The 72089-nt window shown below is 38.6% G+C and overlaps 2 protein-coding genes across 3 annotated transcripts in view; one reads left to right on the top strand and one right to left on the bottom strand.

The window, feature by feature from the left end:
* Positions 1-19654: 19654 nt before the first annotated feature.
* On the top strand, positions 19655-48138 carry IL6ST (interleukin 6 signal transducer). The gene is made up of 16 exons (XM_015614991.3): positions 19655-19762; positions 26730-26810; positions 27393-27704; positions 29493-29625; positions 30869-31029; positions 31369-31520; positions 33917-34076; positions 35103-35185; positions 36065-36284; positions 38528-38704; positions 39416-39514; positions 40109-40255; positions 41205-41345; positions 42557-42653; positions 43965-44046; positions 44930-48138. Exons 2-16 carry the CDS (start codon positions 26735-26737, stop codon positions 45653-45655), a joined length of 2766 nt encoding a protein of 921 aa, XP_015470477.1. The 5' UTR covers positions 19655-19762; positions 26730-26734; the 3' UTR covers positions 45656-48138.
* Positions 48139-62681: 14543 nt separating this feature from the next.
* Positions 62682-72089, bottom strand: part of IL31RA (interleukin 31 receptor A) — a 33578-nt gene continuing 24170 nt past the window's right edge. The window contains exons 11-17 of one of the 2 annotated variants that reach the window (XM_015615154.3): positions 71795-71896; positions 70249-70395; positions 69517-69591; positions 68163-68303; positions 66850-66943; positions 65352-65430; positions 62682-64509 (exon numbers count right to left, since the gene is read on the bottom strand). In XM_015615154.3, the coding sequence (XP_015470640.1) occupies positions 63910-64509; positions 65352-65430; positions 66850-66943; positions 68163-68303; positions 69517-69591; positions 70249-70395; positions 71795-71896 (1238 nt within the window). In that variant the 3' untranslated portion in view covers positions 62682-63909. The remainder of the gene's footprint in view (positions 64510-65351; positions 65431-66849; positions 66944-68162; positions 68304-69516; positions 69592-70248; positions 70396-71794; positions 71897-72089) is intronic. The other variant, XM_015615155.3, reaches the window with a different exon arrangement.

The raw sequence follows: 72089 nt of genomic DNA, 5'->3' as shown, positions 1-72089 counted from the left end.
GGGTAGTATGTAGTAGTCACAGTGCTGTCGCTAGCAGACAGGAAAGCAACATTACCCATAGCTATGGACAGTTCACTCAGGACACTGGGAATCTTAGCCCAGAATCACAACTTGAGAGCAGTAGGAACAGACTGGAAACAGACTGTATCCTCAGAAAAATTAAGTGGAACCTTCTCTTGGCAATTGCTTTGTGTGATCACTCACTGGATGAGGAAAGGTACAGCAAGACAAGTTCTTTGTCTCCTTGATCCTCCTTGTCCTCTCTTCTCCATAACTTTCTTAGATGATGGAAGAGAATAGGCAGAGGTTTTAGAGTCACAGTACCACTCTGCCCTCCCAAACTACAGAAAATAGTTTCAACAAACTAATCCATTAAAAGTGCACTCCACCTACTCTCCTAACAGGTTTTGTGAACTCTAACTGAACCCATCACATAACACTTATCAAAATAGATGGTTTTGTTTCACATTTCCTAGCTGATCCAAATTAAAATGCTGCTGCCTTGTGGTACCGCCCATGAAGGGACACCAGACATGGTACTTATGGTTAGCCCAACCTCTCTTGGGCAGCACCCTTTGGTAAACATCTCGGCCCATCATTGTCACCCAAAAAAGATGCTGGGTGAACAGCACTTGAGAATGCACAGCTTTATTTATAGGTTCACTATAGCAAAGGTGATAAGAGCATGATGAGGTTGTCATGCTCTCCATTTGTACCAAATTAAAAACTCTCACAGTGAAATCTAAATCACAAGTTGATTTGTTCTTTAACTTGTCTTGAAGATTAAAAAGGCCAGTGCTTACAGCTGGCTTCTGTGAGCTGAAGCAAAATCATCAATTCAAACCACAGAGGCCACTGGAAAGCTACAGGATTTCAGTTCTTACTTACACACTGCTGTAGGCAACAGACTGGTCTGAAAATTTTCTTGTGTTACTGTACCAACTAAATGATATGAAAATAAAACCTACATTAGCTGTCTCCCTTGTTTAACATTCATATATAACATTCAAATGTATAACTCCATAATACAAGTCTACTAGTGCAAATGTTGGGCTAAACTAAACTATTGGGACAGTTCCAACTAACAAGTATGAATTGCCTCAAGTGATGACTTAAATTATCCTAATTTAAAACACGAATTTTTGTCTCTGCACTAGATATCACTTGTTTATTATTTTCTTCCAGTACGCTCTCATACCAGTAGAAAATTTAGTTGCCTCCTGGCCCATCTTCTAAACTCTGTCAAAGCATCAATTCACATGCATTTCTGCAACATTATAATCTGGAGAAGTGTGATAAATTCTGCGTTCCACACAACAGGTTGGGGGTGTGGGGAGGTCCTGTTGGTTACTATGGATAACATTGTATTATTTAACTAAATAGCAATATTACATTGGTAGCCAAGTTGATTCACCGAGTGTGAATGCTGATCTGCTGGAGGGCAGGAAGGCTTGCAGAGGTTTCTGGACAGGATGGATCAAGAGGCCAATGCAAACAGTGTGAGGTTCAACAAGGCCAAGTGCCCTTGGGTCACAAAAGTCCCAGGCTGGGGGAAGAATGGCTGGGGGAAGAAAGCTGCCCAGTGGAAAAGGACCTGGGGGTGCTGGTGGCAGCAGCTGAACATGAGCCAGGCTGTGCCCAGGTGGCCAAGAAGGCCAATGGCATCCTGGCCTGGCTCAGCAATAGTGTGGCCAGCAGGAGCAGGGCAGGGATTGTCCCCCTGTCCTGGGCACTGGTGAGGCCACACCTGGAGTGCTGTGTCCAGTTCTGGGCCCTGACTGCAGGAAAGACACTGAGGGGCTGGAGTGAGTGCAGAGAAGGGCAGGGGAGCTGGGGGTGCTTAGTCTGGAGAAAAGGAGGCTCAGGGGTGACCTTATCACTCTCCACAACTGCCTGAAAGGAGGCTGTGGTCAGGTGGGGGTCAGCCTTTTCTCCAAAGTAACAAGCAATTGGACAAGAGCAAAGAACTTCAAGTTGCCCCAGGGGAGATTAATGTTTCATGCTTTTCTTCATGGGAAGAGCTGTCGAGACTGCCCAGGGAAGTGGCTGGTCACCATCCCTGAGGATGTTTAAAAGAAAACCTTGATGTTGTACTTCATTACATGGTTTAGTGGTGGACTTGGCAGCTCCGGGTTAACAACTGGACTCAATGATCTTAGGGGTCTTTTACAACCTAAACAATTCTGTGATTCTATGTCATTTTTGATTAGACAACCATGTGGATTTCTACAAGAGTATGAATTTTGCAGGGGATTATTCTTTTCTTCTGTTTATGGGCGACATCTGAAATCTGGAGCACTGATCCTCCAGCTGTTATTTACATTTTAGGATGAAGGAGTAGTAAGCCCTCAATGCCAACAACACAGAGTAATAGTGATGTACTATTGGAAATTATAACATGAACTCAGTAAAACAACCCTGTCATAACATCAAGTTCCTGCAATTAGTTGCAGTATCGTGTATCACCTCACTATAATACATGCATTTGTTCAGGAATTATATTTTTTGAACTAAAACTTTCAATTTGTCATTTTTAAAATGATTACCCAATATTCCTTTCAGGGCAGGTCTCCCAGAGTGTGTAGTTTTGTCTGTAAAGGACAAATGGTAAAAGAGTGTCGGCTGACTGTTGAAGTTCTTGGTAAACACAAATGGCTATCTCAGATCACCAGTTCATTTCTGCTGTGTACTCTGAAAAAAAAAGTTTCTTTATAAGAATGGTATATCACATTCACTTATTTTAGTGGTGTTCTCAATGGATTGGTAAGATTTAAAACCCGAACACTTCCTACCCCAAACTCTGCAAAGAGGAAATTGTAAGGCTTAATTCAACAGAATAGAGCAGCAAAGCAATGAAATGGAACTCAGTGTGTTGAGCTCTAAGTCCCAGGTGTCCATACCAAAGCATGCTGGAAAGCTCTTTCAATGGGGAAGGAAGGAACTGAGGAACAACCACATGATGCCCTGTTTCCAAATGTGATTTGAGTTAAAATAAGAATTTTCAGGGAAGTATTCACAATAGTTGTGAGAGCAACTATTGCATGGATCCTATTGACTAGCAAATAAATCTGAATAAGATACATGAGAGGTCAGAAGCACGGTCTCTAACTTGGTCCCATTATTTTTCAATAGCAGGGTTATGCTTCCTACATACAAAGAAACAAGCACTAGAATCAAGTTTCTGTTTCTGTTTTCAAAAATGGGAAACTTCTTTCCAGGCAGAGCCAGAGGAGCTTATTGTTTCTCTTCCCACTGTCATCCTAACTCTCTTACAGAGAGACTTCCTGGTGGATTCCTGGCCCCTTGCTGCTGTGATCATACACTGGCTTTCATACCACCTGTTCGTACTGGCCAGCAGCAACATAGCTGGCTCACACACCACCTCAGGAGTGTTTTCTATATACACTCAACCTGTTTAGCATCATACACCTATGCCATAAAATGCCAGGACTATGCTAACAGTTTTGACTTTCTGGAAATACTTACCCAGTTTAAATTAAGATCTCACTAGTGAGCAATTTTAATAGTGTCTAGCAGGAGTATAGGAAAGTAAGCAATAAATATGTTCATGAAAGAGCCTAATGTTACAGAGCAGCAGGGCACGTGATAGTAATCTGTACCGTGATTTATAAAAGAGCAACCATTTAGGGTGTGGTTCATGTGGTTGGTGTATACAGAAAAAAAAAAGGCCAATTCCATTATGCAAAATATTCTTTCACTTTGCAGTCAGCAGAACTGGAAATACAGCTTGTGGCAGAAGCCAGCATTGTCTCAGCCTGCATCCATCCTCTCCCAAGCTGCAGGCAAATCTTTTGCCATTCATTTTGGTTCCATTAGACTCCAATTACACTAAAGTGCATCTTTTATACATAAGATGTGACTACTTATTTAACTGTTTGTAATTTATTCCCTCATATCGAAGTAGCACCTAGACATTCCAGTGAAAATATAAACATCATTGTGCTTCTTATTTTGCAAATATGTTACAAGAAATAGACATCTGTAATCCCCAAATTTATAACTGCAATAAGCAGGCTACACAGAAGGGGAAAATGAAACTATTTTGGTCAAGGTGATATAGCAAAGGTATCTTAGTTGGTTTCTTAATCTAGCCATGCATGATGGCCATTTGCAGTAAATTAATGAAAACTTGAAAACTGGTATTCTCAAGTCATCCATTAATACCAGTCACTTTGGTTATCTCACAGATAGAATCCTTGTAGTGCTGACAAGCCGTATTGAGCAGTCACTGTTTCACCCTAAGAGGGGTTGCATTTTAGCAGTGGATAAGGCATAATGATTATATATGCATGATTCCTTAGGCTTTCTCTATTAACTATTTTTAAATTAATAGTAACAGCCCATGCTCCTTCAAACGTATCAGCAATCTATGTAAACTAAGAAATACATGCTCTTTTAGCTTCATTTTTTTGAAGAATCTTTTAGAGAGTGCTCTTTAGTCTTCCTGCAAGGCATCTCTCACCCTTCACCTCATTCCTGTTACTGTTTTTAGAAGCCAGACATGTAAACATATTGTCTAAAATGGGAGATTGCAAGGCCAGTTGAAAAGTACAGCTGTTGGAATTCTTGCATACGCTAGTGTAAAACGATTGTAGAGGAACATGGGGCCAGTCAGAATCAAGCAGTGACTTAGGTTCAGATGTTCCAGTCAATTCTAAAATAATGTTTATAGAGCTCTGAGAAGCAATTGCACTGTAAAATATTCTAGTAGATAAGTGCAGCAGGACTTTCAGAACCCTTTATGTCTCATGTCAGAAGAGCCTCAGATGTATTGTGTATAAATTCTTCATGTTTTGGTAGTAATTTAAAACATTTTTTTAGAATTTTACAATCTTTTTTTAGGCTCATTTACTGTCCTGAGGTGAAGAGAAAAATGAAATACATGTTAGACCCATTTGCTGCAATGTTTATATGAGTGTTTCTCTTAGAGAAGAACATTACAAGAAGTAAAGAGGATGTGCTGTAATCAGCATGCTTTGAATGATTAAATACAGAAAGTGAAAATAGAAAAAAAAAATTTAAAAAAAAATATTTCTCCCCAAATATTTCTTGGCTTCTTTAAAAGGAAGTCAGATTTGTTTGAACAATATTTCCAATGTAGTTAATATTTTTATATTTTTTTAAAATCACAAATACATATATATGTTCTCCAGTGCTTTAGAAAAGAAAGTTTCTCTGTCATAGGGTTTGAGGCTTAAGGCCAGCTAGAAAGTGTAGCAGCTGATCAACAACTATTTGAGGTGAATTGTAGACAAAAGTACTTTTATACATGGAAATTCACTCCTCCCATTTCAAACCAGAAAAGTAGGCAAGATACCAGGAGCTACAGGCTATAGGGGAATTCACCTGCCAAATCATGAGCTCATTGAGCACTACATGACTTTCTCCACCCACCCTTTCAGAATACACTGTGCAACAACTCCTGCTTGTGTTCCAGCCTGGAAAGTTTAGAAACTGCAACCTACTCCCATAATCCTTCCCTGGAATTTTCACACCAATGTTTTTTGAATGTCTTCTGTGTCCTACATAATTATTTTTTTATTCATACAGAGACTCCTATCACAAGGAGGCCCACAGCCTTTCTTAAGAGAAGATTGTAAAGTTTCAGAAACCTCTATGACAGCTTTCTAAGCTACACTGATTTCAGTCCATTCAAAACTGATTTAAGGCCTGATTTAGATGAACCCATAGATGAATAAAATGGGAAGGCAGACTTCTAGTTACCAATAATTATGTAACCACAAAGTTTAGATCAATGTTTCCATTTCATTTCTTATCTGTATTTCCTGGGCTTGGAATTGAATTGTTTCAGTGGAAATGTAGTAGTCTGTCTGCTGAGAATTTTACCTTACCTAGGTAAAACTTGAGTGAGCCACAAAACATACAAAACATACAAGTGGAAAGCATGAGCTTTTCTTCTTTCTGACAATACATTACACAGGTGGAACAAAGCAACATCCTCATTACCCTTAAAAGTAAACAACACCAGCATAACTTCACTTTAGCTTCACTGGTTTCCCAATACTGCTAAGTGCTTATAGAGTGTGTGCTTTCCAGTCTTGTAGCTGTATTGACCAAGTATTTAGAATATAAACCCTGTATATTGAACAGAGGCTGGAGAAGCCATGTCACGGGCAAAAAGCACTACCAAAAGTGTTGTCTTTGTCTTTATAACTCAAAGCTTCTATAAGCCTCCCTAGCATGCAAATGTAGCACTCTTCCAAACCAGGAGAAAAACTACAGAAAATATTGCAGTGAGTTTTTTTTCACTTTTTTAACAATTCTTATCTTGGAATTGAGGACTATTTTGCTCTTCCTGTAATCTGAAGCAGCTGTTTGTTTTCTCAGTTGTAATTGTCAGCCACAGTTAGCAAGAATACAGAGCTGTAAAAAGCAGGGGAGAAGATCTGGAGTACTTCTTTAGAGCAGATTCATTTTACAGACTATGCTTCTGCTTTTATGGCATAGTCAAAGCAACACAAAGCAAGAGGAACAGTGGCATCTAAGAGATCTCTATGGTCATCAAGAAGTGCAGCCATGAAAGAAAACCCTCTTGAAACATATTATTCCAGTAGTATATTGTCCCATTATAGCTCTAAAAAAAAGACATTTGGAAATGTGCTGAATGTGAGGAAAATGGAACACTCTTCCCCATCTGCTGGAAATACTCTAAAGTAAACAAGGGTGCTAAGTACTGGGCAGAAATACTGGAAGTAATTTTTAAAAATAACAGAAAGGGAGACGCCAATGGAGGCCCCTGGTCATCTGCCTAGGCTTAGCACTGGAAAGAAATTACGGTTTGGGAAACTAAATCTACAGATAGCTGCCAGATGGCTAATATTGGTTAGTGGCGAACACAAAGGGCTTCGCTTGATGATCAGGCTTAGCAAAATAATAGATGTGCCAAAAAAATTAAAATTTTACAGATTCTGAAAAGTCTGGAGTCAGTAAATTTATACAGACTGGCTCACAAATTCAAACACTTTATTTAAATGCAAGGTCTTGCTTAAATTTTGACTATTGTCAAGGAAATACAGGCTGCTAGGAAAAGCTTTAGCAAACATGTGCTTGAGGGTAATGGTGCTGGGTTTGACTCTAGTACTCACAATCAACATTAGACTAAGACGATAAGATTATCCACACTCCTTCTGGTGTTATTAGATGGGCTAAGAAGCATTTCCTATACCTACATTAGACAACACAATGCTCACTATACCTAAAATGGTCACATAATATACCTTTGAAAAGTCAGCAAATACTAAAAGTAAGAATCCAAAGAAGAGAGCTAGGTAATATAACATATTCATGATAATTAGAGAAATTTGTTTGATTTCACAGAAGAATGAGTTATATGCCTATTGTACCAATGTAACCAAAAAACAACAGAAGCCCCTGGTTAAGAGGTCCTGGCATAAGAAATAGAGAAGGTTAGAGGTTGAAACTTGGTGGAGCTTAAAGAAATCTTTTACTTAAAGCAGTTAATTTGAAAGATTATTTGTGTAAGGTAAACAATAAAATATAAATTTCCTTTTTCTTACAGTAGCTAAAATTTATGCAGTACACCAATATCATTGACAGAGGCACAATGTCCTCTGTATCTCTTCAATAATCTTGTTACTGTTTTCCCCCTTTTCACCTTGACAGTTTTTGGCCCTTTTCTTTGTTGTTATTATCAGTGATTCTTTTTTTAGAACTAGGGTTTGACTCAAATAGGAAGTGGATTCACTGTACTTCCTTTCAAGCTGTAGGTCAGTCAAGCATTAGACCATTACACTGTAGCTTCATTTCATAAAGAAATTTACACAAGTATTGTCATCCATGTTTCAAAAATCAACTGTAATTTAAAAGATACACATTGTGAAAAATGTACCATTAAAGCCTGAATATGTAGAGGACCTCAATTACTGTGACATTTCTTTATAGTTTGGCTAGATTGCATTTACTCACCTGGATAGTCCGTTTTTGGAAAACTGAGGATGAAAACTGACCTAGAAGACAATTGAAAAAAAAATTACTTTACTGAGTACAGAATTTCCCTTTTCTTCTTTTATGCATTAAACTTTTCCAAGGAAATACCGTTTTTCAGTCTCCATTTGTACATAAGCAATATCACAAAACATTATTTGGGCACTACAATTTTTGTTCACAAAACTCCCTTGCAGAAAATCAATTCTGTCTTCCAGAGGTGACATTTCTTGTCTGCATTTTGGACTCATCTACAAAAAAAAAAGTCCTACAAACAGGCACAAATAGATCAAACTCATTCAACACAGATATACTGCATTAACAGTATCAAGTTTTATACTGCTTAAGAAGGTTCCTGCTGAAGTAAAGATTCTTTTACCTGATATAGGTTATACGTATCCTAGAAAACTTTTCCTCCTCAGTTAACCATTAAATACGAAAAGGAAAAAACAATACCATTGTATCTTGAAATAACTTTACTTTTGTACCAATATTTTATAAGGTTTCTGAAGAGTCCAAGGTACTTTCATAATGATCCTATTTTTTTTGTAAGTAACTCAAAATGTCTTGCCTGTTCTAACTAAAAATTGGTGTTTTCATGTTATTAATTTCTGAGTACCAACTTGTCTTAAGAGCAGACAATTTTATTTCTTTCTTCTTCTTCTTCTTCCTTCTGTTCTTTGAAGACAGATTTATTTCCATTCTTTTGTAAGTCCAAATTTCATCCTCCCTAACATTATTTTAGAAGGCAATACTAACATAACCCTAAGCATGGGCTATAACCTCTAAAATTTTTAACTTGTGAATTAAGTCAAATTTGAAATTAGAGATTAAATAAGATAATTCTTATGAAAATTCATTCTCTTGGATATTTTCTTGTAAATATTATTTCATATGAGGTATGATACCAGGTTTCATATAAATAAGAGGGATTAGCAGAGGTTAGCTCAATTTTGCAGAATTCAACAAGAGCATCCAGTTGTTATTGAGCTCAACAGCAAACACCTATTTTTAAAAATAAAATCAGAATTAGGATTAAAATAAAATCATACTTGTGTTTAACTTTCTAATAATGGCTGAAGATTTAATTCCTCAGAGAACATCCTTACCCTACAGGGTGACTAACAAAACATTCATTAGCTTTGCTGGTCTAGATTTTCATCAGTAAGCTTCACTTCATGGTTCAGGAACCAAATCTTCCAACCCTTAATATGACAAAAATCTAGCTGTGATTCTTCAGGATAATCATACCACCAAGATAACATCACATTACTACAAATGAGAACACTGAAAACATACTGGTCATTTTGACCCTGTCCATTTTGAGAGGAAAAAAACAAAACCGAGGAATTCTAAACTATGACCTGAAAAGCTTCTACTTGGATTTTTTTTTCAGTAAATATTGGAATATGATTTTAGCTTACATTCCTTTTCTCAAGAAAAGTGTAATTGAATATCAAACAGGTTAAAAGTTGTTTCTTGAGCTGTCTGGGAACACACTTTCTTACAGCATTGCACATGCTCACAAATGATAAAAGAAAAATATGTCAGCTACCATATTAGAACTATCAAGTTTACAGTGTGTGAGCCAATAAACCTAATCCTGATCTGGATCCAGCTTTGAATAATTAACTTCTTCCTGCCTGCAAAATTCCCCTACAGAATCAGCTGGATATAATTTAAGACTTCACATTTTTAAACAATTGTTACATTCACTCCAGACATGGCTGAGTTCAATCATCTGTAAAAGGGACTTCTTAGACACAGAAATAAGACTGAACTTTCTGTCTTCAATTCAGATTTTTTCCTTAAGTCTGAGGACAAAGAATTGCTGCTTACAGAGAAAAGAATTGTGTGAACACAGATAATAGTTTCCTCTCATCCCTCAGATACAAGGGTCAGCAATTTGTCAAGGATTATATGTCAGATTGTGTTTTTCTTTTCTAACTCAGTGGTTGAACTTGCTGGAAGGAACTCGACAGAAGCCAGGAACTGCTGCTTCCCAGGGGACAAGATCCTACCACTATACCGTCAATAGCTCATCTGTATGCGAGATACTAGTTTCACAGAATCACCGAATCATTTAGGTTGGAAAATACCTCTAAGATCATCAAGTCCAATCTTTAACCAACCACCACTAAGTGTCACAAGCACTAGGTGCCATTTCCAGTCATTTCTTGAATGCTCCTGGGAATGGTGAATCCACCATCTTCCTGGGCAGACATACCAGTATCTAATAACCCTTTTAGTGAAAATCTTCCTCCTGATGTCCAATCTGAACCTTGGCACGGCTTGATGACATGTCTTCTCATCCTGTCACTAGTTGCTTGGGAGAAGAGGCTGACCCCCACCTGACCACACTCTCCTTTCAGGCAGTTGTGGAGAGTGATAAGGTCACCCCTGAGCCTCCTTTTCTCCAGACTAAACACCCCCAGCTCCCTCAGCTGCTCCTCACAGCACTTGTGCTCCAGACCCTGCCCCAGCTCCCCTGCCCTTCTCTGCACTCACTCCAGCCCCTCAGTGTCTTTCCTGCAGTCAGGGCCCAGAACTGGACACAGCACTCGAAGTGTGGCCTCACCAGTGTTGAATGCAGCCACCATAAATTTCTAACTCAGGCACTGAGAATAGCACCTTGCTGTTCACAGCTTCCTTTTCTCCCGTCTGTACCTGCTCCTAGTACTTCTGTCAGTAGCAAGGTTCCCCCACCAATCACAGGCTGTATGAATTGTACCATACCAATCTACCTAACCAAATTTGCCTCTGGATGGTGAGACATGCCCTGGACAACACAAAATAAATTCAAAATAAAATGCAAAAGTCAGGGAAAAGAAATCTAGTGGGACAAGACTTAAAGGAGACAACGTAGGAAAAGAACAACCTGACACTTAAAACACTGCAGGAGGTCAGAGAGACAGCAACTACCAGGTCATTCCTGAGAGCACCAAGTGTTCTTCAAAACCATGACCTGTCAACAATTTGCAAAGCAGCTTTAGACCACAGCTTAGACAACATTTGAAAAGCTTTCCCAGAACTAGGAAGGGTAACATTAAGACATTATAGGGCAGCTTTTTTTCAAAATGACATATGGAATTCATCTTTACATTAAACATGGAATCACTCCAGAGGAGATGATCGGTTATTGTGAATGTATTGCTGTATTTTCAGGCATTAATGGTCATCTAAGCCTGTATAAAATAGGTATATTATCAGTGATGCACATTCAAACTTGTAATAAGGTATGCATAAATGTACCACTAAAAAAAAAAAAAAAAAGAAGACATGTTGAATAAATTCCAGTAATTCTGTAGGTAGCAAATGCATTGGATAGCATATGGGCTAATAGCCTGATCTTTAGTTGATTAGCATAGAATTGTAAAATAATGTAGAAAGTAAACTCTGCAGGTGATGAGCTTCTACCATTCTCTCAAAGCTTGTATTACACACTTATCAGTTTATGAGGGAACAGCACATCCAAAGATGAGATGATCCAACTCCACACTACTGTTTCTCAAAAATTTAGTTTAAAAGGAGTTATATATATTTTCTATACCAACATGTAACATGTTGACATGCATGCAATTTATAGTATAAAGCTGACAAGAAGAAGCTAGGAGGATAGTATCAACATAATCTGAGAAATTTTCAACATATCCAATGCATTAGAAGTAATTTACTAACAACTCCTGTTGAATCAAGTTTATCAGGCAATAATGAATGATATATGAATTTATATGCATTTCTGAAATACATTTTTTCACGTGGTTAAGGACCATATACAAATTATCAGGATAGTAAAAATTGTAATGCCTCTCCTGATTGGTGAATGAATTATTATTTAAGCTGATACTGATTGCACAGTCAGTCATATAATAAAATTCAAGTAATATGTAATGAACTATAACTTTGGAGGAAATACTAGGAAGTAGTTTCATAAAGGATCTCTTCAGAAAAGGCACTGAAATATGGAAAGTTTGTATCTCTCAGGATATACTGATAAGGATGATTGTGACTTGAACCTGATCTTGGGTATGTAGAGTATATAGAACTCTCCAAGAGGATTCTCCCACTGCTTAGTTAAGTATAGACAAAACACATTTAAGTAAACCCCTACAGAATGTATGGTAAGTGGCTCCAATTACAGTAGAAAGGAAGGGCAAAAGGAAAGAGACAGGAAAGTGAAAAAGAAATGAGTAGACAATCATAAAGTAAAGAATGAGAGAGCACTAGTATACGTTTATGCAGTTTGGTGTGTATGTTACATTTATTACTACTAATGTTTTTCTACCATTTTCTTTTATCTTTTCTTTATCTTTTAGGATCTCTGATTCTGGGGAAGATCTACATTTTTTCTATACTTTTATATAATGGCAAGACAATGTGCTCCTACTTCAGTCTGAGAAATGTCAGTGAGATAACTAAACCAAAGAGAAATCACAAAACATACCAGGCTCTGTTCTTGGAAGTTAAAGTTTTACAGAATTTCATGGAACAATGACAATTTCTACATTGCAGACTTGGCTCTAAAAAGAATGCTTCACAGATCAGTGAAGGAGGTGTTGTCAAGCTAGGATTCATATGCCTCTGGTTTATCTCTTAAAGCAAGCTTTCAGTGCTGTTGGCAGTAGAGGGGAGTTTAAATACTGACAAATTAGACTTGATTATGCATGGCCACCATCATTTTTGTTTGCTAAATTCTGAGTGCCAAGCACTTGTTATGCCATATTGGTGAGACAAGAGGAAAATGAACTCTGTCACTTCAGATTTTGGCAGAATTTTACTTGTTATATAGCTGAGTGATAGTATAAATTGAGCATACAAGTATTTTTAGGCAATTTACCTTCTCCTAAAATAACTCTTAAAAGGAATTATTTTGACAGACTGATGCTGGAAAACTTGTAAATACAATGGGTAATGCTAGAGAGGGCAGAAAAAAACAGGAAAATACATGAATTTGAGTTTGGCAATGGCAAAGATCAAAAAGAAGAAAAGGAGATAAAAGCAAGAAAGAACACTTAACAAATGGTAAAGAATGGTAAATAAATGGTAGGGTAGCTGAAGAAGAGAAGATAGATCAATGAGACCAGAAATGTAAAATACAAAGTAGATCCTCAAAGGCAGTGAAACACTTGGGGCAAAGATCTTTACCTGTATTTTGTTCCATAGGTGAAGTTGCCACATGAATTGGCTAATACAAATCCTTACTGTTTCTTTGAATTTTTTTAGTGAATCCATAAGTTTCCTAGGTACTTCTTCACTCCAGACATAAATTATTTAGTCTTGTAGCTGATGGAAGCCATACTATATATGTATATATAGTCTCGGCAATTAGAAATTATTACCAAAAGCCAATGTTCTCCTTTGTTCTCTTTCATTCTGTTGTATAATTTATGTTCTACAGAATTTCATTAAAAAATCCTGCCTTTGTTTCTGCATCTCTTAGTTCCAAATTTACACACAAATATACCTGGCATGTTAAATTTTGTTTCTGCTTTTCCAATTGCTTTTATTCTGAGGTCTTCATTCCTTCATAATACAAAGTTGTTACTCTTTCTCACAAAAGCATTCGTTTTGACAATATTATCAGTGAAGAACTTAGGACTGAATATATTTTACCATGTATATCTTTACTTGCTCTGAATAGCAATATAACTATAAGGCAGCAGTCAGTGAGGGGTTATATAACACTAACTTGGCTTCAGTGTTAGTGATGAGAAGGTACTTCCCTGTGAATTCCAGTCTTTACTTGTAGCAACACGCTCCAGCCTTTTGTGTTTTCTAACAGTTCAAGCAGAACACTTGAAGCACAATGCTCTCAAGGCCTCTGTTCTAAAACGTGTCACTTCAAGACCATTATCTCTACTGCTGAAAGCTCTCTTCCTGGAAGTCAAGTGGTATCTCACTGTATTGATTTCAGTGGTATAGTGTAGAACACTAGCTGTAGCAAGGAAAAATCCCAAAAGAACTTGTCAGTAGTTTGTCTGTAGTGTATTTCCCCTCTGTCAGTTACATATACACTGTTTCTTAAATATGTCTCTACCATCCTTTCCTGAGAAGTCACAAGCTGTAGTATCAGAAAGCAAACATTTCCAACCACAGCTTAACTGATACATACTCTGTGTTTAGAGTCATTCCACTGAGACCAACTCTCACACAGAAAAGTTTTAGCCTTAGTCTGGAGAGGCAAAGGCTAAATGGAACAATCACAGTGTTTTGCATACATTTAGGCACCCCTGTGCTGTCACTGCTACACTCTGTAGTTGAGGACCAAGAACATGTGCTCCATTTGTGACTCCATGCCTTGTATGCCTGTCATCATACAATCTGAAATGGCATATCCCTGGCGCTGTTCTGCACCAACTAGAACCTTGTTACAGACTGGCCAAAACTCAAGGGAATGCCTGGATAACCATGGCCAGTGCTAATTTGCCTGACTAGAACTGTTCCCTCACTCACTGGAAAGGACAGAAGTGCCACCCATGTGTTTTTTAAGAGGTCAACATCAGAAAAGAATCCACAATTACACTGATATAAGACAGACTGGCTTCCCGTAACAAAGCAGACTGAACCACAGCCTTCGTTTCAGAATGCCTTTTTCTATTGCTAGCATGTCTTTTGTCAACCCAAATAATTAGGCCCAGCTCAGCTGTTTTTCACACATGACTTTATTTTTTGCAAATAATTCATTACTTTGGCAAAAAAACTACTGACATACATTTTCTTGCATATTTTTTATTGGCTATACTGCTCATGAAAGCTTTTGTGGCCAAGTAGGAAACATTGATTACAGTCAATCTGAGACGTCATTTTCTTTTTAATCATCTTCTGCTACTCCTAGTTGGGTCTTCTTACTCACTGCCCAAGAGTTCTGCCTTAAGGAGAGATCCACATTCTGGTCTGTGTGTGCAGAATTACTCCAAAGGCATTTTAGCTCCAGCAGCTGCCAAAAGCTTACTAAATTCATGGGCATCTCTCCCATGTGGTATAAGAGACTGCAGCATGAGACCTCCACCTCACCGTAGCTCTGAACAAGCATTTCTTCTCAGTGAACTGTATTGCTTGTTCTGACTTAAACATTTTTCATGTTTAATCAATTTAATCCTTTACAATTTTTTTAATTTTATATTTACAAATTTCCTATTTGTTTTCCTTTTTCTGAGCTCACTTTTGGTCTTGTTCTTCCAGTTAAGACAAGACCACTTTTTTTCTGATTATCCTACCCACTATCTTTTCCTAAAAAACACCCCCTAGCAACATGTTGCATCAGTCAAAACTTCCAGTCTAGGTCTTAAATGTCATTAGCTCTGTGAGTTCCACCACAGAAAAACAAGCAAATTGCTAGGTTCCACACTGGTCCATTAGATGTTCCATTAATTTAAAGTGGGCTGTAACCAATCTCTTTTCTATTCTATATGCCCTGCTTCAGTTTCATGGTGTTAGCAATCCTATTCTTGAGAATCAGAATGAAAGAACAGGTCAAGCCCTCTTCAGCTCTCCAAAGCTTTCCTATCAAGCATATCACATGTTGAGGAGTCAGCTATCCCCATTCCTGGCTTCTTCCAATGATCACAAGATTCTCCTGAAGTTCTGAAGTCCTGATGAAGCTCCACAGACCCTGGCTAAATTTTGCAATGTCTTGTCCAGAGTCTCAGGTTTTATGCCCTTTCACTGGACATAGCAATTCTAAAGAATGAGATCAGCCCTGTTGAAATATGCATCATTAATTCCCTTGTAAGGAGATGTCATCAAGCATCCAGCTGTACATACAAGGTTGCCATAATGGCTGCTTGTGGCTCAGTGAACTTTACTCATTTGTCACACAAATTGCAAACACCTACCTGCTCTCAAAAAAAAGCAATATGCTCCCATCTCTCTCAAGAGGAAGCAATGAATTACCAAGTCCATTTTTTTGTTGCCACTGAGCTACTCATGTTTGGTAACTTAAAAGGGTGTGAAGTGTTGCAACTGTCACTAAATCATTTCCAACAATTACATCAGCCATTTTTTTCCCTTGCTGCTGTCTCCTCCCTACCTCTTCAGAGGACTTCACCATGACTTTATGACCTGTAAGACTGTGGCTTCAATACGACAGTCTGCTACTGCTCTGACCACTCAGGCCAAAGGGGGAAAAAATAAAGTGACTCTTCTTCATGTTAAAGAATGTCAGACATTGGAGATCCTAAACCTAAGCTCAGAAGAGATACAAGGCTGCGACAACATCATCGCTTTGGCAAGAGGCTTGGATCTATCACTGAACCTCCAGGCAAATAGATCTATATAGTGATTCACCCATCTCACAGAAAATATCTTGGCATGGGTCAGAACACTGCCATTAAAGGGTGTTGTTGCTCAGCTTCTCCCTTACTATGAGAATCATCCCCAACATCCCTATTCTGAGAGTGACACATTATCAAAAAAACCCACATGTAGTCAGAGTGAGGAATCTTTTCACATCCCTGATGCATCTATAGCTTGCTCCATGTCCTTATTCCAAGGTAATAATACATTCCAGAAAGATTTTTCCTCTTTGTGGCTCACCTATTGTAAGATTCAGTGAATTCTGCACATACTGCAAATCTTCACAACTTGTTACAAAACTGCTGAAAATATTCATAGAGTGGTACAAGTTTGTTTCTCAGCAATCTCTAATAGCTTCTCCAAAAACGTCTCTGCTGCCACAGTTGAACAGCTATCAATCTTTGCCAACAGCTCCATGTTTTTCAAGTGTCAGTGCCCATCTTTACACTTCCAGGGTACCTCCTTCTTTCTGGGACTGAGAAAGGAGAGGATGTGAAGGCATGCTTCACTGACTTATCCTAACCGTGTATCACAGGAGTCTGGAAATATCTTATATAGCCCTGATGTGAGCATTGTGTCAGAATATAAACTGCAGTGTGAATAAGTAGAGGGTAATTTATATCAAAGACATTCCAATTCCTGACAACTAGCTTTCTTTTATTCTTGCATCATCTATTTAAGGAATATATAACCAAACATGTAATCAAATATATAAAATAAACATTTCATATAATGCTTTATTCATTGTGCAGATTAAAATGCTAGCTAGCATGAACATTTATAAAATGTGGTCAGAATTCTTAATTTCTCTCAGTATTTGGAAGTTTATATAACTGGTGTTTATATTACCTATATACCAGTACTATAATGCACATACAGTATAAAGCCATATAACATGTCTCAGTAGGGAAGACTATGAAGTAGTAAATCAAACTAAGGAGTCTTTCCAGGAAATCATCCATGTGCAGAAAAGCCAATTCACAACATGCTTGAACTGCTTAATTCTCTTCTTTACCAGGGATCCCAAATGTCCTGATTCTATCCAGCGGCAGTTGTAATGCTATTAACTTTTTATCTGCTTGCACCAGAAATGGCTGGCATCTAAGAACAATCAGGTTTTTGGCAACTAAATTGTTAATGAATGAATGGTACTTTGTGCCAATACAGAAAAATTAAGTCCAGTTGCAAACAAATTATTTTATTTTTCTACACAACTTTTCTGATATGTGTACATACTTTTACACTGAATCCATAAATAGTCTGTGAAATGCACAATCTCTTGCTTATTTGAAGAGTTACAATGCATGTCATGTGTAAGTGAAGCCAGTCACAGGACTGGTTTTGAAGGCAAGTGGGAGGTTGTTCTACAAGTTCTGGCAATGTACCAGGAATCGCTTCAGGCTATAGGATTTCAGAATAAGAATGTCATAAGAAGCTTTCTGCTGGCTGGGGGAGGGAGGAGTGGAGAGTCTACTTCTGGAATGTCTATTTAGCAGCAGAACTTAAGAGATGTTACAAGAGACAGAAGACATGCTAGAACAAGAGAAAAAATATTAATTTTTTCAGTCCTTCTAGTTAGAGCCTGGTTCCACTTAAAGTTTTGTTGCTGAACACCAATTTTTTGAGGATGCTGAAGCAGACATATCCATACACACTGAAATCTACCAATTATACAATCAAATTGTACTTGTACAGTCTCAAACCGTAATGCAGAATCAATGTAAACACAAACATACTTATTATTATCTGGTGAGAAAGCAAGTGACCAACTGTAATGCTTTTATCATACTGAAAAAACTGTGAAACTTATTGCCCAGATGTCATTTGTCCTGATACCTTAAGAAGGGTTTGAACACCAAAAATCCTGTAGGAGAAAATGGAAAGGACTGAGTCTATTGAGTGCAGAAATCACCACTGGGAGAAAACAGCAATATCTACAGTATCTAAGGTTACTAGAGAGCATCAGCTGCAAGCAGGGACATAAAGTAATAAATTTAATGTGCAGCCTAGATAAATACCTATCATAAATTTTGTATGTACAGACAATTTTGTTTTTAGGAAAGCTGAGCAAAACAAAAAATTACCATTTTAAAGTGCCCATCTAGCTTTACTCTGTTGCATAGAAAAAATACAATATTTTCAGAATTAGCAAGCAACAACATTTTTGCTGGATATTACGCCAATCAGAGACTGGTACTAAATCCATGAGAAATATTCTATGTTCCACTGTTTTTTTCCAAAGTTCCAAATCTTGTCTTATTAGCAGCTCATTATTCAGCTGTGCCTGAAACAAGGTACTGAACTAGATGTTGTATCTTTTTATCATCTTTTTATCATTTCATCTAGCCAGTCTGCCCAGTCGTTTATAGATGTAACTAGAAGTGTAATATACCTCACAGCCTACTTGAGCCTAAATGAAATTTAAGAACTAAAGAATACTAAAGCATACGGGAGGAATAAACTCGGGCATGCATCAGTGATGGCTGGTACTTTCCTCACTCATTAGGAACAGCCTCCTTTGACACTCTCAGCAATGAATTTGCAGTGTGGAACTGAAATGTCATCTTTCTTAATCATTAACTGGAAGAAAAAGAAATCTGGAATGAAAAAAGCATCTTAGAGCACATGATTCTGTCTGATTTACTAAACTAATTTTTCAAAGTTATGAAATGAACTGAATGAAAAAACGTCCAAGAATTAGATGGGTCATGATCATATTTACGATCTATGTTATGGACCATTCCTTAAGCGACCTAGCCTTACACAAACACCTTTTTCAGGGACTGGAATCCTGACCGATTTTCAAAGACTGAAACATCGAGACTGCTCCGGATCGCAACGCTTTGCTCACACCGCAGCTGTTGACAAGAGCATTCTCCAGCTGCCCGTGCTCCCAAGGGAGTCTTGCGAAACGCCGGGAAGATCGCTGGCTCCTCGGGCCTGCTCAGGACAACACCCCCGCCGCGCCGCTCGCGCAGGCCCGGCCGGTCAAGGGCCAGGAGAAACTTCCAGAGGCCTGGCCGGCGGCGGCCAGGGGAGGGTCCGGCTGTCCTCAGCCGGCGTCCCGTGGCTGCCGTCCAGAGCGAGCACACACTTTGATGGGAGAACCCTGCGGGGGCCGTCGGGCACGGCCGACGGACGGGATGGAGCGATGCGAGGTGGGGCACCGCCTCCCTCAGAGCCCCCGCCGCCGCTCCCGCCCCCCGCGCGCGCCCCCCGCGCCCCCGGGATCCTGGCACCAGCCGCCGCGTTACGGGAAGCCCCGCCCCTTCCTTCAGCCCCGCCCCGCACGGTGACGTCACGGCCCCTGTTGGCCAATGGTGGCGTGGGTGGAGGAGGAGGGAAGGGCGTGCGGAGGCTGGGGCGGGGCGGGAGCGTGACCGGGCGCGGGGCCGCGCGTGCGGGACGGCGGCGCGATGGCGCGAGGTGGCTGTGCCGCTATTTAGGGGCAGCGGCCGCGCAGCGCAGGCGGCGGTGCCAGGTAAGGGCTGAGCTGAGCTGGGCGGCTTTGTGCGGGACTCCCCTCCACGTTCCCAGTGCCCCATCCTTGAGGGGCGTTCGCCGGCGGGGGCTGTGCTGGGCTATCCTTTCCCTCTGGGCCGTGCGCCGCGGGCGGGGGCACCGGGGCGTTCATTCAGGGCTGACCGGGAGACGGGCCGGGGCGGGCGGGTGGACAGCCTTGCGCCACTCGATTCCCGGGCCGATCGCCAGCCGTGCCCCGCGGCGGTGTCTCGTCCAGCCTCTCCGCGTCGTCTTCGGCGGAGCTGCCCGGCGGTGACGCTCAGAGCGCAGCAAGGCCTCGCCCGGCGCCGCTCGCTGTGGGCCTGGAGGTGCCGAGCCCTTCGCGGCGCTGCTCCAGCGTGCCCCATCCGCAGCCCTGGCCCGGCGTGGCGCAGGGTCGGGCTGAAGGTTATCTACTCTCTTCCCCAGAGCGATGGTGGTTAGTGCCGGCCGTCTGAGTTGGCAGAGGTGTCGCGACCCTCGCGGGACTCGCGTGTTTCGGCTTTTTCGGCTATCAAATAAGCGTGGCTATGCCACCGACACGCATTTCCTTGATGAAGAAATTTGCGTTTTGTTGCCGTCGCCAACAGCAGTCTGCTGTTGCTGCCTGTAGATGGTAGAAAACTGCTGCCCTGAAAGATGGGCACACTTCGTCTTATTGCTGGTCCAAGCACTGGAGGGGATTCCCTGAGGAATTAGGGAGGAGCGGGTACAGTGGCTGTCTGCTTACTTCCCATGTGGTCCTGAGCTCCAATCAACCCTGTAGTGGGGCTCTGATGCTTTCTCTAAATAAAAAAATCGGCATCATTATTTTGATCTCTCAGATGATGAAACTGAGGCACAAAGGAAAGCAGTCTGCCAAGTGTGTTGGCAGGATTGAGGGGAATAATTCCCTGTCTCAGTTTTTATGCTTGTTTTAGGCTTACTAGGGTTTTGTCAGCTGGTGGCTGCTTGTTACTGCTGAGGCATTCCAAAGGCATAGTTCTACACATAGCTGTAGTTCTGCTACCAGGTAGTAGAACTATGAGGGATTATAGTTCTGTCATTAGTGATCCCCTCTCACATAGGGGTAGAGGGGGAAATCCACAACCTGAAGAGCTTGGATATTATTGGGAGCTAATGTCTTTTTTCTTTGACCATATTTTCTATAAAGATATAACATTTATGCTTCCTATATGCTGTTATTTTCAAAGCATGTAACTTCTGAACAGAGATTTTTTTTATCTATGTGTTGGTGTAGCACAATAAGAATGTAAGTGTTGATGATGAAAATTTGAGATTGCTTCCTAGAAGTTGAGCATTCAAAGTAATTATTTGGATGTTGTTTACATGTCTGGAAATGTGGTGCTTCAAGTAAAGTCAATAGATAAATATTTTTGTCTGAGGAGAAAGATGCACATCTGTAAGTGAGTATATCAAATGGAGATTCTGTTCTATGCTGCTTGTCTGGAGGATTAGCGCTAGCATGATTATGTGAAATCAAATAAACTTTTTGACCTTTTTTATCAATTTTTCTTGTACTAGCAAGAACTGTCTAGATTAGAGAAGCAGCACTGCTTGTGGTCAGTCTGGAAGGTTTGATTTTAAAATGAGAACACAGAATGCTAAGATATCGCTTTGTATAAATTAATCTGATTTTTGGACTAAAACTACTTGCTAGCTGTGAAAAAAATCTAAAGTATTTCAGAGAAATTCATTTATCATTTTAAGAAGGTACCAGAAGGAACTCAATTAGTGCAAGCAAATATTTGGTGCCTCTAATTAGGTATTTCAGGTACAAAAAACTTTACCTTTTTTTATTGTTTTTTTTTTCCTCGTTTTTTTTTTATTCTGAGGGCTCTACTAAAACTCCAGGGTCAAGCTGCCTCCTTGAGGCAGAGGAGTAAGTAATGTGGAGAAATTGCCTGTTTAGATAGTGAAAGGGACAGAAATGTCATTGCATGTAGATGTTTTAAATACAAAAATATATTTCAGAATATTCTGTTCATATATAACATTATGTAATATTTCCAAGTGCTTCTCTTAGAGGTGTTTGGTGTTTTTTGACATAAAGACAAATATTTCCAAGAAGGAAATAAGCTTGGAGGAAGGAAGGAAGGAAGCTTGCAAATGAAACGCACTTAATTAGAAAGCAGTTACTGTTTGAGTAATCAAAATTCCTTGAGGATAGTTACAGCTTTTAGATGGCTTTAGGTGCAGTCTGGCTTGTTATAAAACCTCAAGCAGCAGCTGCTTTGTGAAGCATCCCTGGTTCTGTCTGCCTGAGCTATGTGGATTCCTAGTGACAGATTAGCTCTTGAAGCTGTAAACATAGGTCTTCATTTTTTTTGGAGGAATTTCTGGAAATGCATTTTCTTGCAACCTTTGGTCTCTTGTGATCAATGTGATGATGAGTCTTAATAGACCGAACACCTTCCTGTGGTGGTTGTGGTGTTATCTATACTTCCTGACTTCCAAGCCGGCTTCGCTGGCAAGTGCATGTTATTCTAGCTGTAGTTTCATAAACTGACATTGTGATTTGTAGGTCACTTGGACAGGAATTGCCGCTTCTCTGAAATTGAGAGATTTGTTGTATATGTCATTTTATAATGACTTATCCCTGTGTTCATTTTGGGGCAGTTCTTGTGACATATGAAATTAGATTAATTTTTAAGATTTCTCTCTTGCTCAGAATAAGTAGTGATACCTGTTTTGCATGAAAGGCTGATACTACTTCACAAATGGTTAGTCACAGGTTTGTCTTAAAACTTAACACTTTTGCTACTTTGTCCATATAAGGTTTTATTTTAGGGTTGTTAATAGCTTTTCATAGACACTGCATGAAGCATCAATTTACAGATCAAGCATAAAGTGTGCCTTAGTGCTTTCTTTTCAAAATGGCTGCAGGATGTGAAGAATAATAGAAGTCCCATCTGATTTGGAGATTAAATGGGGTGATCTCATGGTATATGAGTTTTATAAGTGTGTCTTTACAGAAATGAGAGTATTTTAGAGTTTTTTTCCTCTTCAAGGTAATTTATTTTCTGTAAGTTAAGGACTGTCACCAGCAGCATCCTAAATTGACCATGTTGGTTTTACTCAGTTGTATTTTCATCTAGTTTGATCTTTTGCCACTAAACCATGAGAATAATCTGGCAAACTTCTAAAGTCAATTTCTTTCTCTGACTCCCTTGCCCCTTCACTTAGTGATCCACAATAACTGCATAGTGTAGATAAAAAGTGTTGATTTGGCTATTTTGTTTTGTTTTGTTTTTTTTTAATAAAAGAATCTGAGCTGACTAGCTGTTTCAGTGTTTGTTCAGCATCATGTTCAGCTTTCACCTTAGATATATAAACACTTGGGTGAGCTGTGCGTGGTGACTGAAAGAAACTGAGTTTTCTGTTGTCTAGACTAACAGCTTAGTCTGACTTAAAATCATTAATGTTGAACAATTAGTGTTTAGCATTACTGTTGAATGATGGCACTATCTTTTGATGTAGCTTATATGCAGGGTTTCTACACTGTTTTTGCCTGAGCATTTTTACACACTCAGATAAGAAAACAGCCGTTTGGGTAGGAGTATCTTCCTCATTCTAATATGCTTGTTTTGTTAGTTTTAAATCACACCATTTATTTTGTTTTTACATTTATTTTATGGCTTTCATATAGGCAAGATTGATGGAAGTGTCTATTGTAACTCTGGATCTTTCCCCTAGAACTAAATTTCAGTTAAGAATCAGTCTTGTAAAAAGCCAGAGACACTAATGTTTTTTTTTTAAAATAGCACACATTTGAAGGGATTGTAATATCCCCTTTGTGGGTTTGGAGGTATTTACCTTCAGTCTTCTTCAGACTACATTGATCAGCAGGGGGTGGGGGTAAGTAAAATACATCAGAACAGCTTAAAGCAGGTATATGCTGAATTATGGCATGGCTTTGACATTATGGTTTCAGCTGCTTGGTTCCCATACTGTAGGTGGGCAGGCCTTCTACTTAACTTTCCTTTGCAGGTGATGGAGCATGAAGCTCTGTTCTCTTGCCTTTCAGGAGCTGACTGCGGTGGAATATAGTGTGATTTGCTCCCTCAATGCCATTGTTGAACTTTCCAAAGTGCAAAGTAGTAGAGAGCTACAAAGTAGTAGAAGAGAACTTCAGTCTCCTATGTGTGAATGAATTTGCTTGTAACAACTGAAATGTTGTTTTTCAAGTCTGGAAAACAGTTTAATATAGAAATGGCATTTATACAAAAAGTTAGTAATTTAATTTTAATTTCCGGTGAAAAAAATCACACTTTAGGACAAAACGTGTGATAATTATATGTTATTGTTTACTTATTATGTTAGTTATTGCTTTTAATTTATTTATTCTTTCATTTGCTTTTCAGTATATTTTTAATAACCTGAGCCATACTTAATAACTGCTGGTGAGAAAATCAGTGAATAATTTTGTGGAAATATTGTTTGACTTTAATGACCCAAAAGAAAACCAGTAGCTTTGTAATGATGTAATAGTTCAGGTGACCCTGCTGTTATTCTAAGGTAGCATGAATCATGAGAGCAAATGGGAGAGAAATGAAACAAAATTTTTAAAACTTCTTTTTTTTACATCTGTTTCATTCTTTCCCATTCAGTGTGAAAGTTGCTTCTGCTGTTGTTTTGCAGCTTTTGTCAATTAGCCGTGAAGCAGAGCTCCTGCTTCTTTCTACCCAGTTTGCAGTTGCCGTCAGGCTTCGGATCTTCTGCAACTCAAATTATTCTGATTAAATAATTTAAATGGGTCTTTCTTGAAATAACAGATCCTAAAGGCTATCCATAGTAGAGCACAATAAGCTTTGGTTAACAAACAATATTCTGGTAAGTGTTAGCATAAGTCAATTCATTTAAGTATGTTTTATGTTTTAAAGTATGTTTTATGGTTTTATTTAGTTAATTAAACTAAAAGAGGATACTCTTTAGAGTTTGGTTGTATTCACCATGCAAATTTATAAAAATTTGTTAAACTAGTTAGGATTTTTTTAAAATATAGAAATTCATGTGTGGGTAGACACCTTATTTTTCAGATAGTGGACACTTCCAAAATAAGCAAGAATCAATTGATACAGTTATTTTACTGTACCCTTCTAATAAAAATCCAAGTACACATTGCATTTAAAGTAGTATAGTTGTTCTTATATCCAGCGCATTGAGAGTATTTAAGTAGAACTTAAAAGAGTATTTTTATAGAAAAAAATAATAGCCTTTTGGTTCTCAATGTCATATAGCTACAAATTACTTGTTATTTAGTCAAACAACAAACCAACAAACTTTAGTGGCAAACAAATGCTTGTTAACATATTTTTCAAGTCTTTCAATCAGCAGTGTTCCTACTATAAAGTTTCTATATTGGAAATTTTGGTGGTCTTTGAGTAATGAACTCACAAGTATAGAAACAAACAAAAATACTGCTGGATGATTCTGATGGGTTTTTATTTTAGTTCTAACTGAAAGATACCTGGGTTGGCAAACACTATGAAGGCTACTATAAATTATTGAGATCTGCTTTCATATAGTTGTTCCTGTGAATAGAGATTTTTTTCTTTACACTGTTTATCTTGATTTGTAAAGAAAAAATGGCTTAGTTGTGTTGATGTGTAAAGAAAAAGAATGAGGTTCTGGCTTGATTGTGATCCATGCTTAAATGTGTGTCTAGTTTTACTTATATATGTGAAATGCTTTGTGTTCTTCTTTTACTATTATAAAGTAAATTACATGCAATCAAATCAAAGTCATGTTTACTGTCATAAATTGCAGTTTCTTCTTCTTCTGATAATAGTAAGTGTAGCTTAATAATTTTCCTGTCTAGGGAATACTGTGGAATTTCCTTAAAACTTTTAGTGAGTTTCCTTTTATGGGGTAAAGCTCAGAATACTAGTTCCCAAAGAAGTTTGTCAGGTTAGTGGAAAATAATAAGACTTCAGAAACAGTGTTACTGCAAGCCATCTCATCTCAATCTTAGTAGACCTTGAGAACATATGTTTAGTTTCAAGGTATAAGGATAGTATGAAATCTGTTTCTAGCAATCAGTTTGTGAACTAAATGCCTTATATTACTAAACCAATCTACCTGTTCCTGTAAAGATGCCTAAATGTAGCTAAAAATAATATAGCTCCTATGCTTAGTACATAAAGGTCACTTGCTTTTAGTAGTTTAGGACTGCTTTAAAACTGTAGGTTGAGAAAATCAGAACAGATTTAGTGTCTTCAGAACAATAGGGTTTAAGCTACTGTGTGAATACTTAAGTTTCTCCAGGGTGTTTTCTAGAAGTGTCAAAACTTAAGAACAGAGTAGGCTCTGTTGCAATACAGAAATAAATACGGTGTTATAAAATGTACTCCAGCTTTTGCAAGCTCCCTTGTAACATTTTGAAGAATTAGTTTCTATAGCAGACGACAGTTCTTGATATGGAAGCACTGTGCTTTGTAATTCCTGAATGTATTTTAAATCACTTGTGTGAGTGAGACACGTGGTTTTGTGGTCAGTTGTTCTGAACCTTGTCTGAAACTTTTGTATCAGTGCCCTTGAAATTTAGGTAAGTGTGATAACCATAATCAAATTCAGAGGGGGTTATCTTTTAAAATCTGAACCACAATGTTATACCCTGTATTCTAACTGAATCTCCCACAGAGTTACCAGTGAAGCTGCTTTCGTATACAGTGTGAAAACCTAAAGCTGATAAATTTCTTAAACTTGCAACGAAAGCAGCTTTAAACACTCTTTTTTTTAAGTAAACATTTGATTTTGTTTTAGCAGTGAGGAAAATGGAAACAATATGCCCATTCTAATGAGAGAAGATACAAATGCTACAAAGGAAAATAAGTGTGTATATGTGAGAAATTATCTTAGAGCAACTACAAATCTGATTATGACATTCATCGAAAGTAAAGAGTAATAGTTTAAATTCAAAAATATGTATCTTTCTCTTGTTACAGAAATCATGTGCAGCATGTTTTCTAGGTGGAACTGGGTGACCTGTGGCTTCTATCTGGTGTTGAATATCTGTTCTCCTGACGGTAAGGGTCCTGTGTCTCAAATACCGGAGAATATAAGAACTAGTTACATTGGATGTTTGAAGCACCAGCTTTCTTTTTGTCTTGATACTTGTTGGATGGGGTCAGAAGGCAAGGTGTGTTAGGATAAACACACCTAATCTTCTAACACTAGTTCACCACAACAGAGGTGCACACTTACCTCGATTTTCCTATGGTTACTTTCTTAACAGAAAATACTTGTTAATCAAAATAGTAACTTCAAGTATAATTACTTCCTCCTTCAAAAGATACAAACGCTCAGCCCTTGACTTCCTACTGTTCTCTTTTTAAGTGCCTGTGCTTGTTAGTAGAGCTTTCCTAGGTTGGCAAAATGCTTCTGTAATAGCAAAGCCTAGAGAATGCTACACTGGTTTTTGCCCTTGAATCTTCTTGGTGTCTTGGTAGTCTACCAATGCGTTTCACTTTTGTAATTGTCAAGTGACTACTTAACTTGCTGATTGGATACATATAGTGTTTTTAACATTGCATTAGTGATGTAGTAGCAATATTGATTAGGGAATGTTTTGTAGCTCTTAATAAATGTGAAATTTGTTTTCTTTTTAGCTTCAGGTGGTCTTGTGCAGTCATGTGGTCACATCATTCCGGAGTCACCTGTACTGGCCCTTGGTTCCAATTTCACAGCATTATGCATTCTGAATGAGAGTTGTCTTGACTTTGGCAATATCTATGCCAGTCAGATTATCTGGAAGATTAAAAATAGACTGGTACCTAAAGAACAGTATCGTGAAATAAACAGAACAGTTTCCAGTGTCACATTCAATGACACTTCTACACTAGCTACTCCTCTGACATGCAACATTTTAGCAGATGGACAGATTGAACAGAACATTTATGGAATTACCATTACAGTAGGCTGTGAGTACCATTTTTTTACATTTTATTTTGGTCTTAAGAAAACTGTTTCTGAGAAATGGGAAAATGAAAACAATAGAAGGTGTGCATATCTTGAGGCACTTATTTTTATTCCCTCAGTTCCTGGATAAGTGAGTAAAAATATTGACAAATTATGTGCCACCACAGCTGCTCAGTATGCACTGAATAAAGTTTTCTAAAAAATAGAAAATACTCTGGAGTATTTCGCTGATGGAAAAGGAAAAAAATGGAACAACAAAAAATGGCAGATTTTAATTACAGAATAAAGATATGGATTTAACTGAAATAGAAAGCAGGAAATTAACTTTTCCTTACTTCTTGATTCTGTATCAGAGTTGGAGGTAGGTAGATTTTAGGTGATATGTCCTGGTATTATACTAACATTTTGGAAATGTTTTCCTCTTTAATGGACTGAGAAACATTTATTTCATCTGTATCACTAAAGCTAACCTGAATTGCCTTAAAGATAGAACATACTATTTGGATTACTTTACCTCTATACCTAGAAAATACTTCTAACTACTAATAAATTTAATTTATTCTAGAATGATAGCACTAGCGTGGTGGAGACCAAGTGCTTTTAGACAAGACTGTTTTGAGAAAGTCACGTGAATAATTTAATATGCTACTTCTTAATTACTTGGTGTTCTGCTAATGGGACAAGTGTTGTAGTGTCCTAAATATCGCATGATATACCTGATGAATTATGTTGTCTCCTAGTGTTTGCAAAAGGTACTGCAGTTGCTGAATGGTCTGCATGCAAAAGGCCAGCTTGGGCTCACAATTTAAAATTATGTGCTTCTGATATGACTTACAAAATGTTATCACAGGAAATTGTTTTCCATTTCAACTTCTGTGGAATAAATATTGTTGTACCAGAAAAGACAAAATAAAAAATATTTCTGAAAAGTAAAATATATAGAAAGGTGAGAACAGATAAATTACTCTATTATAAATGTAATGACAGTACAGATGACATTCTGCATTTTTAATTCATATTATAAGTCTTGAGATGCATTTTTATTTAAAGCTATTATTTTTTGATACTGTCAATTAAAGAAAAACTAAATGAGACTATCAACAGATTTGAGAAGAATACAGCTATTCAGGAAGAAAGCAATAAGGTTATTCTATTGAAACTAGCACTCTGCTTGAAAGCAAGTAAGATTCTCTAAGTACGTTATTTACTCTTGTAAATAGTGATAATATAGGGGTAAGAGCAAATGCTTTGTATGTTATATGTTTGAGTTTAAGAGGGAAAGAAAATAGTTTTGCTGCATTCTGAAGCAGTTTCTTACTACTGTGCAATGATGAAGATCCCTTTCTTGCATGGGTTTGCAACAAAAGCTTCATCCATACCTCAGCTGGGAGAGAACAGAATTACCAAATTGCCTTCAGAGCTCAGGTCGCTGGCAAAGCCAACATGTGCCAATTCAGTACTGGTTTTTAATTAATTTTTCTTCTGTGTGAATTAAAATGTATTTATATGAGAAATGCTTAATACAAGGTTTTCTGCCTCAGAATGAGAAATCTTTTTTGTTCCTTACTAGCAGATGCTTAATCCTTACACAGCCTACTGTTTGTCAAAGCAACTATTTAAGCTTCTTGACTTCCATTGCAGGATGGTATCCAGCACTTTTTTGCCACATCCTTTAGAAAAAAATTAATTAAATGCTTCTGATGTTCACCAAAATTGCTCTAGTGGGACTTTAAAAGGATTCTTGCTGGGTTGAAATGTTAGATTAATTATTGCTAACTCTTTCTGTACAGTGGCCCCAGAGAAGCCCAAAAACTTAAGCTGCATTGTGCATCAGGTATCAAGATTCACGTATGTTATGACTTGTACCTGGAACCCTGGAAGGCACACATTCCTAGATACTCAGTTCAGGTTGAGATACAGCTGGTAAGTAGCGCTCTATAAAATATCTAAATAATTCTGAAGAATATTTTTATGCTAAACCAACAGTCCTTGAAATTCATGATTCTTTGGAAGAGCTCTTAACATAAGTCCAGTTTTCTGAAGCATTGTTGCCTGTCTGGTGGGTGGGAGAAAGGAAGAGTTAAAGAAGTTAACATTCAAGTAATTCTAAGTCAGATTTGAAGTTTTGTTGTTGAACTTGTTCTGGAGTAACAGTAATCCATATTTTTCTATTCTTCAAAAACATGATTAGTGTGGCATGAGTACAATACATCTAATAATAGGGGGCTGTACCCAAACGTCTATGCTTTTCTGTGTTGACACTTCTATCCCATTCTAAACAAGCAGATAATGTTCCTGCTCACTGCAGGAGGACCAGACAACATGACTTTTAAAGGCCCATTTCAATCCAAACCCATTCTGTGATTCTAAGTAGGGAAGCTACTGAAATGACTGAATTTTGTAAAGGTATAACCTATCTGCAGTTCATAGGAACTGTGTACAAACACTATTCTGAGTCAATCCTAACATGAAAGCTTCAATGAAGTATTTTTCCTGTGAAAGCAAATTAAGTTACTTTCCAAACTCTCTGTATGGTCTCTCATAGTTTAAAATGGAGTGAACAGGATTGTTGCATTACTCTGGAAACAGGAGTGATTGCCTACAGCTTTCCAGCTACCCCATTCTGCTGAAGTGTTTTGGTAACAGGTGTAGTTGAAGGCTTGTGCAGATAGAAAATGTTAATGCCTTGCAAATTTCCTGATACCCCTGGAACTATCTAGTGTTAGTGTAGAAGAAGATGAATAGAAATTAGTATCACACCTCTAACTGTACTCTTGAAAGGTGTGTGGGTAGCACTGACTTCATTTTCTAATGCATTCTAGTTACTGACCATGTTGCTTTTGATTAGTTGTATCAGTTCTTGTTCTTCTTAAGCCAAGTCAAGTTTTTATACAAATTTAATTACAGTGCTCTAGCTTGTGTTTTTGAAAATATATGACTGGAAGTCAAGAAATTATGTTTTGGTTTCAGTTTTAAAGCAATCATGCATTTGTGGCTGAATAAGCCATTCCCACTTTTTCTTCCCCTCCCTTTGCTTACAAAGTTAAGGCAGAGGGGAGACATACAAGATAAACTGCTTGCTCACTCTGATCTACTTCAAAATACTCTATAAAGGAAACCAAACTTACTGCTTTGTATCTTGTTTTTTTCTTTCTCTTTTATTTAGGCCAGAAGAGATGTTTCCTGATTGTATACCAAAAGATGTAAACAATTCTTGCACCGTTACTGATATTCAGTTCTTTGTTAACACAGAGATTTGGGTAGAAGCAACAAATGCACTTGGGAAGGCTGAATCTGATCCTCTTGTTGTTGATCCCATTGACATTGGTAACTATATGCCCCTTAAAGCTTTAACAGTGTTACTACTGCTGCTGTGCATATTGCTTAACTGGTATGCTCATGTTTCTTCACTATAAAAGTTACCACTGCATAGATGTTGTTCACTAGAGCTTGAACTGTGCTGGGCAAAGGTAGGGGTGGTGAGAGATTTCATCAGAGTTCAGACAGGAAGTTTGTGTTGAGCAGTCTGATTTGGAAGATACTATAAAGTAGCAGCTATTTCAGGTCCTGAAAGGCTTTAACAGTAGTGCTGCAACACAGTGAGACAGCTTCTAAAGGCATGTTAAAGAACAGCTGTGAAGTTGACTTTAACTTCTTCTCTTCTAGTTAAACCACTGTCTCCACAGAATGTATCAGTCAGCTCAGGAATACTACCTACTGTTCTGAAGCTTTCCTGGGAGAATTGGATTTCAGATGCTGTGATGACGCTGAAATTCAATATTCGCTACAAGATAGCTGGTGACACAAACTGGATGGAGGTAATACCACTAATACCTCTTGCTATGATTCTGCTATAACCCAGACATCTGTCAAACTGGAACACCCTCTGTTGCAGTTCAGGGCATTCACTTTCATTTTGTTATGGCCACTCAAGGAAGTTTATCTGGCCTATTCATGGAGATTGTGATCTAGGTATTTTTTGGCAGTCTGAGTATGGTGACCTTTCCATATCTTTGTGGCCTTTTCTGCTGTCCTCCCTGTCCCAGTGCAGTACATTTATTTGAAGTTTTATTTGGCACATGCAGCGAATAAAACATTAATTAATTTTCATCTTTCCATGCGTATGCAAAATGAGTGATCTAAATGTCTTTCAGAGCTGGGGTAAATACTGTTTCATGCTGGGATGCTTTTTAGAACATACTCTACGTGCAGTTGGGCTACAATAGGTAGGCAGGGCCACAGGCTGGGACAGAATGGCTGGAAAGCTGCCCAGTGGAAAAGGACCTGGGGGTGCTGGTGGCAGCAGCTGAACATGAGCCAGGCTGTGCCCAGGTGACCAAACAGGCCAGTGGCATCCTGGCCTGGCCCAGCAATAGTGTGGCCAGCAGGAGCAGTGACTGTCTGTCTACCTGTATTTGTCACTAGTGAAGCCACAGCTTGAATTCTGGTTTTGGGCCCTTCACTCCATGAAGGACACTGAGGTGCTGAGCAGAGCATGTCCAGAGAATGGCAAGAGAGCTGTGGAAGAGTCTGGAGCACAAATCTTATGAGGAACAGCTGAGGAAGCTGGGTTATCTAGCCTGGAGGAAGGAGGGGTTAGAGGTGACATTGTCACTGTACAACTGTCTGAAAGGAGGTTGTAGTGAGGTCAGGGTCAGTCTGCTCTCCAAAATAACAAGCATTAGGATGAGAGGAAATAGCCTCAAGCTGTGCCAGGGACAGTTTATATTGGATATGAGGAAGACTTTTTTATGGAAAGAATTGTCAAGGATCAGCCCAGGGAAGCTGTAGAGTTACCATCTCTGGAAGTGTTTAGAAGAGGTCTAGATGTAGCAGTCAGGGACGTGGTTCAGGAGTGGGTTTAGCAGTGATAGGTGTATGATTAGATTGAATGGTCTCTTCCAGTCTAGATGATTGTGTAATTCTGTACACTCTGGCTGCCCTGTGTACATGCCTCAAGTGTGAGGCAGAGAAGAACAGGAAAAGTGTAAGGAATAAGCCTACCTGTAATGTGCTATGATGCTGTCATCAAGAACTGTGGCGGTTTTCTTCTTTACATCAATTTGTGGACATATTTTTAATAGCCCCTCAGTCTTTTCCTTAGTTTAAGCCTTCTCTCAGAGCAGCAGTACTTCAGCAGAGGCCCAGATGTATTCTGAATTCTGTGAGTTCATGGAAGGAAGACTGCTTCTGATTTTACCAAAATACTCTCTTTGGAGCAGGTAGCTTAACACAGCTCCTTGTGACTAATGTGGCTTTAGATGCAGGAACAATTAAGGTCACCTCTACTGCTATTTTAAAAAGCACTGGCCTGCACAATCTAGTGTGCAACTCTAGGATCTGTGCATATGTTGTCCTGGTAGGACAATAGGACAAGTTCTTCTAACTTCTCTTGCCCTTTTAATATATACACAAAATAAATGAAATAGTAACTTTAAAATCAGCTGAACTTGCTTAGCTGTGGTAGAATTTGACTAGATAGTTCTTTGCCCTCAGGATTAACCTCTTAAGTGTCCTGCATTTGTGTTTAATCTGGAGTCATTCCTTGCAGGGATTCTCACTGTAAAAAGCCCTTTGTTGCAAGTGGAATAACCTCAGGAGTCAGTGTGTGTACCTACCTGTGTCCACTGTCTCCTCCACCTTGCTTCCTTACATACCTACTAAAAATACATTTCTGGCCTCTCACCTAAGAGAAATGAAAGAGCTTATGAAAATAATTTATTAACAAAACTATGAACTACTCTAAAACTATTTTCAGTTTCACTCAAGAAGCACTGTTCTGGATCAGTGGAAGCAATGAACCTGGACTTTTAACTTCCAGTAAACAATAATTTTGAAATCAATAATCAAGCAGGTAACATAGCATGGTTCTGAATTTTGAGGCAGGATACTACAGATCAGTAAGCAGAATTATGTGGGAAGGAAGAAGAGAGATGCTAATTTTTAAAAAAAATTTAAAAAATACTGTTCTGAGGTAGCTGTCTAACTGTTCTAGTGTATGTATGTTCTTATACCTGGTAAAAGACACAACTCTGACTGAGCCTTTACCAGTGTTTGAGAACTGAAGTTTTTGGAAATGAGAGGGAAGGAAAGCTTGTTTGTGTTAGGGGTGTGTGTGTGGCGGGGAGCCTTCTTTGATGACAGCTGAGGTAGCACAGAACTCAGCTCTACAGTATTTTGATCAGTGCCTTTAAAATCTTTGTCACATTTGCAGGTTCCTTCTGAAGATACAGCTTCCCCAAGAACTTCATTCAGTGTTCAAGGTCTCAGACCCTACACAGAGTATGTCTTTTCCATTCGTTGCATGAAGGAAGATGGAGTGGGCTACTGGAGTGACTGGAGTGAAGAAAAGACTGGGATTACCACTGAAGATGGTAAGTAATGTATAAAAGTAGATCACTGACTTATAAAGTGTGTGAGTGCTCAGCAGTTTGGTAATGGCCAGTTGAAATGGTGTATCCTTGCTTGAGCTGCTTGCTCATATAAGCAACAAAGCTGTCCTGAGTTACTTTCAGCACTGACTTAGCCTGTGCATTCCAAGGAGCATAAGAAAAGCTTCCCATTAAGCTAGTGTAGAGGTGCTCTACAGCTAGAACAGCAGCAGGGAAGAAGAGCCATCTTCACAGAAAACTGTCTTCTGGAGGAAACTAGGCTTTATGCTTGTTTTTTTTATTTTGAAGATTTTTCTCTGTAACAGAAGTTATTCTAGAAGAGATTTTCTTAGTAGGCCAACTACCTTAGTTTATGAGCAACTTGATGTTTAGGAGGCTAGTAAAAGTCATAGGTGAACAATTTTTTTTACTTTGAAATGGAATTTGTTGTGGAAATACCACTTTTTCATAGTACAGATGCCAAAACTGTAGTATTGTAAAAAAGTACTGCATCTGTTACCCTTTTAGAATCAAGGAGTCTTACTGCCAGGAGAAATTTGTGTCCTTGTTGACTCTTGTGCAAAAGTTACCTTTTTTTAGGTAACTTGATATAGAGGGGTAGGAACAGTGGTGGGTACAGACTGTAGCAAGGTTTGCAGGGTGCAGGTGTGCTGGGCTGGATGCAGGCTGGGCCCTGTAGATGTGATAATGCCTCACTCAGCATTGTCACCTTCAGTCTATCAAAAGAAATACAAGTCACAATGGTTGGGCATCTTGTAGATGCCCACCATTGTGATTCGTACTTCTTTTGATGCTGTACACTTAAAGCAGAACAGGTGTCTTGCGCCTCTCTTCAGGAAATTTTCCACTTAATATGCCAAGCATTATTTTCATTGAGAAAGTAAGGAAATGCCTTTTAATATGTGTGGGTTTTTTTAAAGAAAGTTGGCATATAATGATAATCAAAGGATGAATTCAAACAGATTAAATAAAAATATTTCTACTGTCATGTATTGTCTGTTTCCTCAGAACCATCTAAAGGACCACCCCTATGGAGGATCATTGATACCTCTCACTCACCAGCTTCCTGGACTGTGCATCTAATATGGAAGGTAAAGCAAATCACAAAATTGAGCATTCTTTTGAAAACATGAGATTTTTAAGTAGAAAAATCTACCCAACAGCCTTGAGAGATGGCTGAGATAGTATAGGCGGTTTTGATATGAGAAGTGACTTTAGTATTCTTATTATAATAATTAGTTTTATAAAAAATTAAATGTACAGATGCAAAGGTCATCATTTAATTGACACTCATATGTGACCTAAAATACACAGACTGTACTTTCAGATCTCTCATTTGTTGTCCTTCTGTGGATTTGGAACTGCCACTTGAACAAAGCATGTCTTCATGTCATGCCTTCTGCTGTAACCTAAGAAATGGCAACACTGTCTGGACAGTGATACCCCAGCTGCAAAATCCATTAAGCCTTGAGATACTGCAGAGGCCAAGGTTGTTAAAAACAGCACTGGGCATTTGTGTGCAGTAAGGCTGCTGTGTCCAACTGGATGGTTTGTCCAGCTGAGAAGGTGAATGTAATTACGGTCACTCTCCAACTCCTGCTTTCTTTTGGTCCATAAATTGTGTCATATTTGTCATATTAACAGAACCAAAGGTGTGACATTTCTGTTATGTCATTGTGGTGTAAAGTTACATAAAATGGAGGTTTTATCAACAAGTTTTGCAGTCCTTACAGAATAGCTTTTGTTAAATCATTAGGTATGATCAAAGAAAGAGTATTGAAAGCAAAAATAGTGTTTGGAAGTGACTGCTTTATAGAAATGTGCACAGGTTATTTATGCTTTTCTTAAATGTAGGTATTTGATCTGTGGAACTTGCCTTGCTCTCATATTTTTTGATCGTTCCCTTAGGACAATAAGGGTTACGTCACATTTATTCAATATCAGCTTAATCAAAGATGTGTTTCTGATAGGCACTGAAGCCATTTGAAGCCAATGGAGTAATCTTGCAATATGAAGTGACTGTCAGAGATAAATCATCTCTTTCCTGTCCAGTGAAGAAATACAATGTTACCAGCACCAACCATACCTTGCAGCTGCCTGAGGGAACTTACGAAGTGACTCTGGTTGCCCGTAACAGTGTTGGGGCATCGCCTCCATCAGTTTTACTTATCCCAGCAAGTAATTCTAAAGGTGAGTGTCCTAGTAATGTCTCCATCAAATAAATATGCATGGCCCTTTTTTATAACACTGAATATTTCTTATAAATAGTACCTTTTACATGGGCACATAAAGTATTACTGAATTATCTACAGTTTCGTGCCTTTTGTATATACTGCTATTTGTGTACCAGGCAACATGTGAATTTGTGTACTTACAGTGTCATGTGAAGCTCTTTGTGTTGTTCTGCTAGTTTTTGATTCTTGGGGCATCTGTGTACTGTATTTCCTGTTACTTCTTTTCTTGGCATAGCAGGCATTTTTCTGTCTTTCTTAAAAAAAAAAATTAAAGAATCAAAGCATTGGTACATACTTATGTATACATTCTGCTGTTGTTCCTCCTTTAATTTCCTGATCTCCCTCCCACTCCTTTCTTCGCTTGTCCCAGTCTCTTTCTCCCACATTTTCAGTATCTTACCTGGTTGTTTTGTTATCTGATTCCACTGTTTCCCTACTGTTAATTTATTTTTTTTTGTTCATTATTGCACTAATAGTAAGGACAAGCTGGTTTATCCTTATTTCCAGCCTTTTCTTAGACAATCCAAACACTGCCAGGAGAGGAAGCAAAAAAAATAGGTACATGGATAGGTGCAGGTAAACACCAGGAGAGAGCCACTGGTTCTAAAACTATTAGATGAGCTAGTTAAAGGTATAATTAAAACAAAGTAATATTGGAGCCAGGAGGAAGTACTTAGTAAGGTATATATACATAGTATATTAGCATATAATATATATTACAGAATGAGCTGACTTGGAAGGGACACACAAATATCTCAAAGTCCAACTTCTGGCCCTGCATGGAAGGGCAGGTCACACTGTGTGCTTGAGAGCATTGTCCAAATGCCTCTTGAACTCTGTCAGGCTTGGTGCTGTGACCATTTCCCTGGGGAGCTGTTCCAGTGCTCAGTCATCCCCTGGGTGAAGAACCTTTTCCTGATAACCAACCCAAACCTCCCCTGACACAGCTCCAGGCCATTGCCTTGGATCATGTCACTGGTCACAAAGAGCAGAGATCAGTGCCTGCCCCTCCTCTTCCCCTGCTAAAGAAAGTGTAACTGCAATGAGGTGTCCCCTCAGTCTCCCCCTGGCTGAACAGAGCAGGTGGCCTCAGCTGCTCCTCATATGGCTTCGTATCAAGGCCTTCTCTGTGTTTTTACCCTCCTTTGGTTGCTCTCTAAGAGATTAGTTACTTCATTACATTGTGGCACCCAGAACTGCCCCCAGCACTCGAGGTGAGGCTGCCCCAGAGCAGAGCAGAGCAGGACAATCCCCTCCCTTGCCCAGCTGGTGATGCTGTCCCTGATGCCCCCAGGACACACTTGGCCCTCCTGGCTGCCAGGGCACTGCTGGCTCATGTTCAACTTGAACCCCAGAACCCCAGGGCCCTTTCCATGGCACTGCTCTCCAGCCTCTCATTCCCCAGTCTGTCTGTACAGCCAGGGCTGCCCCATCCCGGTGCAGAATTTGGCACCAGCCCTTGTGGAACTTCATACAGCTGGTGATTGCCCATCATCTGTTGGGGTCTGTCTGCAGGGCCTCCCTCCCTTTGAAGTCAGCAGTTCCCCTCAGATTTGTGTCATCTGGGAACTTGCTTAGTGTCCCTTCCAGTCCTGAGTCCAAGTCATGTGTGAAGATGTGAAAGAGTAGAGGGACAAGGATGGAACTCCCTAGTGACAGGTGCCCAATCTGATACCACCCCATCCACTGTAACCCTCTGTGCCTGACCCATGAGCCAGTTCTCACTCATCCCAGGATGTGTTTATCCATTTCTGGGCTGGACATTGTATATACTATCTGCTTATATATCTATATATATATCTATATCTATATATATATATATACACACATATATATACTATACATAAAGTAAAAGTACTTAGTATGGTACTTGGGTGTAACTGATACATCTGTAAATTCCCATTCTAGGTCTGATTTCTCTCTTGAAATAAAACCTTTCTTTGGAAGAAAGAAACAATAGTGTCTATGAGAATAGACAAGTTTAGTCTAACTTCAGTTTTTAAATAGCCTGATACTGCTTTTGGATCTCTGCTATAAAGATCCATGTGTAAATCTCCAAATTTCAGAAAACGGCATTTACATGTACTTCAGTTCTGTTAAATTGCTGCTATTATCTTAAAGGTTCAACATTTTCCAGAAAAGCTCCTATCATGAAAGAACTGTCAATATTGATCACTTTTCTCTTTTCTTTCATTACAGCTCCTGTGAAGAATCTTAGAACATTACCTAAACATGACAAGTTGTGGGTCGGATGGACTGCTCCTAATAGTTATGTTCTTAAATATGTGATCGAATGGTGTCTGTTGTCCAGCAGCTCAGACTGCATCATAGATTGGCAGATTGCACTAGGAGATGTTCAAGGAATAGACTTAAAAGGTATTCAGCTCATAAATCTACATATAGTTTGTAGAACACTAAAAACTGCTTAGTATTCTGAAGATTACAAACATCCTCACAATGATTAGAATTTTATGGTAGAATAGGAGTTTAATGCTGGTGGTTTAAATTAGTTTATTGTGAGCCTTATGGAAGTATTTGTATGTTTTTGTCAAATACACAACTGTATTGATCTTGCATTTTGTAATTTATATAATGTAACAACAAGAGGTTTATCTCCATTTTGATTTTAGTATTGTCATGCTTGGAAACCATTAAAATAGTGAAAAGGCTGAGTTCTTTCAAAGTCAAATTATTTGGTTACTCAATTCAAACAGTGAAATTTGATTAGCTTTATTGTTCTGAGATTATGATCAGTATCTGAAATTAATAATTTGGGGAGTTAATGCTGCAGACAAGTAAGGGCTTTCTATTTCAAACAAATAAGAAAAAAATCCCTGACTTCTCTGAAGTCTTCTTATTAAATTTTACATTTGAATGTGAACCATTATATTGATCTTTTAGTTAGTATTTTGGAGCAGTATTGTTCCTTTAGTTCATATTTTGGAGCTTTGTATCAGTAAGCTCATTAGGTTCAAGTGCACCTAGTTGAACAGCAGAAACTCAGAAACCTGTATCTGAAGGTAATGATAAGAACTATAAGCAATTTGACTGTCTGTGAAACAATACCTTTTAAATTCTTTTTATTAGGTATAAAGCCTTTCAAGTGTTACTTGATAACTGTGTACCCTCTGTATGCTGATGGTCAGGGCAGTGGACAGTCTGTGAAGGCTTATCTTAAGCAAGATCGTAAGTATAAAATCATTGCCTTGAAGCATATACACTGACCCTTTTTGACAAAAAGTAAAGAAACCTTTGCTTAATGTGGATTGTATAATGAAAAATGGTTTAGTATTTGAGGGTCAGGTGACATTGATTTTTTATTTTTTCCTTTCTGTTATACATTCTGCTTTCTTATAGTGTTTTGGAACTAGAGAGATGGCTGGCTCTGGCTGGCTCTTTGTTTTTCCAAACTTTATCAGATAATTAGATATGAATTTGTTATTTTAGTGATATGTTTATAATATATATATTATATAATTAAAATTTATAATGGTGATATTTATATGGTGATATTTATTTTTCAAGTGTGAAATCCAGACTTAACTTTGTTTGAAGGTTTCCTGCAATGCACTGATTTTTCTTTTAATATCTATTCCTGAATGTTTCTTTTTTAAAACATCTGTGTAACTTTTATGTTGTTTGAAAACACTACTTTCCAGATAGATTAGTCAAACTATTCCATTGAAGTTTTTATGCTGAAACAGTTCAGTGCTTGCTAATACGCTGCTTCTGTGAATGCAGGGTTGCCATGCAGAAACTAATCATCATCTCCCATTACAGGCCCTTCAAAAGGACCCACTGTTCAGACAAAAAAAGTAGGAAAAGCTGAAGCTGTTTTGACATGGAACCATCTCACAGTTGAGGAACAAAATGGATTTATCCGAAATTACACCATACTGTACAAAACTATTGATGGAAATGAAACAGGTACCAGAAAACAGAAGTGTTTCGTGGCATTCAAGTGTTTCACCTGTCTCCTTCCTGATATTTGTTCCTGAAAAAATACACAGAATCAGTTATAGCTGACAATCTGTTCTGAGAACGTAAAACTGGTGTCTGAGCCATAATTCTCCTCCATACAGAACAGAAAGTCCCTAGTGAAGAATTCAGAACATTCAGTCAGTATATAGCGAGGTACTGAGTTTAATTTCTGAAAGCTGATTTGTGAGTATTGTGCTCACATGTTGATACCTAAATACAGAATGAGATGTGGTATATCAAGGTGATGGTAGACCATTTGAGATTCAAAACGAGTTGGCTACATTTAACTATGATAAAACCTTAAGAAAAGGAAGTGGGGAGTAGATTTTAATCCTCCTGGAGCTGTAGATCAATATAGTACTGATGTACATCATCTTGTTTCAAGTGTGTTTTAGTTTTCAGTAGTGTGTATGATCTGCAGGCATACTGCAGGCATACTACAGGCAGCTGGCACTATCAAAACTTTAATTTTTAGGTTTGCTTAAATTGGAAGGGCCAGTAAGGGTTCTTATGCATACCCCAGTCTTACTGTTCCTTACCTTGGTTTTTTTTTCTAGTCAGTACTGGCAGTTCCTTGTTAGCACTATATATTTGGCTTACTAGACAGACTTTAAGCTTCAATTCTACTAGTTTAGTTTGTAGGGGCATTCTGGGGATAAAATTTCACAGGCAATTAAATATAGAAGGAGGCTTAATTCAGACACCTAAATAGAAGCTAATGAATCTCAGCATTTCTTGTACAAATCTGTATTCTTTGACTGTTATATTTTCTGTATGCTATGCATTCTGTTAAAACTACCTTTCACATCTGAAGTCTTGATATCTTAATGTTGCTGTTTTAGTGGAGATGTAATTTGTTTGTAGAAAACTAGTCTAAATCTCTTATTCTTTTTAGTTGTGACAGTGGACCCTTCCAAGACAGAGTATACCCTTTCCTCTCTAACCAGTGACACGCTGTATACTGTGCGGATGATGGCATCCACAGATAATGGAAGCAGGACTGGTCCTGATTTCACATTTACTACACAAAAATTTGGTAAGGCAGAGTGGCACAATGGGTAAAAGTAGGAATTAATGTTGCAACAATACAGTGGGGGTCTGTGAAAATGTGTTCGAAGTGGAAGGTGCTTTTATTTTAAACTTTCAGTTACAGATAGCTTGTGATGTTCATAATACCTGGGTGGCTTGTTTAGTGCTATTTCAGGTAATTTAAAAGGTAATTTAGTCAGGATTTTTCTAATTGTATAGAGAACAAGATGTCCTCTGCAAACCTCATGAATCACACTTTTTATGCTGTTAAGTGTGTTGTTTTGGATGTGTTTTACGTATACTTCAGGTTATAATATTTTGCCCTGACCTTTCATGAGTAATTAGGATTTACCCAGTTCCCTTGTCTCTTTGGTGTCCAGTGGCACCTACCCCCAGTCAAGAGTCTTTGCTTTAATCCTGAGGTGTGTTGCTGTAGTGGTGTCAGCTTGTATTTTGATCAGCTATTGTAGGTACCAGTAAGCATATGTCATTCTCAGAGCCCTTCCACATTCTTTCATATCACTATCATATACACTTCTTTATGGAGACTTATTTTGAATAGTTAAATTTATTGTATGTTCAGCTTTTTTAGGGTGTTTCTTATATGTAAGGGTAACAGCAACATTACTAACAGAATTTAATTGTGCAAGGCACTTACTTAAATTTAGTAGAGGCTTTTTTCTGTATGGTGTTGCTCTTCCCTAAGCCTTCTCCAAGGTTTACTTAAGAATGTGTGTTACACTGGAAGGAATACATAACAATAATGTTATGCAAAACTTTGGTGTTTGCAGGCAGAGAAGGTCTTCATGTACAGAAAAAAACTGATGGATGAGTAGTAACTTTGTTTACTTATTTGACCATGACCATGTTATGACAGCCCCCAGGGCACTGAAACACCTGGGCAGCAGATGAATTGACAAAGATGTTACTGTCATACCTGCCCAAGCTGCAAAATTATTTGCTCTGTCAGTATTACACCTTCTAGACCAGCCTAAGTTTTTTGTTGATGCAAGGCACTAGATTGTCAGGACAGAGCTTTTCATGTTTTTACCAAGAGGCGCTTTTCATACGGTGAAAAGGTTCTGAATGTGAAGATTTGAGACTGAGCATTGAGGTATTTCAGTTTCAGGCTCTCGCTGTCCTTTTGGAAATATGTATTACTGTTGAGTTCCTTAAATGCCAAAATGGGCCATAACTGCTTTTTTTCGCCTCCTTCAGGAAAAGGAGAAATTGAAGCGATAGTTGTACCTGTGTGTCTAGCATTCCTGTTGATTGTGCTTCTTGGAGTTCTGTTTTGCTTCAACAAACGTGACCTGTAAGTAGATATTAACTCTTCCTCTTATATTTCTGAGCATAACAGAAATGGCAGTAATTCATACCAACCCAGTTATATATTCTTCAGTTAGAGCAGGAAAAAAGTTAAAACATGCATATATTGATGGGTGTTAAAAATTTCAGTGTTTTCCTTGAGAAACTAGGGCCTCTTTTGATACTAATTTACTGTTAATTATACACATGCTAATTGTTCTATGATTCAGTCCTTCAAGAAAATAAATTATTTTCTTGCTGGACAGTTAGGATTAGCTTTGTTAGGTTTTGATCAGGATATACTGTCTGCTTCTTAGTTATCCTGTGAGTGGAGTTGTGGTCCCTAGTTTGTGAAGCATGGAAATCTCTTTGCTGTATTTGGGCTATTTAACTACAGCATTAACAAATGTTAAGCTTGGTAACAAAAACAAAAACAAAAATACTAAGCAGATATCATCATCTCCAGTAACTCTGTCTCTTTACTGACTGCTGGAAAACAACCTGCCTCCTCCTGCTCCCCCACCCCAAATTTCTTGTTTATGGCTTTAACCAAGATGTCATTGCTACAGTGTTTCCCCTGGCAAAACTGGTGTAGCACCTCTCCTGTCCTCTGTCAACTATGCTTTCTTTCTAATTAAAGACTGCATTTTATGCCCTTTTCCTTTTGACCTCCCTGCTGCTCCTGAAATTAGTTCTTAATGGACATCAGTTGGAAAGCCTATCATGAACTGTTCTTCAGAGTTCTCCTACGGAGGATCTGTTGTGGGAGCCTGTTTATAAAAGAGCAAGATAGGTGCATCAGTTTCAAAGCTGGTTTGGTTGGGGCTGATGTATCAAACAAAAGCTTCTGGTTTTAAGTTACACTACATTCTTAAGAGTTACAAAGCAAGCTTTTCTTCCAAGTATTTTTTTACTTTTAATTGTGAAGTTTGCTTAGATTTTGGTCTTTGGTATTCATAATTATATTAAAACAAAAGCAGGATTTTATTTTCATACTGTAATGCATCATAAATTACCTAAGTAATATATCTCTACATTCTAGAGTGCTATAAATTTGAAAATTTCTTGCCATTACCATTTGTTGTTTTGTATTACATTGATAGCTGTATCTAATGTTTGGAGGAGTTAAATGCAATGTTGTGTTTTGAAAAGTCATACTGCCTCATACAAATATGCAGAGTAACCCTGGAAGCATTCTTATTTGGAATGCAAATTTTCTGTGTAAGGGAGTGGTGTCCTGGATTCTGCTGTAGTTGCTATGAACAGGGAGTTTGGGGTGTGCATCTTGTGACTTTATTCTGTTTTTAATCCTTTACAGAATTAAAAAACATATCTGGCCTATCGTACCTGATCCATCCAAGAGTAATATTGCTCAGTGGTCTCCTCAAGTTCCAGCTAAGGTAATACTCACCTTTCTGCATCCTATATCTTCCTAGTGTGCAAAGTTTCAGATAAACTAACCAGTGGGAGACTTCTGTCTTCTAGCAAACATAGATTTCAAGGAAAAACCTGAATATTAAGTTTCATTGACATTGTTATGCAAATGGTTAGAAGCCTTTATTGCATCTGTAGATTCAGCATTAGCTGAATCTACAGATTAGCACAAATTCAAAGTCTAGTATGGGCTTTAAAGTTGTGAATTACATTCAATTTACTAGTTGAAAGGGTCAAGTACTCATTTCTTTGCTCTTCCATGGGAGATCAGTATTAAGTAAACAATTTGTGATTCCCATTCTTAAAACCCTCAAGTGACTTGTTTGCTTCAGTAAAGTTCGGTCAAGAATGAGAGAGAAGACTATAAACAGTTCCTCATGAATATGAAAAGATGGCAGCAAAATTTATGCAACATGTGGGGTTGGGGTGAGTGATCAGGCAAATTCTGTTCAACAAATTAGGCATTCTTGTGGCAAATTTCTGTGAAGAAGTATTCTGATTTTGGGTACATTGTTTGAAGTAATGTGTGGTTCTCAGTACAGAATGATCCTGTGCTGCACAGCAAATGCTTCTGTGTCTGCAGCTCTGAAGAATAATTAAAATGAGAGCAAAATTTCTCACACATCTACTATGATTTTAGAATAGCCACATAGTTAAGGCTCTGTATTGGAAACAAAGCTGTATCCTTCATTTTTTAACATGTGCTTTGGAGATATTGCCAGACTTCGTAAAGAGAAGACTTAAATGAAGAAATTCAAAGGCATTATGAATAAAAATTCATATATTTATTGAGGCTTTTGATTTTTAACATAACCTTCCTCTTAGGTGACATACATCTCTTTCTTTCAGCATAACTTTAATTCCAAAGATCAGATGTCCCCAGAAGGCAGCCTTACAGATGTAAGCATTGTAGAAATAGAAGCTGATGACAAGAAGTCTTTTTCAGAACAAGATCTAAAACCCTTTGACTTGCTTAAAAAAGAAAAAAGTACTTCAGAAGGGCACAGCAGTGGTATTGGAGGATCCTCATGCATGTCTTCTCCTAGGCAAAGCGTCTCTGACAGCGATGAAGGTGAAACAACACAGAACACTTCAAGCACTGTACAGTATTCGACTGTAGTGCTTAATGGCTACAGAGACCAGACACCTGTACAAGTCTTTTCAAGGTCTGAGTCAACTCAGCCACTGCTAGATTCAGAAGAGAGATCAGAGGATCATGCTGGAGGAGCTGAGAGTACAGCACAGAGGCAGCAGTATTTCAGACAGAATGGTGGTCAGGATGAAACCAACACAGACAGGCCATGCTTTGAAAGAACAAAGCAGGTTACTCATGCTAATGAGGGAGATCTTGTTGGATTTGTTCAACTGCAGATCTCAGGTCAGAGTTCACAGCCATTGGGCCTTGGGATGGAAAAAAATACCCAGGAAGCTGCTCTATCAAATGTTTTACAGACATGTACTGAAGGACAAGCTGTGAGACCTGAAACAGTGGAAGAAAATCCACTGTCAGTAGATGAAATGCCAAAAAGTTACCTCCCACAGACTGTGAGACAAGGGGGCTATATGCCTCAGTGAGAGAAAAGACTGGCTCTGTTTAGGCCTTCATTAGTGCCTGTTCACATTTTCCCCTGTGTTTCTGATAAAGTAAGCTAGGTATTTTTATCTTCCTGCAGATAGAAAAACTGAAATTAAGTGAAGAGTAATTTGACAAAATACAGTAAGGACTGTTTCTGTGGAAAATTTCCAGTCCAGACCTACTGGAGATTTACTTTTATGCACTACATAAAACCTTACATCTGGGTAGCTGAATGAGCCTTTGTGCTACAATGGGTGTTGTATATCTCTTCATAACAGAATTTCACATGATTGAAAAGGTAAAGTTTTAAATATCCACATCAGCCAATAGACTTCCCAGAAAAAACACTTCTATGCGTGACAGTGTACAAGCCTAAAAAGCCAGCTCTAGTTGCATAGTGCAGCTTTGTGCAAAAGTAAGACTGAAGCTCAGTATTCTGACATGGAAGAATACTTGTATGATACACTTTTCAATAACTTAATTGACTTACTGAATTTTGACTTGGCCCAGTGCCTCAATTTTCAGCTTACCAGACCTGCCAATCATTTTCATCCCTGTTTAAAAACCGTAAAAATTAAACAGAACTTGCTATGGTATACAAATAGGAAAACACCAAGATTGCCTGAATCTAAATGCTGCTATAGTAATCGATACTTTACCTACATTTAGATGTGTGTACACATGAATGACTGAGTAATTTGGCCTAAAAAATGTGCCTTGCAACTTGACGCACAGCAATTCAGTCTCAAAAGTTTGGAAATCAAATGGCAACACAGATCAGCGGTTACTTAAAGGCTTTGTACCCCAATCACTGTTTGATTATATAAAATTTCTGTGGTCATATATGCCTTTGTTTAATAAGTGCACCTTTGCTGTGTACAGCTGAAGTAACAAGCTGTAAGATTTTACCATTTTTCTGACTGCTCAGGAGAAAGGAAATATGACCTTCCTCCTGACAGACTGCAGCTATTAGTGTGCTGTAACCTCACTGCTAATACTGCAGGACATCCTTGAAACTGAAGGCAGCCAAAGCATTGAAGTCATTGATGCTCTTGGAATTAAACCAAAACCTGTACTCTGAATTTGAACTTTGCTGGTAGCACACTTAAGTGGTTGTTAAAAATTGTTTCCTTTTCCATTGGCAATCATGAGCCACAAAACACACTTCAGTGGTTGTTAAAATTCCTTACTTTGTTCTTAATGTCTCACTTTTTCCCTGCTCATACAATTTTACATTTTTTTGAGGAAGCTACCTTTCTTGGAAACTTCCTCTACTAGTGCTTAAAAAAATTTTAAATTATGTGACAATAAACCCCTGCTCCAGCGATAACCAGAAATTTTATGGCACTCTTAAAGATTTTTTTAAAAATTAATTTTAAATCTAATATAGGCTAGCTAGCTTTCTAATCTGACACTAATAAAATTGTATTTCAAAACACTAAATGCTGTTTTGTGAGACTAAAACAAGTGTTTTATTTCTCCTTCAGCAAAATAACTATGTATTTAAGACCTGAAACCTTTTGTGCTGTGACCTCTGGTACTGCTGTTCTGTAGAGCACTTGCTAAAAGCCCTTGAAATGCCTGTGTCAGTATCATTTCATCTTCCCTTGTCTGCCAGATTGCATGAAAAGATGGGTATACATCTAAATGTCCACATGTCTTTTGCTTTTGTTATGACAAAATCAAGTGCAAGAGTAAATTTGTAGGATTACCTCTTGAAGTTTGGAATATTTAAAACAGATAAAGAATGCAGAATCTTTAACATTTCTGTATTCCACAGCTCCTTTCTCCTGACAGTATTTTTCTGTGTCTAGGCACTTTTTTTTTAGGCTATGTTGCAGCTTACTCTAGTTACACCTTTCTTCAGACCTTTTTCTTCCTTTCCCCACTGCAGCTCAGCACCTTCAAACTCCCTCCCAGGGAGCAAAGGCATAATGAAAACTGCTGTCATGAGACAGCAGACACCATCTTTTGTTTTTCAGAGGCTGAAGGAGCATTCCTTTTTCAGAACACATTTATTCTTGGGAAAAAAATAGCAGTTACTTTACTGGGGGATGAGTTATCTTCTCTATGCAAATGTCACAGTGACTGTAGAAGCCACAGGTAAAAGGGAAGAGTCTCTGTTGAGCAGTGTGCGTGCTTACTAGAACTGCAATTAATCCATCATCTCCTGAAATGCTATAGGCCACAACCTGGCTATGTAGTCTAAACAGTGCTGCAGAGGTCTGGATGTTTTCAAAAACACGTTCATGATTTATTTTAAATTATGCTTTTGTGATTCAGTAATACTAACTTTTAATAGCATATGTTATTTGAGGGAGACTGTCAGGTATTCACTAAGTTGCTACTTGTCTTTCTGTAAATGGATGGTATTTTCTTCTCAGTTGCTATTAATCATGGGCCATGCAAGACTTAATTGATGTTAAACAGCAGCAACATTCTGGTTTTTAAAGTCTCTGCTAACAAGAGTTCTGGCCTGTCATTTCTGGTATCTTTCACTGTTGTTTATGGACCAGTGGTAAGAAACTCGAAGAACTTAGTGGGTCCTGGACAAAGTTCTGTCTGGCTGGTAGTGACATACTCTCTTTTGAGGTAGTGCATTTATCTAGGGCTAAAATACTAAAGCCTAAGCAGGAGCTCATGGTGGGTGAACAGCTTGTAGAAGCCACAATACATACAAATAACAGGATGGTGGGTGAACAGCTTGTAGAAGCCACAATACATACAAATAACAGGTTTACAGCTAGTTCATAAACGTGCGTGCCAAATATATCATGCAGTGTTCAGGGTTTAACAAGATTTTGTAGTTTGGACTGTATCAAACAGTTGCATACAGGTTTTTAAGAGTATCTGCAGTGTAATTGTAGCAATCCACTGAAATTTTTGGAGTTGACCCTAACATAATAATTAAATAAAAAGTTTTTTCCTTCCTCCACACCCTCCCACTGCAATGGCTAGTGGTGCACATAACAAAAATGAAGGCATTATTAAAGTCATATTTCAGTAATAGACACTTTCATGTCCATCTTGATTACTGGACTGGAATTTTTCAGGCACAGGTGGAAGAATAGTTGTAAGGACTTTTAATTTGAGGGTGGGGAAGGGAGGCTAGTAGAAATATATTAGCATATTGAATAAACCTCTTAAATGCAGGCTTGTTAATGCTTCTCTGTTTACAAGAGAAGTTAATATATTACCTTTGTAGCTCTATTGTGGTGGTCCTGTTAGACCAGGAGATGTTTGGTTATGTTTTCTGGAGTGTATTGGCTCATTTTAAGGGCAGATAGTCTAGGAATATCCTCTCTTGCTGTAGTGAAAGTCTTGGGATTGTTTCATACATGCTACTGTAGAAAATTAAGCTGCCTGTTACGCCTTAACATGGCAGTACAAGCACAGCAGAAGAAAATTTTTTTTAAACTTTGTTCTGGAGAGCTTATGACAAATATGTGTTTGTCTGATACTGAAGCCTAGCAAAAACTGGAAAAAGCTTTGGCCCTGGGAGAATGAGGGAGTTTGCATGCTTGGGCTGAGTCCCGTTCTTGGACTCCGGAGAAGAACCATCACTTGCATGGGAAATTCAGCTTTGTAAATCATGATCTTTATCAGGTGGTCAAAACACACATCAGTATGCCCAGTATGTGGTGATCACCATGCTAATTTAAGTAATTGTTTAATTAGAGCCAGGTCTCAGGTACCCAAGATGGGCATCAGTGTATGCTGTTACGGAATTGACTTCTCAGTAGGATCTGAAACTCCAAAAGACTCTCAGATTATTAATAGTCTGCCCCACTCCAGGACATACACGTTTTACGTTGTCATTTGTATGCATTAAATGGGACTAAATACACTAGTTTCTTTTCCCCATTAGACAGTGGTTGTAGTTGAGGTTAACTGTCCTTTGAATGCATTCCTTTAACTGTGTTAAAAAATTCTAGACTGATTGACTGTAAGAGTTCATTAGCCCCCATAACCTCTTGTCTGTCTGCAAGGATGGAGACATATAACCATTTTAAATTCCAGGATTCACTTGTAATGTTATACAGGAGAAGTTTATGTAAAAATGTTGAGTCTTCTGTCATGAAACAGCTGTTAGGGAATTGCCGCCAACCCAAGTCTTCAGCTTTGCTTTTGATCCAGAAAACTGCAGTAACGTCAAGGTGTAAGTGCAAAAGTCTGGAGCAGGTTGAAATTAAGTAACTTGCATTGGACTCATGAATTTCTATTTCTCTTCCTTTAAAGTGAAAGCATCAGTAAAGCAAACAAACAAACAAAAAAGCTAAAAACCATGCATATTTTCTTTCACTGTTGTTTCCTTTGGTAGGACTTGTGCAATCTGAGCCATTCTTGAAAATAAAAGCAGTGCTGACTAAATGCACAAGGATGCATTTCTAGGGCCACAGGATTTGATAAAACAAACCTAAAAATAATAATGAAGGGCCAGCTTTCAACAATTGTCTGCTTCCCTGCCTCTTAACTGCAGTGCAGAGAGAGGGTGGGCAGCAAGTACCTCCCGGAATGCAGCCTTAGCCAGTGCTTGTATTTATTTGCAAAGACAACCTGAAGGGGATATATGCAATAATGTCATTGCTACTCTGCAGAAGCACACTTCTGTAACAATAGATGAAAAACACTTATGGCACAACTGTTGACTGATGGCTGGAAAGCTCCACATCCACATCCTCCTGCTCAGACTTAAGTTTGTCAGCTGTTCTTCTCTGGGGATCATGGGCGTGGCAGATGGGCATTCTCTGCAGTGTGAAACTAGTAACACCTATCACTTTCCATCATCAAAGCACATTTGTTAATGGATCCAGTCAACTTGCCGTGTTTTTTTTAATACACCAGTTTTGTTTACAGTGTCACATATAGCCTGACACTTTGATACAGCCAGGGATTGTCTAGTAACCAATTGCTTTTATTTGGGGATAAGAAGTTACTGGTCACCCAGTTTGCTGTGCCAATATATGCATCTAGGTGAGTGGAGGTGTGTGACACAGGAACAGATGTACCAACAAGGAAAGTGCCTTGATGCTGGATTGGATGGCTAGTGAATGTAAACATTAAGTTAAATTTTGCTGTGTACTTAAACTAAGTATGGCTGATTAAGCTAGTGGTAATTTGAATGCCAGCTTTAAAGGGCTTGCGTACTCTTGCCAGAGGTTAAACTTGTAAATTGCTGCATAAGCTGTCTCTGTATGGAAATGTGTTTTAATACCTGTTCACAGTCTTTATTCTTTTGCAAGCTGCATGTGTATTGTCATATAAAATCTGCTTTCTACAATTTATTTTTATGGTTGGTTTTGAATGTCTTCCTCTTTGTTACCTGAGCCTGAATGTTGCATTTCTGTAGTACATAATATGCAGAAAGAAAACAAAACAAAATTCCATACTTACCTTGTGTGCTGGAGTCGATGTTTTGTAAGGCTGACCAGGTCGTAACCACAGAAGAGGAGTCTGGGCTGCTTCCTGGAATGCAAAAAAAAGAGATGCATGAGCATGACATTCCTGGATAAAAGGCTACCTCATCAGCAGCAGGTGAATGGTCTTTAGTCCTGCCTTTGTAATTGCTCCTGGAAACAGATAATACTCTACCTATGTAGCCTCATTTCCATGAAAGGCATCACTGACCTCAGTCTGGTACTGCTCTCAGTCTCACCTGGGTTTAGTTCTTTTGTTTCTCATGGGTGGAGGATCCTCACAGATTTGTGTCTCAGTACTAAAAAGTACTGACATTATCACAGGTCTGTAAAAGCAGAGGTGGGTCTTCAAAGGCTGGTCACCTTCACAGAAGGCTTTAAGGTGGGCAGCTGGGGAAAAGCTGTTGCTCCTTCCTGACTGAAGTCCTCATTTGAAGAGACAGACCCCTATAAAGCTGAGTGGGCACTGGGGTGAGGAAGGGGGCATTCCATTATATGTCATGAGGAATTATTAGTGCCACAGAAGAGCCATCCCAGCCATGTTAATGCTTGGTGGTGTTCAGATGCAAAGATTTCTTTACCAAAATGTGTGTTTACTGTACAGTAGTTCCCTGACCACTGTTTCACATAAGGTCCTTCATCTTTCTAGAGAGGTGTAACATTTTTGTGTCTCCTGCTCCCCTGCGCTCACAGCTGATGAGCATTAGTGCAGTTGAGCTCCACCAGTGCAGGACAGTGTGTGCAGAAGAGGAGGCAGCAGTTTGTCTTTTACAGGCAGCTCCCCTGCTGCCAGAACAAGACAGGAAGCACATACTTGGGCAGTGTGCACTCAGAGCACCAGGAACAGCTCAGTTCCTGGAGGGAAACAGTTCCCTATCCCCGTGGCAGGGGCAAGCAGTCTGCAGCACAGAAGCAGGAGGTGTGCCTAACCACAGTCTTCCTTTGAACTAGCCTAGACCTGTCCAGCCAGGATTGGCACTGGACAGCACCACAGCAATTCTGAGCGGTGCCAGCCCTGCCCAGCGCTGGGCAAGGTGGTTGCAGTGCAGCTGGGGGATCTCTGCTTTGTTCTGACCAGTGATAATCACAAGAACACTGAACTTACCTGCAAAACCATCTTACATGTATTTTCCAGTCCATGCTATTCATGTCAGGGTGATCCAGTGCCTTACTGACTTCCCAGCAGGCTCCATCTACACAAAATAACTAGCAGAGCCAAAATATTCCTCCCACTCCCTACGAAATAGTTAGGAAATTCCTGGATCAGCCAAGGAGGCTGAGTACTAGTGACCCAACCGGGAGCTGCAGTACGCCTTTCCCAGTGAGTAATCTGACTCCAGGCTTGCCTGGAAATGGAAGTGTACTTGCACTGGTGTACTAGGCGTCGCCCCGGCTTTCCTTTTGTGGCGGCTCCTGAGTCACACAGCCAGCCGGGGCTCTGAGCTGGGTCAGGGGCCAGCAACAGGTTTCAGTGAGAGGACAGCTCTGCAGGAGCCACACAGCTCCAGCAGCTCTCAGCTGGTCCTCTTCTGCTGCTGGCACAGCCTGTTACCCGAGTGCAGTGTCTGTCATGCAGCAGGTTCTGGACACCAGAATCCCAAATAAAGCTACTTAGAGAATGTCCCATAGGGCTGTGAGTTTCTGGGACACTGTGTCCAGGATGCAGCTGAGCAGACACGTGTTGGGACCAGCGAGGGAGGGAGCACCATGGTGTTGGGGCAGTGGGGCAGCAGCTGGGGACGTGCTGCAGATCCGCTGCTCTCAGCAGCACAGCACAGCCTCTCCTGGCCTCTCACGGTGCTTCTGGCCAGCAGAGCAGCTGTGCCCCGGCACCCCCGGCCCGTCCAGCCCACCAAGACCCTACCAGGACAGGGCAGCACACGTTGATTGTAAAGCTGGCAGGCTGACTGACTAGCTACTGAATGTTTTTAATATTGATTTTCTGGAGGTTTAGCAAGTCCCCTTGGTTTTTCTTCCTCTCCTTTTGTGAGCAAAGGCCCTTGTTAAGATTTTCCATCCCCCGCACTCCTGAGTCATAAATCCAGGTCAGCAGCAGGCTCAGCACCGGCCTGTGGCCAAGCAGGTCAGTATCCCAGAGCCCACTTGGCACACCGTCCCCCCAGATGGGGCCTCACAATAGCCGGCTCACATGAAACAGGCCCCAATTAACGCTTCCTTGTCCCCACGGGCTCATAGACGTGCTGGAGTTTGCTGACAGGAAACCTGTTCTCATGCACTGCTGCAGCCTGAATCACTGCCCTGCTCTGCCCAGATAAGTAATTACCACTGACCCAAGTGCTTTGGGAAAAAAACCACGAGGCTCCTGAAGACCATTTCTGGACTAAACCTGTGGCAGAACATCTCTTCCTGCTTGAAGAGATTCAGTTTTTTCCCATTTTGAGGAGACGTGTCATCAGCAAGAGAACATGCATGGCTGCACGAGCACCCAAGACCCACGGGGACCACCCCACCATGCACGCTGCATCTCCCCACCATCACTCAGGACTTGGTTGTGGATGAGGCAAGGGTGCTATTTTGGTACTAAGGTAACTTTCCTAAATGGAGTCACTGAAATAAACTTTAAAACATGCCCTGAGTGTCCTTTGATCATGTATTACATGAAACTTGCCGTGTTCAGCCAGACACCTGAAGAGTGTCCCTACTTCCTCCCCACCTTCTTCTCTCAGACACAAGAGCTTGCCAATTAGTCCCAGGGTAATAGCAGATGTCTCCAGAGACTGCTCAGGGCTCAGTTCTTTTAGCACTCATTATGCTCCATTTGCTGCATGTGTTTTTATTTCTCTGTCTGCTAGGTATCTTCCTTAAGTGAAACTATTAACATTTTTGCATGTATCAGAAGGCTTCTCCATATTATGTATTTATATAAATTAATGCCAGTTAGGATAGATAATGCATAGATACACATCTGTAAATGGAAGAAAGTTGAATCATTTTATGAGCTTAAAGAATAAGGGATCTTGTATCAGCCTTTAAAATTAGGTTGACTGTAATGCAGGGAAAAGGTCAGACTCCGTGGGAGTGCAGCATGTGGAGTAACTTAAATAAAAATGTTAGCATAGAAGCACCAAAAATAAACAAACACTGACAGAGTACAAATTCCTTTAAAGGCAGTGAAACTCAGACTTGGCCACAAAAACTCGAGTAAACAGAGGTACCTTGCACAACCATGTGCCTCCAGAGAGAAACTCTAGTTAGCCCTATCATTAAAGAAAAAATCAATCCTTACAAAATTAAACCTCAGTCATAGGAACAGAACAACCACAAGCTGGAGACAATGCATCCAAGAATTTATCTGAGGACATGGAAACAAAAGAACAACCCAAGTCACCACAAAACAAGCAGGGGCATGTGAGGGATTTACCCGCACAGCTGAGTTCCTATCCATATTAGACACAGCACTGCCAGCTCACTTCCTGAGACATGAGCTACCTTGGTCTACCTTAGTTCAGGAACATGGTTGTGAGAAATGAGGTTCACTCGCCTGATAAATTTTTAAAAGGTGTAATATAAACAAAAAGAGACTAGGAGACAAAGATAATAAAGCAAAGGGTTAAAATGCCTGGGTGCTTGGCTCTCTGCCAAGAGCACACCTGGTGTTTTGGAAACACCCTTTATATACCATCCCTGCTATATGGATTTATGCGTATTCAAACTTTTCCAGGAATTTTTTTTTTTTTTTTGCATGGTCACTCCTTGGGCCCACCTTTTTAGAGCATGTGCTCTTCAAGTTTGATTTCCCTTTTATCATCTTTTTATTTGGGCTGGGGTTTTTCCTTCTACAGGCGGTCAGCGTTGATAGCAAGGTTGAACAGCCTGGGCCCCATCCATCTGTTCACTGGAGGTTGTTTTGTACAGACAGGACATAGCCCTAACATCCAAAATTCTTCTTGACCTATGCCTACAAGCTTTTTAGTTACTAACAGGAGAAAAAAGAAAAAGACATAGAAAAAGCTATTCTAACATATATTCATCTTAATACTTGCAAAAAGCCAATATCGCAATATGTATTCATAACACGGTCCATATCTACAAACTAGCAGATCTATTCATAAACCCAAGGCTTAGGTAATTTCACAGCGGTTTGTTTGGTAGTTTTGCATCAAGACAGCGAGGCTGGGGAAGTGGGAATACGTGCAAAAAAGGTAAAAAGGGATGGGAGCAGAGGATGGGGGCAACCCCTATTTGAGCTCAAGCATTTCTTCTCAGTCTCACCATACTGCATCAGGAGATGTAATGCACAGCTTATTACCAGGATTGTTCTTTACTTAATAAAGACAGTACTTAGTGAACCAGCCCTCTGTGCTGGAAGAAAGGTGAAAAATAGCAAAATCTAAACTCCTGTGTTACTTTTCAACTAAAATGATTCAACACTCCCCTTGCTCCCTTCCTTGCAGATCAGATGTTGGGTAACCTTGTCTGGTCCAAAAACTGTACACATTTTTCATCAGAAGTGTAAAAAGCAATTAAGCTCTCCAGAAAATAAAAGCAAAAGCAGAAGAGAGATGCAGTCCCTAAAGACAAAGAGTAGTCCAAGCCTCTTTGTGAGCCAAGCTATAAAACAGCTAGAGATGAAAGCAAATGCATGGAGCATGTTTGAAGGAGGTGTGAAGTCATGGGGGAGAGAAGCAGGCAGCAAAGGCAGCAACCCATGAACACATGGCTAGGTATGAGCTATGTGTTCATGAACACATGAACACTGGGTATGAGCATTTCTGGGCAGTATGCTAGTGACAAAAAAGCTTTACATTCAAAGCAAAGACACCACCCCACACTGTTCAAACCTTTCTGTGTTCAGAGGATTTAGAAACAGATTTTGTAAATAAAACAATCTGTAGCTCATAAACTATTGATAGTGTAGGCATAAATTCCTACACTAAAAGGGAATAAAACATAACCAAACAGGAAAAAGAAACAAAGGCTAAAGCTCCTCCCAGCTCAAACCCTCTCAGCTGTTTAAGACAGCAACAGAAATACAACATGGAGTCCATGTCCAGACTTAGCAGACACTGGCTTTGAGAAGATTCACTGCAGAATTGTGCTGGGTTCATTTGATATAATAAAGAAATTTCTTGCATTAGGACATAATTTGCCATAGTAATGTTTTAGAAAGTCTTTAATGCTCCTTTGCTTGAGAATCAAATGTTTGGTTTAGATCAGTGATGGTCCAAGTGGACATCCAGAGCATTAACTGTGATTATAATCTTATGCTCATTGTCTCTGACATCCCTAGATACTCTTGCATAATCTTTTTCTGATTATGAAAAGTGTTACTTCTTTGTTAAATTCCATTAGACATACTCATGTCATGCTCATGGTAGTGGTGAAAATTCTGTAGAAGTTAGCCTTGGCTAGGCTACTACTGCATTCTGACCATAGCAATGGCAAACCCATTGAATATAAATAAAGCTACTTTTCCAAGAAATAAGTACTCAGAAACTGCAGTTCTATCAGGTCATACCCTGAAACAATATACTAGTTGGCTCAGCAGACTTGCTACTCATCAGTGTGGGGTTGAGCAGTGCCTGGAAATCAAGGCAACATAAGAGGCTGAGAAAGATAACAGTAGAGCCATTCCAACTCAAAAGTCTTAATCTCACTACTCAATAGGACTAGTCAATGTTAAAGCAGCATTTTTAAAATATAAACCACTCTATTATAGTTTCTTTGACAGCTTGAATTGGGAAACAAGCCTAGTGCAGCCTTAGATGTTCTGTTCAAACAAAATCTTCATCCCCCAGCATATGAGTTGTGGGCTAACCCTCCACCCTCCTCTATGCCCCCAAAGCCCACTTGAATAACCTGAGTAATTCAGGACCCTGGGAAAGGATATCCTTAACCTGTAGTTGGGGTATCTCAGGACAGCCTGCACCCTGCAGTATTAACCTCTCAGGTAGTCAGATACATGATTGTCTTGAAACTGTGCCCCTTTCTGTCGGGTGAGAGCACTTTCTACACTTGTCTCTTTTAAGAGCTGAAGGTAGTATAGCACAAGAATGGTGGTACACCCTAACCTCACTCAGCAAGTGTTTGTAAGGGCTGTGGTATTTCGACACCCTCAGAAGACAACAAACTTCTCAGGAGGCTGAATAGAAAGCTTTTATTTGCAAACATTAGAGAATAAAGTACTTGGCAAATTTTAAAGCAACATACAATTAAAGTAAAGCACTTCACAAAGCACTCACTTAGGAAATTCCAGTTTTAAGTAACACAGATTTTGAGAAAAGGAAGTTGTGGGACAGAGGGCTTGGGGGGCAGTGGCTTGGTAGCCACTTTGGGGCTTGGCCAGGGGCTCCAGTGGGTGAGGGGTGAAGCAGTGGCTGTACCACCTGCCCAGAACTTGCCCTGTTTCCTGCTCTGAACACACACTTCAGTTGTTTCGAGCCATTAATCTTTCCTCCAGTCTGCTATACACAGGCAGCACCAAATAATCATGCTGTTTACTTTTTAAGTATCTTGTTAGGATACCAATGGGATAAATCTACAGCATAAATATGCACATCTGTTTCTATTAATGTTTTGATATTCTTGAAAACCGATATATTGCTAAAATCTCGATTCAGATGTTAGTCAAACATCTGTTCCCATTTTTTGATTGTAACTCTTCATATTCATGTTCTGAGTTCAAGAGACCAAAATGAAACAGTTAGTTTTAGATATTTAGATAGTTCTTAATTAGTATTAATTAGTATTTAGATTAGTATTAATTAATTAGTATTTAGCTATTAAGATAGTTCTTAATTAAACAGTGAGGCAGAAGTAAAATGACTATTTACTCATGAGAAAAAAGGTAAACAAAATAATCATTAGAAAGCCCAGTGAAAGAGCAGGCAAACTAGTCCAAGTTCACTAGAATAATTACATTTTTGTCAAATACTGAGAAAAAAAATTCTGCAAAGTGGAAGAAAGAAAGACGTAACAGATGAAATTGACACTATTTTGCTCAGAGCCTTCTTCATAAATTCTCAGACTGCAAAACACAACATGTACGTGAGAAGGGTACAAAGAGTATTTTGGAATAAATACATCTAATAAACAGTATGACTAAGAACAGGTCATGCCACAAAAACAATGCTTAATGATTTTCTGTCAGCTCTGTTTACAAATGTCATCCTTTGTTCACAAGACATATAAATTCCTTTAGTTATGCAAGGAGGCAAGAGTAGCACATTTTCCAGCCTTTCTAGAGAAACACCATAAGATCACTGTGTATTTTACTTCTGTTGTGCCAGGAGAGAGAAGAGGCTGCAATTAACAACTACCTGTACTTGCAATAAGCTCATGCTCTTAGGGGCTCAAGACTCACCTGCAGTGAGAATATGCCTTGCTGCCTGTTATCAGTATACCAGACATTAACACAGAGCAGTAGAACAAAACGTCCACTATCTTTGCAGCAGATTGATACAAGAGCAAAGCAACTCAGGTATTAATTTAAATTAGTATCCATTTCATCTGTTTAAAAGAAGCTTTAATATAGCCCTAAATAATTTATGGTATATAGGCTCTGTGTTATTGTTGAGTGACATTTAGCAGGATATCCTGACTGTTTCAGAATAGTTACTAGCAAAAGATAAAGCTATTCAGTATGTATTCACAAATTACCTCTTATTATCCTAAAAAGCATGATTTTTTTTTATTCAAAACACTGTTTTGTGAGACCACTGAGATTTAGAATTGCACTGCTTGCCCCATCAAACATTGCACCTCTGAATCTTTGGTTTTTTGTATTTTAACATCTAGATGAGCAAAGCTAAAATCTTACAACCCAATACATGAAACCCCTGCTATAACAGAAGTCTCTAACTCATCAAGGTCGAAATCAAATCTGAAATTTCTCTAAGGCAGAACTTCAGTTGACTCATTATCTTTTCTTGTAATATTTCTAATCCCCAACAATGTAAGGCCAAAGGATTTGGTACCATTCAGCTACAAAAAACCACCAGACCAAACCTCACTTTGTGCACCACAGCTCATCTGAGGCTGCACAGAACGTGGGCTCTGACATTTGTTCTGCCCAGCCTTTCAGTGTCATTTTAAAATGTATGACACCTAGGCCAGTATTAATAACCCATGGGCATTGTGTCGTTGCACAGATCTACTCAATTTATCCCTGAGAGCTGCCTTGCCTAGCACTGCTGCAATCACAAGGCATCAAGTTACTGTCTTACTATTGATCTGAGCAATTACCTGTATCATGGGAGCAATGGGTGACACTCCTACCCTGTAGCTCTGGACTTGAGCCTCCATGTGTCCAAAGCTTCCTGAGCACCCAGACTGACTGCTATTTTGCACTGAATTGTGAATGGAGGGATCCAGGCACCTCCTCACACAGGAAACTCAGAAACCAGGCACACCAATCTAAAAGCACAAATACAGAGCACAGATAGAGCACAAACGTGGGCTAGGGTTTCTGGTCAAGGGCCAGGACCTTGTGGGCTCTTACACTAGAGTCCATGCACAATGCAAAACATCCCAGCAGTGAAGCAGCCTGCAATGCCATCTGTGCTGGTGAATGACACTATGCAGCAATATAAATCACATAATCAACTTCCTTCTCTGTGGGTACTCTTGCACAAACTACATTAAATAAAGACACCCCATGTATGCACGTGTCTGAGTTCAGGCATGTGCACACATTCATATGCTCAGGTATACACAAGCACTTCAACAGGCATTTCCCAAAGGAATCTGTAGTTACATAGATGCATATATGCACATGATGCACATGTTTATTTCTGCACAACTGCATCACTTCTGATGAAGCTGTATCACATTGCAGCAGTGACAGGGCCAAGCCATCTCCTTTTGGTAAAAGTCTACACCTGGAGGTGTTCTGCTTCTGCAAACACTAGAGAAAGAGGGTGCATTTCAACTTACCTTAACTGTGTGTGTATAACATATTCTTCTCACAGCAAGGATGCATAATACATGGCAGCTCAACAGCTCCTCATGTAAGGTCTAACAACCATTGAGGGAGACAAGAAGTTGGAGGGGAGATCAAATGCTAATACAAGTAATGGACAACTAGCTGTAAAGAAGCTCTGAACAAACAAGAAATGAGTGTGTTGGGTAGGTTAGAAAAGCACAGAGGTAATTCTAACATTCTTTTTGTTTAGGAATGGTATGCATGGGTGCACCTACAAAAAGTCTGATCAGATTTCAGCTCCTTTCTGCCCTGGGGGAAAATGTATCAATAAAGTGGATTATGTTTTTGAATGTGCCCTGTATAATCACAGATTTCTTTAGGTAGGAAGGTACCTGTAAGATCATAGAGTCCAACTGTTAACCAGCACTGCCAAGTTCACCACTTAACTGTGTACCCAAGAGCCACATCCACATATCTTTTAAATACCCCCAGGCTGGTGACTTCAACACTTCCCTGGGCAGCCTGGCCCGGTGCTTGACAAGTTTTTGGTGGAGAAGTTTTTCCTAACATCCAGTCTAAACCCTCCCTATCACAACTTGAGGCCATTTCCTCTTATCCTAACACTTGTTACTTGGAAGAAGAGGCCAACCCCACCTGGCCACACTCTCCTTTCAGGCAGTTGTGGAGAGTGATAAGGTCACCCCTGAGCCTCCTTTTCTCCAGGCTAAACACCCCCAGCTCCCTCAGCTGCTCCTCACAGCACTTGTGCTCCAGAGCCTGCCCCAGCTCCCCTGCCCTTCTCTGCACTCACTCCAGCCCCTCAGTGTCTTTCCTGCAGTCAGGGCCCAGAACTGGACACAGCACTCCAGGTGTGGCCTCACCAGTGCCCAGGACAGGGGGACAATCCCTGCCCTGCTCCTGCTGGCCACACTATTGCTGAGCCAGGCCAGGATGTCATTGGCCTTCTTGGCCACCTGGGCACAGCCTGGCTCATGTTCAGCTGCTGCCACCAGCACCCCCAGGTCCTTTTTCACAGGGCAGCTTTCCAGCCACTCTGTCCCAAGGCTGTAGAGCTGCCTGGGGTAGCATGCCCAGAGAAGCTGACTTTAGTCATGGAGTGGATTGTGGTGGTGCATCCCACACTCCTGCACCAGCACCACCATAATCTGAGAAATGCTCATTAGTCCTTGACAAACAGTGCCTGGGCTGAGCTCCTCTTGATTTTTTCAGACCACTGTCTGCTCTCAGGAATTAGTGCTGTCTAATAAGTACCTGTTTCATTAACAAGCTGACCTGGAAACTTATTTTTCTTGCCTGATTAACAACCCAAATGGAATAATATTTTTGTTGCTGAACATTTAAAGAAAGTTACCAACGCAAATTGCGGCTGTAAAAAATTACTAGGACTAAAGCCCACTCTTGTGACCCTATAAACAGCAGTCCAAAGTGAGACTTACTCTGTGTGAATATGAAAAATCTAAAATGTCTAAATGGTGCATTTAGGATAAATCAATAAAAAAATTTTACACGTTTTCTCAGTTTTAATTTTTTAATGCTTCACAGTGTTAGTTTGAAAGACAAATTGCAAAATGTCAGAAAGAGTAAAATTCCCAGCGCAAAACAAACCAAGTGCACAAAGCTTTCATTTCAAAGCATGTGCAAAAGACAACCTTGCTTTCTGGAATGTATTGAGCCCACTACTAGCATTTTGTTTTTTCTGAGGAAATAATGGGGAGGGGAAGCAGAAAAATGAGAGAAAAGCACAATATATCAATAGGGAAGGAAATAAAGTGGGATAAAAAAGAAGGATATACTTACCCTCCAGAACCTAAGAATTGTTACAAGGATAACCTACCCAAGCCACCCAGCAATAAAGGTTGCATTATTTTCACATTTTACCTGTCTAAAACATGCAATTCAGAATATGCAGCTTTCATACGACTGCTAAACACTTCCTAGAAAGGTCAAAAATATCTCTGCATGTGTTTATTTTTATATATTGTGATATTAAAACAAACACTGAGATTTAAGGGAAAAAATGCTGTGATAGAATTGGTGAGTTCTGGGCCCAGGGATACAACGAGGTAGCTGTGAGTGAGAAGTATAGAAACAACTGAAGCAGCAGAAAAAGCACTGACCTAACCACAGCTTTGTCCTAACTCCAGAGTTTGACTTACCTAAATAAGCAAGGGTTTACAAAAGCAAACATATATGTATTTCATCTTGGAGCACCATGGTTCAGAAAGTGATCCAACAAACATGAGAGGTGGAAATCAATGTTGCTGGATAAGAAACATTTGCAGAAATTGTTTCCCCATCCTTTCTTGGCAATTAGAGGAATATTGTTCTAAGTTAAAGCAGCTTCCATACTATAGAAAAAGATCATAAATGCAAAACTTTATACTGTTTTCCCCAGAACAATGCAAGTAATAGCCACTGTATGCAGGGAAAGGCTCAGCCTCCCCATTCATGTTTACAATATATTTTCCATTCTTCTGCTCCTCCTTCTGCACAGAAAGGAAAGGCTTTCTAATCCTATTCACATTTGTCTCTCATTTTTCTATCCCCATAACTCCTGTATCTTTTTTACCCCAGAAGAAACCTGTAGTTGTGCAAACAACAATCTTGTGCAAACAAGACTGAAGACATCAAGCCCCTAAATACTGTAAAAATAGTTCAAAGTCTTAAAATTACTATATCCCCCATATGTGACATACTGAACACTCCTTTCAAATACAATTTATTTGGACTCACCACCTTTTTAAACCTGTTATTTAGCAGAGTATTTTAGTAAGAGTTTTACAATAATAGCCTCTTTCTTGTTAAAAAATTAGTGTGATTGAGTGTTTTACTACTTAATTGCTGATTTGTAAAATGGAAACTACAATTCCATTTATGGCTTAACAAAACCATAAAACAAATGACAAAAGTTATATCCTCATGTAGAAATACCTTGTGGATGCAACATGGTAAATGTAAATACATGGTAATTGATTTAATCCTAAATCTGGGAAGATTTTATAGACTTAGTGTCTTTTCATTACCTCCTTGAAAAACAAATTCCTAACTCAGTGCTTATTTTAACACAAGATGACATATTTAGTTGACTTTTTTTTTCAGTTCAAAATATCAAAATCTCAACTGCGAAATGCAGTTTTAAACTGAAACAGAAGCAAAGGAACAAGAAGATAAGAAGTTATCCTTCAGTAAGCTGTTTTAGAAAGCAGGAAACAAACAGGAGACACAAAAACAGCACAAAATGCTGAGGACTATTAAAAACATGAGAAAGGAAAGGAGGCAACATAACACATTTTCCAAAATGCAGATAACATAGAAAATATACTCTCATTAAAGACAAGAAAGGCCAAACAATTAATTTAAGAGTCATGATGAAAAAAGACAACTACTAGAAAATATCTGTAAAGCAAGAGAAACATGATATATAAAATCAGATAAAAAACAAACAAGAAAAATAAGAAAAGGAAAGTAGTTCTGCTCCATGTAACTGAAGGAAGGATTTGGCAGATTCTGACTCTGTTCAAGTCTGCCCATGCTTCCCCATCAGAGCTGAGCCTTGGGAACTGGTTGTGTTGGGAGAAAGAGATGAGCTGCTTGTACTGACAGATGCTCCTGCAGTTTGTTTTAGCAGGCTGATACAGGAGAACTACCAAGAAATAACAAAAGCAATTTCTTGTGCCTCACTACTGGCATGCCTGGTAAACAAAAAACCACACAAACCAAAACAAAAAACCAACAAAACCCCCAAAAATCCAGTTTGAAAGGTAACTCTGATGTGTACACACACAGTCTAAAAAACTACTTCACAGCTATTTGAAGGAAAAGGGTGTTTCCATCCAAATTAATTGAGATCAGCCACATTAGATATGAATGCCTATGAGCAGAGTGCCAAGGGATATCTCACAGGATGATTTTACAATGGAGTTTTCTCACGCTACTGAGCTTTGGCCAGCCTGAACATGTCCAGCGTTATGTAGGACTGTCCTGGAACTTTTGGTTGAAAAGGAGGTAAGACACTTGACTGGCTTTTGCATTCATCCATACTGTGCTCTGGCAAGCTCTCAGAAACAAGAAATTCCCTTGCTTTAACTGAATTTTTAAGGTATGGATTGAATAGTGCTTTTTCACTGAAATCTTCCAGCTTTAAAACTTCTTCAACATCATTTTCTTCATTTTTAATTGGATTCTGTTGGGATCCACACAAATCATTTGCCACCATTTCTATGGGTTGGACTTCCTTCACCGGTATCAAAGCTGAATGCATTTGACTTCTGGTAAATTGATCAGTAATTACGTAAGTCATGGATGGGGAAAAACAATTAGCAGCTTCATCCTCTTCATTATGAAGTATCTTTTCATCTCTGTTAGTTATGCCTTTTATATTAGTATCAGTACATTCAGAAACATGGTTTTCATAATTTATTAGTAGTGATTCTTCCTGACCTTCTTCGGGAAAACAATATTCCAAAACATTTATGTCTTCGAAGTCTACAGTTTTAGTCTGAGATGACACTCTCTTCAAAAATGAATTATTCTGTCAGTACAAAGAGATAAATTGGAGAGTTATAAACGGATAGATAATGCATCAGGTCATTTTTTAATAAATAAATTATTGCTATTTGGACTCTGTTTGACTTGAAATTTCAGACTTGCACTAGTAAAGAGCTCACATGCATTTCAGATGGGATGCAGTTACATGTGTGAATGAGTACTAAAAAAGGCAATGTTATTCTGTCCATTTGCTAAACAATTTCATATTAGGTTTTCTGTGCTTAATGAAATAATGAATTTCACTGAAGGCTCAGAATCAGATTTGGATTGTGTCCATCTTTTCTAGTCTAACCAGACATTTTTGAGAAAAAAATTTAAATCCCAATTATCCACAAATTACACTTTCTGTGTATACCTGATCAACTCCACTCCATCCAAATAAACATCAAAATTTTACTAAGGAATGAATATTCAAAAAATAAAAAAAAACCTGTTAATACAACCAATATACCAAATCTTACTATATGTTGCAATACATTTTTGTGGACAAGGGAGGAGGTATGCAGATGTGGAAACCTGATTTAGTAGACTCATCAGCCCGTGCAAATTTAATTTACTTTATTAAATGAACGATGTCCACAACCATACAGTCACTTCAAAACATTATTTCTAAATATCCTGTAAGAATCAGATGAACATACTTTATCAAGATGCATATTCTCTATTGTTTTGGAATACTACAAAGAGTATTCTGTAGCACTTGAAAAGAAGAATGGAATTTAATAAAGGTGAGAGGGGGGTTTGATTCATAAAATGACTGCCAGAAAAGGATTTATTTTCTCTCCATTTGATCCCTTCTTTAATGCATAAAATTCCAACTATTACCATAGATGAAGCAAGAGGCCATTCAACTGCAAGACTCTCTTCAGGATTTGGTATATCAGGCCAGCAAACTTTTTTAAACCTATAATTGAGAAAGTAATTTTAGCCAAATTATGAAAGAAATATATTATTAAAAATAAAATAAGCAAGTTACCAGAAATTCCAATTACTGCAAAAGTATCAAACTTTCACAAAGGAAGTCTTTTCTATATCAACACAATGCTTTTCAATAAAATTGTTTTCCCATTTTTATTACAAAATATCCCAACAAGACCTCTGGGGTTACACAGACACTGCAGAAAATCTATTAATTTACAAAAGCCATTTTTTATTATTCTACATATTATGTATATATGTACAATTATATATATTATTATGTCACTCAATTAAATGGTATATAAAATAAGAGCATGCCAAAATAAGACAGTATACAAATTTTGTTCTGATCATTTTTCAGAGTGTTTCCTCAGTGAAAAGCCACTTCAGGTGAAAAGTGTCCCTAGCACTACACCATATTAGAGCTGCACTGAGTTCCTAAATTAATAGCACATGAATGATACTCAGTTGTTGAATCACTCACTGACACTGGGTAGAAAGGTAAGGGAATGAAAACCAGACCTTAGCTTGACTTTTCACATTTTATCTTCACAAGAATGTAAACATTCTACTGCATCTCAAAGTATTCTTCAGAATAAAAAAAATCAGGTTTTATGATTGTAAAAATTCAGTATACTCAACACAGATGAAAATGGAAAAGGGATGGAAATTATTGCTTCAGTTCTACTTATTAGCTGATTTAAAAAAACGCCACAGTCATCTTTTGAATGTTACTGGATCCCCATGCTCCGAGAAAAAAATTTAAAATCCATGGGGATGTCCATGATAGCAGATGAAAAGATTATGAATCATGTACAGATTCAGATCCATAATCAAGGATCAAGCATCCCAATATCTTTACACAATGTAGTTTCTAGGTTTTTTTCCTTACTGCTTTGCTGCTCAAGGGAGGCATCACAAACTAATAAAAGTCAGATTGGTATAAGTAACATAAGTAATAGGGGCTATATGAAATATATCCTAGTACCATCCTAGCATATTAAAAGTATCTAGAAAGCTTTCTTTCTTAGCATTATTAATTTTTTCAGAAAATGAGCTAAAGTTTGCTCCCCTCACTTAAATAACCACAGAAGTGCAAGTGGTATGTATGTAGCATTTTCCATGAACTGATGTAGGTGATATGTTAATCTGTTTCTCTCATTTATTTTGTTTCAATTGACTAAACTTTCTAAAATTTATCCTTATTTTTTAACTTGGCACATAAACTGCAGTCAAAGTATAACCTGTACACTTATTTATTTGTTACTTCAATTGCTTGTTTTCTATTTTGACATTGGTTTTGAAAACAACAAAGGCATTTAAAAAAATAAACATTTCTATTTTACATTTAAAAGTTAATTTTAAGTGGCTGCATTCAGTTTTAGACAGCAGAAAATATACTCACGCATGTTTTTTCAAAACACATGTTATCCAAAGGCCTATGAGACACAACATGCTTATCCCAACAGGTATGGCAATAAAAAAGACATCATCTTTATCTTTAGACAAAAGCAAAGAAATAGAAAAAAAAACCACCAATCAGTACACATTGTCATTTCTTCAGGTATTCCCTTAAGACAGTTTTTAATAGCCAAGTCACTTAATTGTACAATTCTAAAGAGCTCTGTCAAAACTAGCCAAAAGTATTCAGAACACTGTAGGATACCCTTTCTAGTTGAGTCAAAATATGAGTATTTAGAATCCAACAAGCCACAGATACTGAGCCGGAAAACCAGGTCATGATGAGACTTTCCAAGATGTTCTAGAACAGATTTATCACATTTTAAAATTTCCTTTTTTTAACAGAACCACACAGTAATTTAGATTGGAAAGGATATCTGTAGATTACTTTATGCAACTTTAAAACTAGATCAGGCTGCTTAGGGTCATACCATGCCAACCTTTGAAAGCAATCTAGGATGAAGACTCCATTACCTCTTGGTCACCTGTTATTTTATGCTCACCTAAATCTGCCAGGCAGTGCTACTTCTACCAGCTACAAAAAATTAATTGCAAATTAGGTGCAGGAAATAGATTTAAAATCACAAAAAAAAAAATAAAAAAATTAGTTACTCTGACTGAAACACTGCTCAGATTTCTGAGCTAGTTTCCAAGAACCAGAGCACCAGAGGCATTTAGGAATATGCTGAAAATATTCTTCAACTGAGAAGTTGAAAGGAGGAAATGTCTGAACTTCAGATCCGCTGCCATTATACCAGCCTCCCTGTCAAATCTGGCTTAAACAAAAAGTAAGGGATAGGAAAAGGTATTTCCCTACACACCCACTGGCCACAACACCTCTGCACTCGTTTTATCAGTTAAATTTATATACCAGAATAGGTACAACACAATGTATGGTTATTGTAAATCTCTCAGATGGAAAAGTCTACTTTTTAATCAACTGTTAGACATCCCATCCCATAGCTAATAGAATATACACTGCTGCTTCCACAAACAACCACAGTACTCCACAGCTTTACTGACAAGTAAATAAAGACTTTTGGGGTTGACTTCTCATTCTGAGGGTTTTTTTAGTCTGTGAGATTGTCAGTGAAATTTAGGCAAATTCAACTACAGCTGCCAATTCTTCCTTGTTTCACTCAACGCTACTTAAATAACAAACAGAAGTTAACAAATGCCTAAACAACAATGTCCTGTATTTCTTACTTCCAAGTCCATTCTTAAAAACAGTAATAATTAACCTGGCTTATTATTTACCCAATTTCAAAGTCTTGAAGGTTTTTGGCTCTCCAATGGTCCCACCAGCTTTGTTGCTTGCCATGATCCGAACAGTATATTGTGTATTAGCCTGTAAGGACTTCAGTCTGTATTGCAGAATGTCAGAGTTCACTGTTTCATCTTTTTAGGAGAAGACTTATGTCAGTAAACACACAACAGTAGTGCTACATCAAGGAACTATACACTTATTCAGCAACTTCTACAATTACAGATCACAAACTATTTTAAAGGTGATTTGAAATACAAAGCAACCTTACCAGTCCTTTAAAAGACAAACCTTAAATTACTAAACAATATTTATCAGCACCACTTAAAAGTTTGAGGCCAAAACCTGAACCATTACCTATTTGCTATTAAAAATAAATACAAATATTTTTGCTAATATTAAAGATACGTGAATGATGATCTCCTGCAGTTTATCACTGAAATTAGAGCTTTGAGAACTTTATTTCCTCAAAATAGTTGGCTCTGAAATTAAGAACTTCAAATAGTTTATGTAGCTTGTGAAATTCAACTATATTTCGACTACACACAGTTAGAAACTGATCATCAAAAAAAAAAAGTCATTTATCAGCACTGGGATACCATCCCAATAAGTCAAAGGAAAGCCAAAATAAACAAGAATGTTTTTCCAAGTTTCAAAATGCTTTTATGAACAGAACTCAGTATTTCCAATACTGCAGTTTGTACTGAAATTAATGTAATGTGCTTCACCTGTAGATTTTTTTTAAGCAGGGCATGTATCCTGTCATCCTATGCCTAACAGTACCAAGTGCATCTTCATGTAAGACATTACAGTCACTAAAACATTTTCTGGTGCACAAAGTGAAAGGAAACTCATTTCCTCAGTCAGTTCTATCAAGAAACACCCAGGAAATAGTTATGCTGGAATGTGTCCAAAGTTAAATAAACTGAGTTTCACTTAAGGGAGGGAAAGTGAAGTTCTAATGTTGAAAGGCCATCAGTGAAGTCACCTTGGCACACATCCCCACATTCTACTATTATCAAGAACACATGACATCAGAGAAGTGTCAAAAAACATCAGTACAGCACTTTTTGCTATTTAAATTTAACTCCCTTGCATTAGTATTTTAGTATATTAGTATTCCAAAGAAAATCCAAAAAAAATCCTAAAAAGGACACAGCCTGCTTTACATTAAAGTAATAAGGAGAAATAAAGCTCTGTAACATGAGGCCCCCTTATCTCACAGATGACCCTGCACAAAGCAGTCAGGATTAAATTACTCAGAAACCAACATAGTAGGAAAAACTGTGTGCAGGTGACTAAATCTGACAGAAATAATTAGCTTTCTCTTTCACACTTTAAAATTACCAGGAATATTCTTGCCCTGGGTCTGAACTGGACAGCCGTAAGAAACAACCATCACAAGATTTGTAAGTCTGCAAACTTTGCAAAAGAGATTGTGTTAGGTGCCTGAAAACAATTATGTCTAAAAAAGGGAGGGAAAAAACAATTCTGAAGCACTGACTGACCTGACAGCTTTCTTCACAAGCTATATAGGAAGAAAAGTTTAGGTCACCCAAACACTTCTCATGAAAGCTTCTGCTGAGATTTAAACTAAAGAAGTTTTGAACAGATACCATTACACTACCAGATTGTATGGACACTATTCCTGAGGCAGCGATTAGGAGTATGCTCAAATTCATGCTATCAGCCTCTAGACCAGGAAAGCAATGGCAAGCATAGAAAATTAAACACATCTGAAGAAAATGATCTAAAATAATGTCCAAAGAAACTATTTCTTGGCAGCTTACTTTACTGTTATTTCCAAATTTGCTTTTAATATAAAACTGACAATAAAAGTATTTTCACCATACTTTTCCAGAAACTGAAGGCATGTCATTCCAAGGACATGCATGAAACTTATAAATTCACTGAACACTCCTGATCTAGGAATTTACACAGAATCTATGGTTCTCTAATATATTTTAGTGCCTCTTCTCCTGTCATGACTTCTTCCATTGACTTCAAAGGTGCACCAAGATGGAAGAGAGACTGAAAATTTTATAACCTTGTTGCAAGTATTGTTTGATGTGTACTCACTCAATTCCTTTCCATCTTCAGGTTTATAAAATATTGTATAGTTAGTGATAAATCCATTTCTTTTAGCCTTTGAAATCTCATTCCACTTTACTGTAACTTCATTTTTCCCCGGAATGTCTGTATCAGCCACAGGTCCTTCTGATGGCTCTAGAGAGAAGCATTGTAAAAAGCAAAAGTAGTAAAATAGTCAATGTGCCACAGTGCTATCCAGCTCTGTTATTTCACACATACCAGTAACATTAGGGGAAACATACGCATGAGAAAGTACATAACCTCAGTGCTCTGACACAGAGGTTTCTCACTCTCTTTTTTAGGGTAGGAATTCTTCTGATAAAACTTCCTCTCATCTATTCTGGCATTTGCATAGTTCTAGGTGTTACTGTATTTAAATACTTTGTGATCATTAAAAGGCTCTATTGTTAAACATCAGGGAGAGATCATGAGAAAATTATTGTTTGTGCACTTGGGAGTGGACTCAGGTGCAGAGCCACTGCCTTTGCAGAAGGTCTCTGGCTGAGCTGGGATTCAAGTGTCATCTCCAGCACCCCCAGCATCCTCAGCCTTGCCCATCACACTAAAGAAAGCCTTTCTACTTACACAATACCACATCACACACATTGTTCATAACTTTGAAAAAAGAGTTCTCTGTGTTGAAGTTCTAAAACAAATCAACTTCCCCCCCGTTCTCTAACAGCCTTGAGTGTTGTCACAGCTACCTATAAACAGGAAAGCACTCAAAACACAGTTCTGACTGGGCTAGTAATTACTACTCAAACATAAAATACTCCATTGCCTCCCCCCAGTAATTAACACTCTAATGGTGCATTGTAGTATGTGTGCATGAACATTTGCATAGATGTACTTATGCACATACACACACACCAATCAACATTTTCACATGGAATCTTAAAATTACTGGTAAACTACATTCTTCTAGCTGGTTGTATAAATCACTGAATTCACAATAAACTTCTACAAATAAAGAAACTTTACCCCTTCCCCTACAAAGCACTACTTCCTCCACAATTTCTATCTAATTATAAACGTCATGTCTTCTTACCATTTCTTATGCGCAAGACCGCAAATATTTTATTGTTATAAAATTTAACAAAAAGTGGATTTTTCAAATCAGCCATTTTATGAGTAGAATTTCCCAATATATTAAGACTGACAAATGTAATCAAGCATTAAAATCAAGTATAATTGTATACCTAAATGAGCTGTAATATTGAAGGGATAGCTAGTTTAAAAAATTCTTCCCTGTTTGTAGCTATACTCTTTCCAAATGCTTTGTGTACAATATTTAAACTTCAGAAAAAATTAGAGGGTGCAAGCAGCAATGTACCTGTATCACAAGATAAATACTTTCTTATAGACCAATATTGTCACTGAACAGAAGAGAAATCAGGAACCCAGAAACCTGGGGAGTTTTCCACCATCTTAATCTCTTTTTCAAATAATGATAGTACCAAATCACTCAAAGATAAAACATCCTGAGAAACAGACACAAGACATCTTTCACAACATGTTACTTTAAAATACCTACTTTTTTCTTGAGCATAGATTTGTGCATAAGATGGAGCTGCTATGTTTTTTCCATAAAGAGGATACACTAAGATGTTATAGCATAAAAAAGGTTTAAAGTTTTCTGTAAATGAAAAAAAAGAATATTTACACACAATCTCTATATGATGTTAATACAATGAAAATAGACTAAATCACAAGGGAATTCTAAATACACTGTTACCGACTTTTTTCTTCAACTCTCTAGCAAGTGCAGTATGACATTAACGATTTGAATGCTCATTACTGGCCTTAACACACTTTTTTTTCATTGTAGT

The sequence above is a fragment of the Parus major genome, chromosome Z (genome assembly GCF_001522545.3).
Source record: "Parus major isolate Abel chromosome Z, Parus_major1.1, whole genome shotgun sequence".
Lineage (NCBI taxonomy): Eukaryota > Metazoa > Chordata > Aves > Passeriformes > Paridae > Parus > Parus major.
This window is presented reverse-complemented; position numbering and strand designations above follow the sequence as displayed.

Excerpts from the sequence above, each read along its gene's own strand:
- IL6ST (XM_015614991.3), top strand. The coding sequence starts at position 26,735 with ATGTGCAGCATGTTTTCTAGGTGGAACTGGGTGACCTGTGGCTTCTAT. Across the intron at positions 36,285-38,527 it reads CCCAGCAAGTAATTCTAAAG|CTCCTGTGAAGAATCTTAGA; the intron begins GTGAGTGTCCTA and ends CTTTCATTACAG. Across the intron at positions 39,515-40,108 it reads GGCTTATCTTAAGCAAGATC|GCCCTTCAAAAGGACCCACT; the intron begins GTAAGTATAAAA and ends CTCCCATTACAG.